General features: G+C 44.5%; 1 protein-coding gene and 4 long non-coding RNA genes across 5 annotated transcripts in view; 3 read left to right on the forward strand and 2 right to left on the reverse strand.

Moving 5' to 3' along the window:
* LOC123365951 overlaps window positions 1-2,159 on the forward strand; it is a 3,865-nt gene extending 1,706 nt beyond the window's left edge. Inside the window, exons 3-4 of the long non-coding RNA XR_006577850.1 lie at window positions 951-1,074; window positions 1,999-2,159. This is a non-coding gene — a long non-coding RNA (uncharacterized LOC123365951). The remainder of the gene's footprint in view (window positions 1-950; window positions 1,075-1,998) is intronic.
* An 11,154-nt stretch (window positions 2,160-13,313) lies between these two features.
* LOC123367187 lies at window positions 13,314-19,013 on the forward strand. Its single transcript, XR_006578344.1, has 4 exons — window positions 13,314-13,615; window positions 14,082-14,210; window positions 16,282-16,408; window positions 18,851-19,013. It is a non-coding gene; the product is annotated as an uncharacterized LOC123367187 (long non-coding RNA).
* On the reverse strand, window positions 16,468-45,271 carry LOC123367188. The gene is made up of 3 exons (XR_006578345.1): window positions 45,082-45,271; window positions 17,407-17,589; window positions 16,468-16,983 (listed from the first exon to the last, which is right to left on the reverse strand). It is a non-coding gene; the product is annotated as an uncharacterized LOC123367188 (long non-coding RNA).
* Window positions 45,272-48,171: 2,900 nt separating this feature from the next.
* Window positions 48,172-52,266, reverse strand: DEFB1 (defensin beta 1). The gene is made up of 4 exons (XM_045011647.1): window positions 52,016-52,266; window positions 51,509-51,808; window positions 49,852-50,016; window positions 48,172-48,708 (listed from the first exon to the last, which is right to left on the reverse strand). The coding sequence occupies exons 3-4, from the start codon at window positions 49,907-49,909 to the stop codon at window positions 48,575-48,577; spliced, it is 192 nt and encodes a 63-aa protein (XP_044867582.1). The 5' UTR covers window positions 49,910-50,016; window positions 51,509-51,808; window positions 52,016-52,266; the 3' UTR covers window positions 48,172-48,574.
* A 101-nt stretch (window positions 52,267-52,367) lies between these two features.
* LOC123367602 lies at window positions 52,368-60,253 on the forward strand. Its single transcript, XR_006578550.1, has 4 exons — window positions 52,368-52,507; window positions 53,512-53,599; window positions 56,383-56,519; window positions 60,122-60,253. It is a non-coding gene; the product is annotated as an uncharacterized LOC123367602 (long non-coding RNA).
* Window positions 60,254-61,633: the final 1,380 nt, after the last annotated feature.

A 61,633-nucleotide genomic window follows, 5' to 3' on the forward strand; every position in this document is an offset into this window, starting at 1 on the left:
CAGGATACCATGACTTAAATTGTAACTTCTGCTGCTCATTAGTGGTAATAATTCTGTGCCCTTCACAACCTGACATTTTAAAGTCAGGCCTTGTCCCAATGAGAGGTTACACAGCTAGGAACAGATCCCAGATCTCTAAAATGACAGCCTCTCATCTCTGTCTCTTAGCTCCACTGTGTCTCAAAACCTGCCGCAACAAGGGGCTTGGCTTTGTTTACAGAAATTATGTCATCTGGTGGTGACACAGTGTTTGCAGACATGACAATGAATCATTTAGGGGGTCAGTTTCTATCTGTTAGCTGTAGACAGCTTTGTGAAAGCACAACAAATGTTCTAAACTAATCAACAAGATTTGGCTGTGCACATTTGAACTTCATTTTTAAAATGAGAGTCCCCTCAGGTATAATCAAAAACTGGCAATTGCTCATGCGGAAACTATTCTTGAGTGAACCTTCCGAAGAAAATCTGAACAGAGTCTCTGAGACAGGCAGGATTTCAAACCAGAAGGGACTTTTTCAAGCCCTTCTCTTTCAATAAGTTGTAGTCACCCAACCCAGTCCTATGCCAGCTCACCCTACTTAACCAAATAGCATTGATGGTACTGCCTGGCCCATCACTGTCACAGCCAGAGAGAATCAAAACCTCACCCCCGCCACAAAACCAGTTCCGTCCCTTAAAGGCATAAAGATGCCTGTGCTCTGAGCTATGGTTCTAAACTGCAGCTGGAGAGTCAGTGTCCCTGTTTAATTCTCTTCTTTCAGGCTGCCATTGAATGTGGGTAGAACTGCAACCATGGAAATAGTCCTAAAACTCTGATAAACTTTCATACTGGAAGACAGTTGAGCTGACTTGGCCAGATCTTAGTGAATGGGAAATGCCTGACGTCCTGGAATCACAACTGTAATTTACCCTGCTCTGCAGAATGATAATTAAGACTCTTTCTTTGTTAGGATTCTCCCAGGCTAGAATTTCCCGAAGTAAATGTAGACGCCGTGGTGGTTCCTGTTACTTTAGGAGATGTCCCTCTAATTCTATATACATTACAAGATGCTGGATTGGCTCTTGCTGTCAAAGGTAAGAGACCCTGCAGTGTGAGCAGGAATGTTCATTACTTTCTTTCCTTTCAACACCTGACGAATCCCCTTCCGTCTTTAAAGCAGCTCGGCTCCTAGCCCTTTATTTTCCCCCTTTTGAAAACCAAGGGAGGGAATTATAAAAATCTTGTTCTGAATGAATGCGAATGGTTTAAGCAGGAAGGTCCCTCTGTGAAGTTAACTCGGCCACAGTGCAAATCTGCAGCCCGTCCTATTCCTGTTCTTTGTGACTGGACGTGCCATAAATTATACAAGCCACTCAGCTGGTCACATTAATGTTGCAGCAGGAACAGGTCCTAGAGAAACAGTTAGGAGGGTGAGAGACTTTCCCACCCACTAAAACACCAGAGAGGCCACTTGGGGAAGGAGATGTGATGCTGGGAGCTCCTTGGGCCCGCAGAGCGGGAAACAGGGATCTCGGCAGGGCTGCTCTCCTGGCCAACTCACTGAGCATGCCCAGAGATCGTTGCTATCACCAGGCAGGGCTGCTAGCATTGAACTGCCACCAGATCTGAGTCAGGCTTCAGGCAGAATTAGAGTTCCCCTGCATTCCTTCAGAGTTAGCGATCTATCACCTAAATAAGTCTCATTTTACCTTCAGTTGTAGACAAGGTGTGTTTGATAGAACAAGTGTACATGGATGTGTCGTGCTTTTCTGATGTATACTTGTTATAGACAGTGATTTCACCCATTTAGATACTTATAGCTATCTCCATTAAAACTCTCTAACTGAATGTTGCAGTAGCTACAATGGATTCCCTATGCTAAGGTTAATCAGGAATCTCTTCATTAACCAGTCAGTGACTGGGCAATTCCTCCTGTCCTTTGATTTGAAATCAAACATCATATTATTCCTGTTCTATGGGACAACATCAAAAAATCTGATTCTCTTTCCTTTGTACAGGCAATTTATCAACTGATTGTCTCGGCAGGATCTCTGGGAATCTGGCAGCCAGCCACTTGCTTCTAAAATCATCAGATCCTGCTTCAGCGGAACCCTGGAGTGCTGCTTATTTAGGCTGTAAAGAACCTTGTGAGCTGGAGAAATTCCAGAAAGGAGCCCTTGTATCACCATATCATATTTCTTACTCTTCTTTTAATAAAAGCAAGCTGGCTTAAGATCATATTACTGAAGTGTGTGTGTGTGTGTGTGTGTGTGTGCTTGGGAGGCAAGGGGGCTGTTTCTCTTATTCTCCTTATGAAATCCAGTTTGTTTATCTTTTCAAATTTAAAAATAAAATGAAATACCCTCCATTTACTAGACCCTCTAAATCAACCGCCAATGGATTGATCTCAGAGCGTCGATCCCTGCCTTAGTGTAGACCTGCCCTTAGGCAGAGGCTGTCTTTTCTTGATTGTCTCCATTGTAGGAGTCACCAGATAGCAAGTGTGAAAAATCACAACACTTTTTTGGAGGGTGGGGGAAGGGAGGGATAGCTCAGTGGTCTGAGCATTGGCCTGCTAAAGCTAGGGTTGTGAGCTTAATCCTTGAGGGGACCACTTAAGGATCTGGGGCAAAATCAGTACTTGGTCCTGCTAGTAAAGGCAGGGGGCTGGACTCAATGACCCTTCAGGGTCCCTCCTAGTTCCAGGAGGTAGGTATTTCTCCAATTATTATTATAAGGGAGCTTGTTGTATATATAAGACAAAGCTCCTAATATCAGGATGTGTGGTCACCCTAATTATATGTCACAAAAGCTCCAGTAGGCTCAACTGAGATACATCAGGTTCCTATTTCAAGGTTTATGCTCAGTTAGAAGGAGCATCTTTCTGCTGGGGCTGTCATCTAGTGGTTGAGAGCCAAGAGTGCCAGTGAAAGACACTTTAGAAGTGTAATTAGAACATGGATTATGAGCCCTTGACCTCTCTCATTTCCAGCTGGAAAGAGTTTATCAGCTCTCACATCCTCTAAGGGTGTGTCTACACTGGAGATGGAGGTGTCATTTCCAGGTTGTCTACACATACCTGTGCAAGCTCTGAATGAGCTGGTGCAACAAAAACAGAAGTGTAGCCATGGCAAAGCAAGTTGTGGAACTAGCTAATCACTCCCAGTATGGTCCCATCTGAAATTCAGATGCATTCTCAGGGTGGATAGTCAAAATGACACCTCTACTTCCAGTGTCGACATAGCCTTTAGTGTGCTTCCCTGTCTCCTGTTGCTGTAGCCACCAGAACACGGCAGGAGCAGAAGTGTTCATGGGTAGCGAGGCCTAGCATTTTTGTACCTAGAAATACACACAGGAGAGGACAGGGTCCCAGAGGACAGGGTCCCAGAGCCCAGGCTCCAGCCTGAGTGCGAACAACTACACTGCAATTTTAAATCCTACAGCCCAAGCCCCGTGAGCCCAAGCCAGCCACGGATGTTTAATTGCTGTGTAGACATATCCTTTGAGTCTGTCACTAAAAGACATGCTTTCTAATCCTTTAATCAGTCTTGTGGCTCTTCTCAGAACCCTCTCCAATGTACTCAACATCCTCTTGGAACTATGAACTCCGGCACTAGACACAGTATTCCACCAGTGCAAAATACAGAGATCAAATAATCTCTCCACTTCTACTCGAGGTTCCCCTGTTTATGCATCCAAGGATCGCATTAGCTCTTTTGGCCACAGCTTCACTCTGGACATTTATGTTCAGCTGATTATTGGCCACCACCCTCAAGTCTTTTTCAGAATCACTCCTTCCCAGGATAGAGTCCCCCATCCTGTAAGCAGAGCACACTTTCTTTGTTCCTAAGAGTTTAAAGCAGTGGTTCCCAAACTTGTTCCACCGCTTGTGCAGGGAAAATCCCTGGCGGGCCGGGCAGGGTTGTTTGCCTGCCGCATCTGCAGGTTCGTTGGATCGCGGCTCCCACCAGCCACGGTTCGCCGCTCCAGGCCAATGGGGGATGCGGGAAGGGCGTCCAGCACATCCCTCGGCCTGCGCCACTTCCAGTAGCTCCCATTGGCCTGGAGCAGCGAACCGTGGCCACTGGGAGCCGCGATCGGCCAAACCTGCAGACGCAGCAGGTAAACAAACCTGCCCGGCCTGCCAGGGGCTTTCCCTGCACAAGCGGTGGAACAAGTTTGGGAATCACTGGTTTAAAGGGTTCTAGGAGCCATTTGACCCTCCCCATCCAATTTTTAAAGACAGAAATGCCTAGACTCAGTTGAGAGTCCTGGTTCTTTCTCAGATCACTAGAGCTGATATCAATGATAATCTGATCTAAGGGGGCAGTGTCCTGGTGTGGAGACAGTGCTGCCGTGAAATGACAACACAGAAGAGGAAGCAGCAGAGAGATTTCCACTACCCACTGAAATCACGAAGAGCTGAAGTCACTAAGAACGGGGCTCAGTGGTGGAACCTCAGAACACGGCGAGCAGCTGGGGGGCATCAGTGACAGTGGCAGCAATGAGCAGTGGCAGAGATGCCAACAGAGACAGCGACAGCCACAAGCCGCGGCAGTGACAATGGCCAAGAGAGCGGCAGAGACATTGACAAGAAGTGGCACAGACCGCAGCAATGGCTGATGGACCAGAGATGGAGGCATCACTCAAACCCCCCTTACCCCGGAGGCGGGAGGTCCCCTGGACTCTGGGACAGTACGGACCTCAGATAGCCAACCATGAGTGGGATGCACAGGAGGGAAATGGGGAGCAGCGTGTTAAAGGACTTTCAGTGGGAAACTGAGGCAAAGGACTATTGCCCAAGATACTGCAGAGTGGGTGTTTTACTTTGCTTTCTTTCAAGTCATCCTCGCAGCGTTCTCCCAGATTCATGCTGGATTTTCTTCTCTTAATAAACGTTTACTTCTCTTATATGCACCCTCAGTACTTGCGATTGGGGAACTAGTCCCTCTAAGAGGGGCCTCAAGGTGGTGGGTTTTTTCCCAGATTTCTGGGTTGGGGCTTGAGCTGGTTCTGCTTCACAGTGATAAGGGGAACGCACGTTACTGCTGACATCACCTGGCAGAAGGGTTGCAGAAGGAATGAAGAGCTGCACACATGAGATCATTGAAACATACAGAGATGTGTGGACCATGGTCTATAAACACCCATGTGGGGCACTAACCCAGAATAGGGACTTTTTAGGGGGTATGTTATTTTATTTCCTATTTTGAAAAAGGTAAAAGAAGTGAATTTCTAAGGAACAGAACAAGAGAAACAATCTGCACTAGGGGACTCTCCAAAGCCTGCTGATGCCAATGGAGGGTCTTTCCATTGACCTCATGGGGTTTTGGACCAGGCAGTAGACATTCGCCAGGTCTAAATATACATAATGTAACTTCTTCAAGGCAGCAGGGACTTGTCAATCACATTTCTGTAACAGACTCTGATGCAGTGTGGATAACATTCATTATTATTAATCGCAGCACGTGTGTTTTAAATACCACTTGGAGCAACTAAAGATGACTACAACTCACTATATCACAATTCTCAGTGCCCTAAATACAGGGACTCTCTGTCTCCTCTCTGTCTTGATGTCTCTTCCCTCTAGGGACCTGTGATCCTCAATGACCCTCTACCATGAAGATCCTTTACCTTCTCTTTGTTGTTCTTGGTGCTCCAGATTGCTTCAGGTAAAATGTAAATAAAATCTAGGGCCATTTCTGAGCTTAGAGTTCAGTTGCCTAATTCTTTCCATTAAACTTCTTCCAGTTCCTTTTCTGAAGACTTCTAATGCCTCCATGGGTTGCAGCAGAAATGTGAAATTTGATAGGTGAACAGCCCTGATGCCAGGGAGGTATCTTTGCTGCATCCATGGAAATCCATTCAGATTTGGTTAAATTCTGAACTAACAAAAATAACTTTCTCAGCTGTGTTTTCCTCAGCAGAGCTTAGATGCTTGTTGCTAAACAAAAAACAAAAAACAAAAAACATTTGATCTGCACCTCATGGCACCAGGAACTTTATATACTTTAAGTTTGGAAAAGTTATAAATAATTGAAAACAGGGTCAAATGAAAAAACGTGTCCAGGTGTTATGTCCTAGGGGCAGCCGGTGTAGGAAGCAATCACTTGAGGCCAGAGAGCAGACAGCTAACCAAAACCTCCATTTTATTTACAGAAACAGAGAGCTCACTCAGCCGGTTGAAACCGGCTGAGCTATCCCTTAATAGTCTAACTCAGTTGCCATAGTAACAAAACCCATGACAACCAAATACACAACATATTCCTCCCCCCCTAATAAGAACATCCCCTAAATAAAACACACACTAAACTAGAGAAGGAGGGTAGACTGCCTCCATTCCCGGCTAAACCCTGGGGATTATTTTGCCCCATAACCGTGGGTTTGCCCTAACTAAAGATCCAGCCGATGAGGAGGCCTTCTGTCTCTAGGTGGATTACGGCGAACTTCTGGTGTTGTTGCACCCGAAAGTACTAGGGGCTCAGGGTCCGCAGCACGAATAGGTGAGGAGGTGGTATCAGCTCGTGCTGGGCAAAGGGGTATCTCAACTGCTGGCAGTAATGGAGGAGAACAGTCAGGAACGGGTGACTCATGATTCGGTGTCTCACCAGGAGGGGTGAAGTCAGACCCCTCAACTGCAGATGGGTCCTGAAGACTGGCATGACCTGGCAACAGCTGATCTACATGTCGCCGCCAGGTAAGATTCTCTGCAGTCCGGACTGTATAGGAAACAGGTCCTGTTTGAGTGATGACTGTGGCCGGGACCCATTTAGCTCTGGAAGTATAATTCCGAGCCAAAACTGGCTGCCCTGGGCTAAAGGTTCGGTCTTTTGCTCTGGGTGCCCGTCTGATTACTTGATATTGCTGCTGATGTTGCACAGTTTGTCTGGGTTCAGAAGGTTTCAGCAGATCAAAGCAAGTGCGCAGCTGTCGTCCCATCATTAGAAAGGCTGGGGAAGCCTGGGTCGTAGCATGAGGTGTGTTTCTATAGGAAAGTAAGAAGGTATCCAGACGCTTTTGAATGGAGTGTTGTCCCTTTGCTGATTTCAAAGCGTTTTTCATTGTCTGCACAAATCTTTCAGCTAATCCGTTGGTGGACGGATGATATGGTGCTGACGTGATGTGGTGTATCCCATTTGCCTTCATAAAATTTTGAAACTCCTGAGAGACGAACTGCGGTCCGTTGTCGCTCACAAGTTGTTCTGGCAGACCAAAACGACTAAAGAGTCCTCTTAGTTTTTGGATAGTACTCTCTGCAGTAGTGGACTGCATTATAGAGACTTCTGGCCATTTAGAATGGGCATCTACTGCCACCAAGAACATGCTTCCTTCAAGGGGGCCAGCAAAGTCAACGTGAATACGTTGCCACGGGTTTTCAGGCCAGTCCCATGGGTGTAGGGGTGCCCACTGGGGTGCATTTCTGACACTCTGACATGACATACAAGCTTTTGCCTTCTCTTCAATAGCACTGTCCAATCTAGGCCACCAAAAATAGCTTCGTGCAATTTCCTTCATGCGCACTATTCCACAGTGACCGGAATGTAGCTGTTCTAACATCTGTGATCTCAGGGGTGGTGGAATAATGACACGCCTCCCCCACAACAAACAACCAGATTGGACCGATAACTCCGTCCGCCTGGACATGTAGGGAACAAGGTCGGGTGAGACCGGAGAGGTTTGTCGAGTTTTTCCATGCATCACCAGGTCCATAACTTGGGATAATACTGGGTCAACGCGGGTTGCCTTCTTTATCTGAGTAGCAGTGATGGGTGTATTCTCTACCTGTTCAAAGTAGAAGATTTCCTTTTGGGCACTATCTTGATGTTTGACCGGTAAAGGCAACCTTGAGAGGCCATCTGCATTGCCGTGCAGAGTGGATTTCCGATATTTGATTTCATATGTGTGTGCAGAAAGTATCAATGCCCAACGTTGCATACGACTAGCAGCTAATGGGGGAATGCCTGTGTAGGGTCCAAAAATTGATGTCAGAGGTCGATGGTCTGTAAGAAGAGTAAACTTTCGCCCAAACAGGTACTGATGAAACTTCCTAATTCCAAAAACAATTCCTAATGCCTCACGTTCGATTTGGGCGTAGTTAGTTTCTGCTTTGCTTAGAGTGCGTGAAGCAAAAGCAATAGGTCTTTCTTCTCCCGAAGGCATAATGTGTGACACGACCGCTCCCACTCCATAAGGGGAAGCATCGCAGGCCAATTGCAGGGGTAAGGATGGATCAAAGTGCGTTAGAACTTCAGAATTTAACAATGCATCCTTAGCTTTGTTAAATGCAACATCACAGGCTTCAGTCCACTTCCAGGCCTTGTTCTGCCCAAGGAGCTCATGAAGTGGTTTTAGCAGTGTGGCTAACTGTGAGATGAACTTTCCATAATAGTTCAGTAGTCCTAGAAATGAGCGTAGCTGGCTTACATTTCGAGATGGGGGAGCCTCCACAATAGCTTTAACTTTTGCAGGGGCCTTATGAAGACCTGCAGAATCGATGATGTGTCCCAAATATTCAACAGAGGGCTTGAAGAATTCACACTTGTCTTTGCGAACTCGTAGGCCATACTCTTCCAGTCTTTGTAGGGTAGCCTCTAAATTCTTTAAGTGATCATCTTCATTTCTTCCAGTGACCAGAATATCATCCAGATAGCACTGAACTCCTGACAAGCCACACAAGATCTGGTCCATAGCCCTCTGGAACAGGGCGGGAGCCGATGTGATTCCGAAGGGTAGGCGACAGTATCGATAAAGCCCCTTATGAGTCACAATAGTCAACAGCTCTTGGGACTTTTCATCGACGTGCATCTGTAAATATGCTTGACTCAGATCAATCTTACTGAACTTTTGTCCCCCAGCCAGGCCTGCGAAGAGGTCATCGATGCGGGGAAGCGGGTATTGCTCTGCACACAACACTGGGTTGACAGTGACTTTAAAATCACTGCAAATCCGGAGAGAGCCATCTTTCTTCACTATTGGAACGATAGGAGTGGCCCATGAACTATGGGTAACTGGTATTAGGACTCCATTGGTGACCAGACGCTCCAGGTCTGCTTCAACTTTTGGCCTGATGGCATATGGCACAGTTCGGGCTTTCAGATATTTTGGTGGACTGCCAGGTTTAATGTTCAATGTCACAGTGATTCCCTTCATACTTCCCAAATCATCTCCAAAAACAGCAGCATGTTTCCTTAGTATAGGGGTTAGACTGGTTTCTTCTTTAGTCATCCGGTGCACTTCTGCCCAGTTCAGCTGAATCTTCCCAAGCCAAGACCTACCCATTAAGGCTGGGTAGTCACCTCTCACCACAAACAGTGGCAATTTAGCCGCCTGTCCATTGAGCTCCACCTTAACATCAATAGTGCCCAACATGGGCACAGCTTCACCTGTATACGTCTTCAGAACAGTTTTTGTTGCCTTAAGCGGAAGATGCTGTAGCTTTTCCTTATACACAGTCTCAGGAACCAGCGAGACAGCTGCACCAGTGTCTAGTTCCATGCGTATAGGTTTGCCCTCCAATAAGGGGGTTACCCAGTATTCATGTGAGCCCGCTGCCAAAGACAAAACATGCAGTGGCACTTCCTCTTGTGAGGAGGTGTCACCTTGATCATCCTGTGTCTGCTCTAGGGTATGCAAGGTTCCTCTTTTTGTCGGCCAGACCACAGGCCTCTTTTTCTTTTGTTTACAGGCATACTCAATGTGTCCCTTTTTGCCACAGTGTCGACACACCAGGTCCTTACACCAGCATTCTGATGCCTGGTGACCCAGCTTACCACAGCGGTAACATTCTTGACTCTGCACCGTTTTGTGGGTCAGTTCTTGTGACACTTTTTGCACCCTAGGAGATGCACCGATGTATTGTGCCTCCCTTGTAGCCAGTTCCATGGAGACAGCAATATCAACAGCCTTCTGTAATGTAAGCTGAGCCTCTGTCAGTAGGCGCTTCCGTATAGCTTCACTGCAGAGGCCACACACTAACCTATCACGCAGGGCATCATTTAACATCTCTTTAAATTCACAGTGTTCTGCTAGCTTTTTTAAAATGGCTACAAATTGTACAACTGTTTCATCTTCCTTTTGGTCTCTTTTGTGGAACCTATATCTTTCAACAATTACCAGTGGTTTTGGGGAGAAATGAGACCCCAGGATTTCCACAATGTCACTGTAAGATTTAGTCTCAGGCTTAACAGGGTGTAGTAAGCTGCGTAGCAGAGAGTAGGTTTTAGCCCCTACAACAGTTAAGAATATTGGCACCTTCTTTGCTTCTGTAATGTCATTTGCAATACCAAAAAGGTCAAAACGCTCAGTATACACATGCCACTGCTCTGTATTCTCATCAAAAGGCTCCAGGGGCCTGGTCAGAGTAGCCATGATTTTTAGTTTCACTTTCACAGTCAGTGCAAACAAGCAGCTTTTTTTCTTTGTTTGGTCTTTACCTTGACTTCTACTTCCTTCTGTTACTTGAGCAGCACCAGGATCCCATCCTCGTTGCCAGTATTATGTCCTAGGGGCAGCCGGTGTAGGAAGCAATCACTTGAGGCCAGAGAGCAGACAGCTAACCAAAACCTCCATTTTATTTACAGAAACAGAGAGCTCACTCAGCCGGTTGAAACCAGCTGAGCTATCCCTTAATAGTCTAACTCAGTTGCCATAGTAACAAAACCCATGACAACCAAATACACAACACCAGCAACCTCCATTTTAGGTGTTGCTACCTGCACCACCTATAACCTCTATCTAATTCTAACAAAGGTAGCAAAGCATTTGATTTATACTGAAGAAGGTGATAAATTTGAAGCCAATATGAAGTGAAAATTTGTAAGGTGAACTCAACTAAAATGTAATAAGGCCTAGATGACAACAAAGCCTAATCAACCTTTTGACTGATGCAAAACCAGATTACATTGCTCTTCTTAATTGTTGGTATTTTTTAATTTATGATGCAATCCTACTAATTTACAAATGAAATGTAAAAATTCCCCAGCTACTGATACAGTGCCATGTAGAGCGATTTGTCTAACTATTGATTTAATTGTAATAAACATTATAAGTAATGAATGAGTCAAATGACTTTATATTGCAGCATGATGCGCTATAAAACACATACAGAATCATCAAGGAATGTGAAAGGACTTTACATAAAGAATCTCTCCTGCCTTCAAAATGGACATTACTGCTGGAAGCTCAAACTGCTGATGGCGAAATTGTTACTTGGGGAAGGACAAAGAGTCGTGTCAAGTTGGCCAAGGACCACACCACAGGGAGGCCAACAGAAAGGGGCTTGAAGAAGTAAATTGCTGACCAGAGCCAGCCAGTGTTCGTTATATGTCCCAAGACGTTTTACACAAACCTCTGTGGCCTAACATGTCTTGCACAATCTGGGATGGCACAAGATGTTTTGCACAAAGACCATGGAGTTTTCCACGGACAAAGTTGCAAGGATTCCAATATCCTAATTATGGTTGGACATTTCAAATCTTCTCCTGAAGCAGGGGTCACCTTCTGATTGGCCAACAGCAGCCTTGCCAAGAAGAAAACAAGCCGTCTGTAACTGTATAAAACAGGCTGTTCTGTTCAAAGCGTCACTCCCTGAAGCTCATAAATCTGGATCGGCGAGACGGTGAGAAGAACTGTCATCACCTGGCTACTGAGAGGTGATTACTAAAGTCGCTTCCCTGAAAATCACCCCATTAACTCTTCCTTTAAAGTCCTGTCTAGGGAGATGGCTGTGAAATCCAGAAAGAGAACAAGAACTCAGATCTCCAGAAACCACCCAGGGCTACTGTGAGGCTGAACCAGAGAACCCACCTTCATGCCAGTTTTAATGGATAAGTAGCAGTAATACATGTGTTTTATTTGCCCAAATGAAAACATAGTAATTTTAAAGATACCTGAGTTAAAACCATCTACAGGATAATGTCAGTTATTTGAATTCCCTTTATCCAGAAATCCTGGTTATCTGAATGCCCAGTGTGTTCCCCTTGTAGTGCTGTGTTAGTTAATCACCCTCTGATTAACATTCATGCTGTGGGAACTGCAATTTGAGGGATTTCTGGAGTTAGGGATGAGAAAATAAGGGGAGAATGAGAAGCAAGATAGGGGAGGAGAGAAAAGATGGGGAACAGAGAGAAAAAGAGCAAACAGGCAAGAAGGAAACAGATGAAGGGGTTAAGGTGAAGAGTGAAAGAAAAAGGGTTCAAGGAGAGAAAGGACGAAGGGAGACAGGACAGGAGTTAAGGGAAAGAGAATGCATTAAGAAGGAGGGAAACAAAGGTGGGCAGAGAGGCAGGTGTAGGAGAGAAAAGGGGAAGGAAAGAAGGAAAAGAAAGGGAGTGAGAGTAGCTGTAGGAAACTGTTTGAGCACTGACAGCCCCAGGCTCTTTATGCACCAGTGCAACTAGTGAGGGGCCAGGCCAGCTTCCTGCCCAGGGCTGTCAGTGCTGAGAAATTTCGTAAACATGATCATCTAACCATCTTTATTCTTCTTTCTGTAACTTCTTAGCTACTTTAAATGCTGACTTGGCTAATAAAATATGTCAACGTGCAATAATTCTCCACTCCACACTTTGACAAAAAGAGGAAGAAGCTTTGAATTGGCTGGTGAAGTAAAACTATGTTGACTAAATAGTCAGATAATTGTAACTTTGAATATTTAGTCACAGTGGCCATAGATACTAGTAAAATTCCAGAGAAATAGGAATCATTTAAATCAGAGGTTCTCAGCTAAGGGGAATGTGTCAAACTTCCTGAGGGGTAGCAGCAAGCCTTCTAATAATTATACAGGGTCACAATGCCATTCCCTCCAATTTAGCCTAGCTTCTCCCCTCCCCCATTCATGATGAAGGTATGCCTGTGTTGAATTTGAGAGGTGTTGGGGTGGCTGGGCCCAGTTTGGGTGAGTGATGTTGCAACCAGACACACAGGGTCATAGCTGAGGGGCCACCAGGCCAGACTGGAGTGAGTGGCATTGCAATCCCATGTGCCAGGATCCAAAGGGGGGAAGGGATAGTTCAGTGGTTTCAGTATTGGCCTGCTAAACCCACTGTTGTGAGTTCCATCCTTGAGGGGGCCACTTAGGGATCTGGGGCAAAAATCTGTCTAGGGATTAGTCTTGTTTTGAACAGGGGGTTGGACTATATGACCTCCAGAGGTCCCTGATAGCCTATGAAAGCCACTCTCTGAAAATTGACCCTATCTCACAACTGTGCACTTGCAACCCTACAAGCAAGTGACTTTGTGACCTGGCACATTGGATCACAATACTCTTTGAGGCTTTAAGTGAGTTTTGAAAACTGTGCAGATATTAATGTATGCACTTTTTAAAAGGTTACTAGGTACAACAAATGCATTAGCCTAAGTTCCAACTATTATAAGTGGGGGCATTGGGAGAGGGGTGCTAAGGTGGGGCATGATTCAAAAAAGGTTGAGAACCTCTAGTTTAAATCCTTCTCTATTTGGAATTCAATGCATGATAACTAATTGAATTGTCATTCTTAATTCTTAAGTAACTGCTTGGGTGAACTGCCCATAATTCCACTGGCAAACAACATGAATAGAAATGGATAAGAATCTGCATTAAAGAAGTCATTGTTCAGTTTTAGTAGCAAAATCACCTGCCCAGTGCAATACAGAACTAAGGTAAAGTTTGCCAATGTAACAAGATTGTGATAAGACCTAGTATGAATTGATGTGATTGATTAATTCTTGGTTAATTGTAACATCACATGAGCATCCAACCATCTTTGATTCGCTTTCTGTAATTTCTTAATTCTTCTCCATTCTGTTTTTGCAAATAAAATACATAAATGTGCAATAATTCTCCAATCTGTATTTTAACTCAGGGAAACGAGATTTCCACGATATCCCCAAAATAAGTAACTGCTTAATTACAGTTATTTACAAAACCTCTGCTTTTAAATTTATCTTGCATCACACAATTGTATAGCTCTGAAGTCCTCTTAAGAGATAGATCCAGGATGCTGTCTAGAATACAATCATTATTATCGGTAGCAGATTGCAGAACACATATTATAATTGTCATTTAAATTAAAACAATATTTCTGTCACTCAGTATATCATAATCCCCACTCTCCAACAAATACAGGGACTCTGTCTCCTCTCTGTCTTGGAATCTCTTCTCTTCAGTGACGCTGAGTTCACAGCAAATCTTCAGCCATGAAGATCCTTTACCTGCTCTTTGCTGTTGTCTTCTTGGTGCTCCAGGGTGTCCCAGGTAAGATGCAAATGAAAATGATGAATGATATAGAGGGTCCTCTCTGAGCCCATACTAAAGTTGTGTAACACTTTCAATTAGAAATATTTTTCTGACTTTTTTATGAGCTATAGTGCCCTGCCCCTAAGAAAACGCACTGGGATTTGATTAAATTATGACCAGTAAAAAAAAAAACTAAATTTCCTCAGATCTTGCTGCTTTAACCATCCCACCTTCTCTCCACACTGCACATACTCTTCCTATAATGAAGCAATCACAGAACTGACCATCCAGATGGGACAAAGACCAAATGAAGTCTGGCCAACTCCTTTCCATATTCCCTTTGGTCTAGGTGAAGGTGCGTGGGGCTGGAGGTCAGGAGACAATAACTTAAAATATAACTTCTGCTGTTGACAAGGGTGTTAGTAATTCTGTCTTTCACAGCCTGTATCATAAAGTCAGGCCTCATGTCCCACTGAGAGGTTACACAGCTGGGAACAGAACCCAGATCTCTAAAATGGCAGCCCCTCATCCCAGTGTCATAGCCCCATTATCTCTCAGAACCTACCACAACTATGTACTTGGCTTTGTTTCTAAAAATCATATTATCTGGGTGTGGGACAGTGTTTGTAACCATGACAGTGTATCATTTTAGTGATTAGGTTTTGATCTGTTGGTTGTAGATAGTTTGGTGACAACAAAACAACCTCCAGTTAAAAATGTTCTAACCAGGGGTGGCTCCAGGCCACAGCACGCCAAGCGCATGCTTGGGGCGGCATGCCGCGGGGAGCACTGTGCCGGTCACTGGGAGGACGGCAGGCAGCTCCGGTGGACCTCCCGCAGGCGTGTCTGTGGGAGGTCCACCGGAGCAGCGGGACCAGCGACCGGCAGAGCGCCCCCCACGGCGTGCCGCCGTGCTTGGGGTGGCAAAATGGCTAGAGCCGCCCCTGGTTCTAACCTAATTATTCCAAAAGATTCAGCTGTGCACATTGGGGCTGCATTTTCAAAATAACAGGCTCTTCACGTATAACCCAAAACTGACAATTGGTTGTGAAGAAAGTATTCCTGAATGAGTTTACAGACAGCAATCTGTGCAAAGTCTCACAGGCAGGCGGACTTTCAAACCAGAAAGGACTTTTTCAAGCCCTTCTGTTTCAAAAAGTTGCAGTCATCCAACCCAGTGCTGCGCCAATTCAACCCTACTTAGGCAAATTGACTTTATGATACTGCCTGGCACATCACAATTCGAGCCGGCAGGGCTGCCCAGAGGATTGAGGGGACCTGGGGCAAAGCAATTTTGCAGGCTCCTTCCATAAAAAAAATGGCAATACAACAGAATACTTTATTCTTCTGGGGGCCCCTGTGGGGCCCGAGACCTGGGGCAAATTTTCCCACTTCTCCCCCACTCTGTGCGGCCCTGAGAGCCGGGGGATCAAAAACACAGCAGCAGCCACTAAAGAAAGTGAGTGATGTAGGCAGATATTTCCATCCCTTAAAGGTATGGGGCAGTGATGAACACAAGTGCTCAGAGCTACAGGTCTCAACTCAGCAGTCAGAGAGCCAGCGCCCCTGTTTCAATAACTTTCTCCGTTCTCTTCTTAGGGCTAGTCTACACTTACCGTCCGGGTCGACGCGGTGAGTTCGACTTCTCGGAGTTCGAACTATCGCGTCTAATCTGGACGCGATAGTTCGAACTCCGAAAGCGCCACGGTCGACTCCGGTACTCCACCACTGCAAACGGCGGTGGCGGAGTCGACCTTGGAGCCGCGGACTTCGATTCCGCGGCGTCTGGACGGGTGAGTAGTTCGAACTAGGGTACTTCGAATTCAGCTACGCTATTCACGTAGCTGAATTTGCGTACCCTAGTTCAACCCCGCTTCTTAGTGTGGACCAGCCCTTAGAGGCTGGCATTGAATGTCCACAGAACTACAACCATTTAACTAGTACTAAAGTTGTCATAAACTTTTGCACTGGAAGATATTGGGGCTGACTTGGCCAGGTGTCAGTGAATGGGAAATGCCTGGCATCCTGGAGCCCAGCCCTTATTTACCCTGCTCTGCAGAATGATGATGAAGACTCTGTCTTTGTGCAGAATTCTCCCAGGCTCAGAGGATCAGCTTGGTGTGTACACAGCTTGGAGGTGCCTGCTTCCCTTGGAGATGTCCGGCCAGTTCTATGTACATTAGAAGATGCTATCCACGGGGCGTTTGCTGTCGAAGGTAAGTTCAGCATTCCACATGGCAGACACTGCAGTGTGAACCTGTTCCTCTCCTTCTGACATCTGAGCTGTTGTTTAATGCTCTCGGAGGTTCAATGCTTATGGCACAGCCCACATTCTAGGCCATGTGGGGGCAGGAGTGGTCCCACCATATATTAGAATCACCCCAGTGGCTGCTCTTCCTTACATCTGCTTTACTCAGGATGCCTGTGAGTAACTCCACAGCCTGGAGCAGCCTCGCTTCTCTGCAGTGCTCAGTACTACAGGCATTGCCGCCTTAGACCTGACAGCCTCCAGCCGCATCTCCAGCACCACCCCAACTCCAGTGCTTGCAACAGGGACAGCAGACACCTATTATGGCAGCCGTCTGCTGCTCATGCTTTGGGCGAATTCTTTGCCAGCCCCTTGTCGTTCTTTTACAGCCTCCTTCTGCTGCCGAAGCATCATATAGGGGCAAGGGTTGGAGCCGAGACAAACTTTGCTTTTATATTTTAGAAGAGTGAAATCAAGCAGGAACAACAAAAGTAAAGTCTCCACAAGAGAGGGCAGGGGCTGTGTCTCCTCTGTATCAGTCTGCTGGGGAAGTGAAGGCAACAATTAGAAATGAAACAATATCTGTAAGAAATGGGAAACGGGGGAAGTAGATAGCAATCAATATAAATTAGAAGTCATGACGTGCAGAAATATGATAAAGGAAGCTAAAGGCATCAGGGAGGAATGCATGGCAGGCAGAGCTAAGGACAAGAAACCATTTTTTTAAATATCAGGAATAAAAGAAATCCTAACAATGGTATAGGTCCATTCCCTGGAGGTGGTAAAATCCTTAATAACAATGCAGGGCAGGCAGAAGTGTTCAATAAATATTTCTGTTCTGTATGTGGAAAGAAGTTGGGAGAGGTACTGTTACATAAGGATGGTGAACTACTATCTAGTCCATTAGTAACTAAGGAGAATGTTAAACAGCATCTATTAGGGATAACCCTTTTTAAACCAACACACCTGGATAACTTGCACCACAGAGTCCGAAAAGAGTTCGCTGAGGAGATCTCTGTTCCACTGATTATTGTTAATACAGTAGGGAAATACCAGAAGACTGGAAGAGTGTTAATGGTAGGCCAATATTCAAAAAGAGCAGGCAAGATGATCCAGGTAACTATAAGTGAATTAGGTTGACATCAATCCCTGGCAAAATAATGGAAAAGCTGATTCAATCAATAAAGAATTAAAGATTAGGAATATAATTAATGACAGTCAACATGGACACAAGATCTTCTTAAATAGACCTAATTAAATTTTTGATGACATGACAACTTTGGTTGATAAAGGTAAGTTTGTAACTGTAACATGCTTAAACATTTGTAAAGAGTTTGTATTTAGGACTGCACAAGATTCTGATCCAAAGACGTAGCATCATGCAATTTCAGCAAAGCTCACACTAATATAATATAACAACCTCAAAATAGCTGTCAATGGGGAATCATCACTGGATATGGGTGTCTCCCAGGGGTTCTGAAAGGATAGGTTCTAGACCAGGGATCGACAATCTTTGGCACACGGCCTGTCAGGGAAATCCGCTGGTGGGCCAGGACAGTTTGTTTACCTGCAGCATCCGCAGGTTCAGCCGATCGCAGATTCCACTGGCCGTAGTTCACCATCCCCAGCCAATGGGGGCAGTGGGAAGTGGCGCGGACTGAGGGATGTGCTGGCCGCTGCTTCCCGCAGCCCCCATTGGCCGGGGACGGCAAACCACGGCCAATGGAAGCTACGATCGGCCGAACCTGCGGATGCTGAAGGTAAACAAACCATCCCAGCCCATGAGCGGCTTTTCATGATAGGCTGCGTGCCAAAGGTTGCCAATCCCTCCTACACAGGATACCCACCACGGGCAAATTAGTGTTATAGCCGGGACAGATCCCAGAGAAGCAATTGGGAGGGTGAGAGATTTTCCCACCTACTGAAACACCAAACATGCAGGAGATGTGAAGCTGGTAGCCCTTTGGGGTTGCAGAGGGAGAGCTAGGGAACTAGGCTGGAGTGGCCATGCCAGCAGCTGGTCGTGTGCAACTGCCACCTGAACAGAGTTGGCCTTCAGCTAGAACTGAAATTTCCCTTCAGTCTTTAAAAGCAAGTTGTTTATCACCCAAGTAATTATCTGTCATTTTAGCTTCAGCTGTGCCCAAGGTGTGTGTGATAGAACAACTGTACCTGGATGTGAGTTGTGCTTTTCTGCAGTGTAGATTTTATAGGCAGCCAGTTCACCTGTTTAGATACACCTGACTATGCCCATTAATACTCAGTAACACAATGTCACAGTAGGGACCTCTTTGCCCACCGCAGAGTGACTGGGCAAGTCCTCCTGTGTGACTGATTTGAAAAGAAATATCAGATTATGCCTGTTCTGTGGGAAAACACCACAAAATCTGATTCTCTTTTCTTTGTACAGGAGATTTTTTGACTGACTGTCTAATCAGGATCTCTGGGAATCTGGCAGCCAGCCACTTGCTTCTAAAATCATCAGATCCTGCTTCAATGGAACGCTGAAGTGCTGCTTATTTGGGCTGTAAAGAACCTTGTGAGCTGGAGAAATTCCAGAAAGGAGTCCTCGTGTCCCAAATATAAGATTTGTTATTCTCCTTCGAATAAAAGCAAGCTGGTGTGAGATCATATTCTTGAAAAGTGTGTGTGTGTGTGTGTGTGTGTGTGTGTGTGTGTTGGTGGGAGGCAAGGGGGCTGTTTCTAGCATTATTCTCTTCAGAAATCCATGTTGTTTATCTTTTTAAAAATAACAAATTAAATAAAATATACTAAAGAAGTCCTTATTGCAGGTTAATACCACACATGGGTGTTGATAGATGATGGTCCACACATCTCTGTAGGTTTCAATGAGCTCTTGTGGGTGGATATTTATTTCTTATAACCGTTACAAATCCCTTCAGTCTGTGGTGTCAGAGGAGCTGGGTTCAGTCACAGATTGACTGTACGGTGTGTAACACCTACTGTGGAACTCCATGGCAACTAGACCCTCCCTCTGTTTCAAAACTCATCATCCACATTGAGGAGACCACAGGAAATTAGACCAATCTGCATTAAGGTCTAATTTCTGATTCTGCTCCCTGTTACATTGACCCCTGTAAATCAGGAGTAACTCTATTGAAACCATGAGACCCTTGTGTAAACTGGTGTAACTGAGATCATAATTAAGCACATGATTGTCCATAAAAAGATAAGAACAATTTAGAAAAAGGAAATATTTTGCCTATTTCAACTGGTGATATGAGGTCCCAAAATTCCAATCGGATCCTTCCTCAAAGGTTCCCTGAAACCAACCTCACCCATTGCACCATGCATCAGAAATGTCATGTAGATAGTTTTTTAAGTCTTTAAATGTGGGGGATCTGCATTTGAAAATTGATCACAGCCTTTAACTAAGCAGAAGCTATGGTCTTTCTGTGATTGTCTTTGTTGTACTGTCACTAAAGTCCAGCAAGCTGCTCTGTGAGGAAGCAGGTTCCTACTTCAAGGCTGATGCTCAGTTAGAAGCAGCATCTTTTTGCTGCTGCTGTCATCTAGTGGTTGAGAGCCAGGAGTGCCGGTGAAAGACACTTTAGAAATGCAGATAGATGATGAAATCATGATCTCTCTTCCCTAGCTGCACAGAGCTTATCAGCTCTCACTTCTTCTCAGGGGATATTTACACTGGGGCTTGAGGGGTCATTTCCAGTTCAGGTAGACATACCACACAAACTCTGATAGAACTAGCACATTAAAAATGGAAGTATAGCCAGGGCAGCCAAGCGGTGGAATAGGCAGAGTATCATCCCATCTGAAACTCTGGACACTTTCTTGGAGTGTCTGGCCAAAATTACGCCTCCACCTCCAGTGGAGACATAACGTGAAGGACACTTGACATCCGGAGGAGATGGGGGTGGGTTTAAGAGGGCTTGGGTAGCTGGGAGTGGTTGAGGCTGTTCTTAGGGTGTAGAGAGAGTTGATAGCTAGCGAGGTGAGAGTCTATGAGGGTTTGTCCATGTAGTGAAGACTCCCAAGGGCAGTGTGCAAATAACAATTTAAGCTATTCCTCTCTTCCTCTGGAATTTTATTTACACTGTCTGCTCTTAGGCAGCTTTAACTATATAGTCAAATAGTGGTAAAGATTGTTAGCTTACAAAACAATTGACAGCTTCTTCCTCTTTTTGTGCCAATTTCTCTTGACCACAAATCTGTATGATAATTAGGCTTTACTCCGCCTTTCTCTGAGCTATCTTTCGCTGTTGATAAGTGCAGTTTCCTGTTGCAGATATTTCTAGACTTCAACTATTTTAATCACATATTGAGTTACCACAATTTCCAAACAACAAGGATTCAATTTCTTAGAGAAATGCAATATATATCACACATTTTAGCCATTTCCATGGTTTTAACTCAGGTACATACTTTCAGAGGAGAATTCAGCTTTAAAATAACCAAGTTTTCATTTGGGAAACAAAATACAGGTATTTTGGCTACTTATCCATTGAAAGGAGCATGAAAGTGAATTCTCCAGCTCAGCCTCATGGTAGCTCTGACTGGTTTCTCAATATCGACAGAAAGTTCATTCATTCAGGGGGTCATAATAGTTACGTCCTCTTCCTGGATTTTGCAGTTGTTGTCTTAGGTAGGACTGTAGGACTTAAAAGGATCAAGTTACTAAATTGCTTATCGGGAAAGAGACTTGAGTTGTTACTAGACAAGGGGTGCTCTCAGCAACCAAGTGATGTCAGGTGCCCTCCCTCTCTCTCAGATATTTTGGCTTCAGGAAACAACACTTGGATCAAAATAGTCTGTTTTATGCAATTTCTGGAGGGTGTCATGGCTTGACTTCTCGTTAAAACTGACCTGGGCCAATCAGAAAATGACCCATGATTCTGGCAAAGATTGGAAACGTCCAACCTGAATATGAGTTGTCCCTTCTCGTCATCCAATGACTAGGGTGACCATATTTCCCAAAGAGAAAACGGGAACCACTTGGGACTAGCCCGAGCCCTTCTACCTCCCCGTGCAGGCTCGATCCGCTCGCATGAGGCCCCCTCCAAGCCCTGCACTACCCTACCCCACGGGGCTGCTATCATTGCTCACTTGAGCACTGCCTGCCCCCTGCCCAAGCCCTACATCCCCGCTGCATGGGGCTGACATCGCTGCTCAACACACACGCACCATGTTCCTCCACACACCACTTTTTTGACAAAAGTGGGCATTTGTCCTGTTCGCTCTTGCCAACTAATCAACTTATACCTTCAAGTCAGTGGCACTGCTATGGGTACCCGCATGGCCCCACAGTATGCCAACTTTTTTATGGCTCACTTAGAACAACGCTTCCTTAGCTATCGTCCCCTAGCGCCCCTCCTATACTTGCACTACATTGATGACATCTTCAACATATGGACCCACGGAAAGGAGGCACTTAAAAAATTCCACCTGGATTTCAACAATTTCCACCCCACCATCAACCTCAGCCTGGACCAGTCAACACAAGAGGTCCACTTCCTGGACACTACAGTGCAAATAAGTGATGGTCACATAAACACCCCCCTATACCAGAAACCTACTAAATACTGGGCTTATTTAGTCTGCAGAAGAGAAGAGTGAGGGGGGATTTGATAGCAGCCTTCAACTACCTGAAGGGGGTTCCAGAGAGGAGGGAGCTTGGCTGTTCTCAGTGGTGGTAGATGACAGAAGAAGAAGCAATGGTCTCAAGTTGCAGTGGGGGAGGTCTAGGTTGGATATTAGGAAACACTATTGCACTAGGACGGTCGTGAAGCACTGGAATGGGTAACCTAGGGAGGTGGTAGAATCTCCATCCATAGAGGTTATTAAGACCTGGCTTGACAAAGCCTTGGCTGGGATGATTTAGTTGGTGTTGGTGTTGGTCCTGCTTTGAGCAGGGGATTGTACTAGATGACCTCCTGAGATCTCTTCCAACCCTAATCCTCTATGATTGTATTCAACTGAACATATCACCTTCTGAATTATAAAATAATACCTTCTTATACCTTTGATAATGATTAGCTATATATAGATAGATAGATATATTTCTATTTGCAATACTCTCTTTAGAGAGATCTCCTTGGTAATGAAACTTCCCCAAAAGGCAGGGGTCTTCATGCACAATGTTGAAGATAAATTTTGATTTTCTATATAATTTCTACAATTGTACATTATACTTCCATATAAAGTAAGAGCTCCGTCTATCTGTATTATGAGCTTCTAGGCATAAGGCATATAATACAGAAGAAACTGATGAAAGATGAAGTTATTTTCTAATTTAGGAAGGGTTTGTGGTTAGCTTTTCTAGCAACTGTTGCTGTTACTCAATCTAATGCCTCTGTGAACCACAGACTCATCATCTGCTATTTGACATGACCTAAGGGCACAGACCTAAACTATGCCAAAGATTCTGGCCCATGCCTAGACATGTATGACATTATTATTAATAATAAATTTCATATTTTCTGCATCATCATTAGAGTTTACATATCCTTGCCTGGAGAAAATTACTATCAAGGTTGAAATACTGGCCCCATGAATGTCAATGGGAGATTGGTACTGAATTCCCTGGGACCAGAATTATATCCTGATCATCTATGCCAATTAAACCTCAGTGGCCTGCTACAAAACTAACTGACATGAATGGAAGGAATACCAGTGGGCTTTGGACAATACCCTATGGTGCAAAGAGTAATTCAGGAAACAGTTTTCCCTGAAAAGTGGCTTGGCACCAGAGAGTGTGTGTGTGTGTGTGTGTCCTTGATATGCTATTGATCAACATTCTACATGTATTTAGTTTATATTCTTATTTTCATGCACCCATCCCCTTACACAGAGGTTTCAAATCCTTGTACAATCACAAAATAACCTTAGTAGTATTGAGGATCCTCTCAGCCATGAATATATGTATATGGAATGGGGCCATTATGTGGTAGATAGAAATTGGGTGGTATTCCTTTAAACAGCTGGGAGCCCTCTTGTGTGCCTCCATGTCTTCTGTTGCTGTAGCCACCAGAACTCTGCTGGAGCAGAAGTGTTCATGGGGAGCCAGGCCTAGTATTTTTGTACCTAGTAATAAACAGGGTTCTGTGGAATGCAGCGGGGTCTGTGTGGTTTTACCATCGTCTCAGTGTTGTGTAGAGAGCAAGGGCACAACAGGTCACTCTAAAACGCCATTGACAGTCTTTGCCATGACAAAGCCCCAACTTTAGCAATGAGGGTAAAAGTGCGCACAACACATGTTGGCAGCTCAGACATAGGGGAGCCAATGGTGCCTGCAGGTGGCCAGCTGTTCCAGGGTTAGCCTCATCCACATTGTTCAGGGTTGCTGGTGGCAGGGGTTTCCCCAACACATGGGTAGAGAAGGTCCAGCCACAACCACAACTGATGGAGCTACCCGCAGGCCAGCAGTGCTGGCTCCAGCAGAGCTCAGTCTTGATGTAGGGCTGGGACCCTGAAGATCCATCAGTCTTTGTGGATTGGGAGGCCAGAGGCCCCTCTGGCAGCCCGCTAAAGAGTGGAGATGGCTGCAGCCCAGCAGCCTGAAGACAGGAGGGAAGGGCATCCTGGTTATCCCACACACACTAAACTATCCTGGCCCAGGACCACCTTCTTTCTCCCAGCACCTGCTTCTGCCAGGCCTTCATTTGCTCCTTAATTCCTTAAATAGGGTAGCCTGACCTTAAAGGGCCAGTATACCCCATTATACCCCCACTTCCACCCTTTGGGAGGCAGTATTATATTAGTTTTCCCAAAGCAGTGAAATCCCACCACTTGGCTTCATTAAAGGTTGATTTTCAGTGGGTGTATGCAGCCTGGAAATCTTGGTGGGACCATGCTGCATATGCAAATATAAACACACACACACACACACACAATGCCCTGTTGTGTTGCAGAGGCAGGCGGGCAGAAAACAGAAGTTGTTTGGAAATTTTGCCCATATGTTGTGTCAAAATGACATTGGCTGGGTTTGCTGCCATAAGACATTGCAAACTCGTGTGTATGGCAGCTGCTTTGCAATGAGATGGTTTTGCTACAGAAAAGCATCAGCTTTCTTTGTGGAAGCTGACAGGATGCAGGGAGGGGTTTGTGAACCTCAGAAGGTTTGCATTGCACGATGACAGCAGGTGTGTTATTTGTCTGTTTTGTGTAAACAAAATTAGTTTGGCAATTAAAGGGTTAAAGTTAATTCTGTGGTGCAGCATGTGGCCAACTATGAATAGCAACTAACTGCTTGCCTGCGTTCCAGGGAAGTTGTGAGGCTAATTGTGGGAAGAGCTTGGCTCATCCTGGAAGGAAGGTGCTTACGAGGGCCCAATATTTTTAACTGAATCTAATTTCGTTAGTTTCTGTTAGATAGTATCACCTTGGTTTGACGGGCACTGCCCGTGGAAGTACATGTAGCTGTCTCCAAAGCAGTATCCAGTTGTGGGGGGAGGAGGCTATAGACCAGATCTCTTAGATTGATCTCACATATTTGCTGGGGTCGGTCCCTCGTCCCGTCAGCGCCCCACAGTCACTCACTGCTTGCCCTCCCGGACTCGGTCTGCTTCCCAGCTCTCCACTCCTGCACTGCATCGGTGAGAGGGGGCCTTGCCTGAGAGGTGGCCAAAACTCACAGTTTTTGGCTTGTGAGAAATTTGGAAATTCTTTGGAATTTGGGTTCATGCCACAAAACCAAATTTGCCAAAATGTCTTGGCAACATTTCCCTGGGCAATATTTCCATGAGAGCCCCAGCTCCAACTTGGTCTCCAAGGGCTCCCTTGGTCCTTACTGCACAGCAGAGACCCTAGCAGCCCCAGGAGTGCTGCTGACTCAAGCAGGGGCTCCCAGGGCTGCTGTTGTGGAGGAAGGAGCTGAACACCCAAGAGAGAGCCAGCTCCTTCCAGGGCTCTGGCAAGCCCCCTGTGGTGGAACTGTGGACCCCGGAGCACCAGAAGTGTTGTTGAATCTGCTCTAATGGGCACTGAGACATGACAAGGACTCTCACTTGAGGCAGTTCTGTCTTTAAAAATTGGAGGAGGTGGTTCCAAAGGCCCCTAGGACCCTTAAACAGAGGCCTCACCCCCAGGCAGAAACCCCTATCCCCACCCCCACGCCCCTTTCCCTTGGAGCTGACTCAATGCCCCACACTTAGAGAGTGAGGTTTCAGTTATGGTGACACCTCAATGTGTTACCCAGGGTTCTCTCAACCCAAAGCTCTTGGTAACTTTTACTCTGTGCGAGGCGGTGTCAGGAAATAAATCAGGGGAGACATGGCCATCCGACCGATAGATGGCTGGCACCAACAGGACAGCACAAGAGTGCTTTCACTTAAAGCTAAACTTTACTTAGTCTCAAGCACTCACCCATGTCCGCAACAGGTTAGTAACACACCCCCAACCCTCGATAATTACCAAAGATGAGTGTGGCTCTCGAGTGGCACAGCAGCAGCCCATCTGCCAGTGGGGAACACGAGATGCATCCAGAGGGAGAGAACAGTCCTGACGAGTCCCCCCCATCTCAAGCTTTTTCCCCGTCTTTATACATTAGTAATAGACTGACATGTCCCTTAAAGAAAACTTGTTAAGTAAGCAGTTCCAATGGGAAAGCAAGAGGTTCCTTCTGATTATTGATTAACCAGGTGTGGGTTTTTCCAGAGTTTGCAGCCTTGAGGCCCCAATAGACATTCCTAGGGCACATCCTGCTCTTCTAAAATGCATGTATCAGCAACTTCAACACAGTTCTTATCAGGAAGGATGTGGGCTCAAGCTGCCCTTTCTGTGGCACCCAATGTTGCATCCGAAGACACGAAAGCTCATGCTGCAAAATGTCTGTTAGTCTATAAGGTGCCACAGGATTCTTTGCTGCTTCTACAGAACCAGACTAACACGGCTACCCCTCTGATACTTGACAAAGAGAGTGTCGAAGAAAAACTTAGTTCTCGCTTTTTGTTTGGGTGCAGCAAAATTAAATACTTTATTATTTCTCCAGTAATTACCATGGAGGGAGAGAGTGCCATAGGACACAGGGTCCTGGACAGGTCTCTCAACTGGTAAACAATTACATCAAGCCTTTATACCTTCGTTACAAACAAGCTTAGACAATCATGGAGACAGTAAAAAGCAACAAATACATTTTGTTTATACATAAGCTTTCTGCTATCTTACTAGAAAAAGCAAGACTGCACATTGCAAGGTCGTAATACTTTCACACAGTTCACTCTGTCTTACATTATCTTGCTTCTACAAATCTCACGTCATAAGGGTCACAGTATGGCCTGACTCTTGCTAACTAACATTCATTAAGATCTCTTCAAAACCTTGTTAATTATTTACTGGCTTCCACAAGAGAGAGAGCAAACAGGCAAGGTAGAAACAAATGAAGGGGTTAAGGTGAAGGCTGAATGGAGAAGGGCTCAGGCAAAGGAGTTAAGGGAAAGAGATCAGGGTAAGAGTGAGGTGAATGAGTGGAGGGTGGAGGAGAGAAAAGGGGAGGAACCAAAGGAGGAGAGAAGGGGATGTGGAGGAGCCACAGGAGACAGGAGTATCTTTGGTGCTGCTTTAGAGTGTTCTGGTGCTGAGAGCCCTGGGTTCTGCAAGCACCAGTACACACAGTGAGGGGTAGGGTCGGCTAGCACTGTCAGTGCTGAGAAGCACTCATGCAGAGCCAAGGAGGCTCCTGTCTCCTGCAGCTTATCCCCTTCTCCTTCTTTCCTTCTCCTTTTCTCTCCTCCACCCTCATCTCTGCCTCTCTTTGGGCTCTGCCTGTGGCCTGCTGTACCCACATCACTGCAGCGTAGCCCAGCCCCTCATGTTCCTCCTGCCTCTGGCTTCTAGCACTAAATTTCCTAGCATTTCCCTTTAGCCAAACTCCTGGTTATCCAAAAGTTTCTGATATCCCCAGGCCAGGGGAATGAAGAAGAGCTGGCTGTAATAGAGTGTGTGACATATACCTGTATTTCACTACCAAACTGAAGCTTAGTTGTCTAGAAATTAGGAGGACTCCATATGTGATTATGAGTGTTGAGGTTCAAAAATACTTGTAAAAGGAAATATTTCCTGCAGCAGAAGATATCTGAGAGAAACCCTGAGTGTTTCAGAGTTTATCCATTTTTGTCATTGAGAGAAGTCAACAGTTTCTAACCCAAAAAGAGGAAGAAGATTTGAATTGCCTGGTAATTTTTACCACTATTGGAATATTTAGTTAACCTTGGATATTTAGATAAAGTGGCCTAAAAGTGTAAAATATTGATAAAATTCCAGAGAAACTGGAATACAGTAAATCATTATCTGCGTTATCTGTCTGGGGTTTAATGTGTGATAACTAATTGAATTTTCATTCTTAGAACTTGAGTAACTTTTTTGGTTTTCTAAACTGTAAATTTAGAGCTGTTTGGTTCAGCTGCCATATGCATCCCAATAATTTCATTGGTGATCAGCTTAATTAGAAATGGAGAAGAATCTGCATTTAAGGTTTCATAGGACCATGTTAGTACCAAAGTTACCTACCCAGGATTGTACAGAACTTGGGTAAAGTTTAACTAAGAAACATGACTGGGATATGACCTAGAATGAATTGATGTGATTTATTATCTCTTGATAAACTGTAACATCACATGATGAATTCATTCTTATAAATTTCACAGACATGAGCACTCAACCACCCCTTTATTTTGCTCTGTAATTTCTTAATTGCTTTCAATTCTATATTGGCTAATAATTCTCCAGTCTGTACTTTTGCTAAGGAGAAAGAGATTACCATGAGAAACCTAATTTAAGAAACTGGTTAATTACAATAAGTTACAAAACATCTGTTTTTAAAATATATATTGTGTCACATAATTGTATTTCTCTAGTATTTCTATGGTTCTATATTGATAACAATCATTATTATTGAGAGAGTTAGAATTCAAAAAGGAACTAGATAATTTCATGGAGGATAGGTCCATTAAGAGCCATTAGCCAGAAGGGACAGGGTTGTTTTTGCCAGAAGCTGGGAATGGGCAACAGGGGATGGATCACTTGATGATTATCTGTTCTGTTCATTCCCTCTAAAGCACTTGGCATTGGCCACTGTTGGAAGACAGGATACTGGGCTGGATGGGCCTTTGGTCTGACCCAGTATGGCTGTTCTAATGTTATGTTCTGATTACAGAACACATATTATAAATTTAATTTGGATTAGAACAATATTTCCAGTGCTCAGTATATCACAATCTCCAGTGTGCGAGAAATATAGGGACTCTCTGTCTCCTCTCTGTCTTGGTGTTTCTTCCCTCTAGTGACGCTGAGTTCCCAGCCAACGTTGAGCCATGAAGATCCTTTATCTGCTCTTTGCTCTTGTCTTCCTGGTGCTCCAGGGTGCCCCAGGTAAGATGAAAATGAAAACAAGGGAGGAGATAGCTGGGAGCACATACTAAGGTTGCCCAACACTCTCTATTAGAAATACATTTTTGACTTTTTTCCTTATGAGCTCTAGCGCCTTTTCAATTTGCAGACAACACATGAAATTTTAGAGGAATTGTCCTGAAGTCAGGGATGTGTCTTTGCTGCCCCCAGTAAGAATCATTGAGATCTGACTGAATTATAAGCAGTCCAAAAAAAATTCTCTTCAGTGTTTTCCTCAGAGCTTGCTGGGACTTGTTGTAAACATCCCATGTTCTAGCTGCACGGCACATACTTTTCCTCTAACAAGCAATGATAGGTCTGAACATCCAGATGGGATACAGAAAAAATGGAGTCTGGACAGATAGCTCAGTAGGGGGGGGGCTAGCTCAGTGGTTGTCACATTGGCCTGCTAACCCCAGGTTTGTGAGCTCACTCCTTGAGGCAGTCATTTAGGGATCTGGGACAAAAATCTGTTTGGGGATAGGTCCTGCTTTAAGCAGAGGGTTGGACTAGATGACTTTCTGAGGTCTCTTCCAACCCTGATATTCTATGATTCTACCCTTTGGTCTAAGGGAAGGTGCATAGGGCTGGGAGCAGTGGGACAGTTTTTGCCGACACAACCATGTATCCATTTAGGATGCCCAATAACCTCCAGTTTAAATGCTCTAACCTACATTGTTAGATGGATCACTTGTTAATTACCTGTTCTGTTCATTCCCTCTGGGGCACCTGGCATTGGCCTCTGTCAGAAGACGGGATACTGAGCTAGATGGACCTTTGGTCTGACCCAGTAGGGCCATTCTTATGTAAATAGTCTACAAGATTTGGCTGTGTGCATTTTGAGCTGCATTTTCAAAAACAACGGCCCTTCAGGTATAAACAAAAACTGGCAATTGGTCATGAAGACACTATTGCCAAGTGACTCTACAGAATAAAGTCTGGGCAGAGTCTCCCAGACAGGCAGGCATTCATATCACAAGGGACTTTTTCAAGCCCTTCTCTTTCAAACAGTTGTAGTCATGCAACTGAGCCAGTTCAACCCTGCGTAGCCAAATTGCATTGATGGTACTGCCTGGCACATCATGGTCAGAGCCAGGGGGAATCACACCCACAGCAGCAGCCACTAAAGGAAGTTGGCGATGTGGGCAGCTACTTGTTTTCCATTGCTTAAAGGGATGGGGCGGTGAATGACAACTGTGCTCAGAGGTACAGTCCTTAACTCTGCAGCTAGCGAGTCAGTGCTTCCGTTTAATTAACTCACCCAGTTGTTTTCTTAGAGCAGGGGTTCTCAAACTGGGGGTTGGGACCCCTCAGGGGGTCATGAAGTTATTACATGGGGGGGTCATGAGCTGTCAGCCTCTACCCCAAACCGCACTTTGCCTCCAGCATTTATAATGGTGTTAAACATTAAAAAAAGTGTTTTTAATTTATAAGGGGGGTCACACTCAGAGGCTTGCTGTGTGAAAGGGGTCACAAGCACAATAGTTTGAGAACCACTCTTTTAGAGGCTGTCACTGAATGTGCAGAGAAATGCAGCCTTTTAAATAGGTCTGAAGCTGTGATAATCTTTAGCCCTGGAACATAATTGGGCTGACTTCTCCAGGTCTCAGTGACTGGGAAATGCCTGTCATCCACGAATCACAACTCAAATTTACCCTACTCTGCAGAATGATGATTAAGACTCTTTTTCTTTGTGCAGAATTCTCGCAGGCTCAGAGTTCCAGGAGGTGATGTAGACGTATGGGGGGTTTCTGTTTCAGTGGACCATGTCCCATCGATTCTAAATTCATTGGAATATGCTCTCGGAAGTACAGCTGCTGTCAACGGTAAGTTCAACAAGCCACAAGAGACATCGCGGTGTAAACAGAAATATTTGCTCCTCTTTGTCCAATAGCCAAGCTGTAGTTAGATGCTTTTGGAGGCTCAGTGCTTGTAGCACAGTGCAGAAGCAAGGGACAAAGGAGATTTAAGCCACTTTTGTGCTCTCCACATTTTAGGCCACCTATGGCTGCTCTTACTTACAACTGCCTTATCCAGGTTTCCTAAGGGTTAATCCACCGCCTGGAGCAGTTCAGAATCTGCACAGTTCTCAGCATTACTGGGAATGTCCCCTTAGACCTGACAGCCTCCAGCAATGTCACCAGCACCACCTCAACTCCAGTGCTTGCAGGGACAGCATAGCCCTCTTATGGCAGCCATGTGCTGCTCCTGCTTTGGGCAAATTCTCCCCCCAGGCTATTTTGGGGCTTTTACAGCCTCCATATGCTGCCAAAGCTTCATACACGGGCAGGGGTTGGGGCCCAAACACCCTATTGTCTACATTGCTTTTATATTTTAGAATAGAGAAATCAAGCAGTAACCAAAAAAAAAGTCTGCAAGAGAGAGTATAGGGACTGTGTCTACTCTATCAGTCTGCAGGGGAAATGAAGGCAATTAGAAATAAAATAATATTGATAACAAATGATAAACATGGGAAATAGATAATAATCAATCTAAATTAGAAGTGATGAAGTGCAGCAATATGATAAGGGAAGCTAAGGACATTAGGGAAGAATCCATGGCTGTCAGGGCTAAGGACAAGAAGGCATTTTTTAAATATATCAAGAAGAAAATAAATCCTTACAATTCCCATATTGGTAAAATTGTTAATAATGAGGCAGAAAAAGCATAAGTGTTCAATTAATATTCCTCTTCTGGATTTGGAAAGAAGTAGGTTGATGTACTGATCTTACAGGAGGATGGTGAACTACTATCTAGTCAATTAGGCCTTGGCTACATTTGAGAGTTACAGCACTGCTGGTGGCTTTATAGCGCTGTAACTCACTCCCCGTCTGCACTGGCAAGGCACATACAGCGCTGTATCTTCGTGGCTACAGCGCTGCTTGTACTTCACCTCCCCGAGAGGAATAAAGAGTATAGCACGGCTGCTGCAGCGCTGGGGTGCCAGGGTAAACAGGGAATAATCTTAGTATGCTGTAACTGACCTCCAGAAGCTTCCCATAATCCTTTTTAGTGAAGGTTCCGCTCTTTGTTTTGTTGTGAACTCTGGGCTCCCGGAGCTGCTTATCAAAAAAACAAACACAGCTCCTGTTTGCTGTGAATGAGCAGAGGAGGGGGGCTCCCTTTGGAACGCCCACAGCTAGAGTTTGCTTGAGGAGAGGGGGAGGGAGGGGGCTTGAGGAGAGAAGCAGGGCGGCGGGCGGAAGGGAGGGGGGATCCGTTTCGGAGCGGCTGCTTATCTGGTCTGTGAGGGAAAAAAACCAAACAGCTGTTGTTTGCTTTCAGTGAGTGAGAGAGGGGTGGGGGAGGGGGTCAGAACTTGCAAGGCAGCTGCTGACACAGTGTCAGCTCCAAAAATCCACTCTCTCTTTCCCCTACACTCCCTGTCACACTCCACCCCCCCTTTTGAAAAGAACATTGCAGCCACTTGAATGCTGGGATAGCTGCCCATAATGCACCGCTCCCAATGCCGCTGCAGATGCTGCAAATGTGGCCACAACAGTGCGCTGGTAGCTGTCAGTGTGGACAGACTGCAGCGCTTTCCCTACTCAGCTGTACGAAGACAGGTTTAACTCCCAGCGCTGTACAGCTGTAAGTGTAGCCATACTCTTAGTAACTAAAGAAGATGTTAAACAACATCTACTAGGGATAGACTGTTTAAAATCGGCAGACCTGGATAACTTGCACCGCAAATTCCTAAAAGCGTTGGCTGAGGAGATTTCTGTTCCACTGATAATTTTTAATAAATTTTGGAATGTTGAGGAAATTTCAGACAAGTTTGACTGTTATAACAACATCCAAAAAGGGTAGTCCAGGTAACTATAGGCCACTTAGTCTGACATCAATCCCCGGCAAAATACTAGAAAAGCTGACTCAATCAATAAAGAATTAAAGATTAGAAATACAGATAATACCAGTCAACATGGCTTTTTGGACAATAGGTCATGTTAAATAAACCTTATTTAATTTTTATGACATTACAAATTTAATTAATAAAGGCTACTGTGTAGACGTAACATACTTATATTATTGTAAATAGTTTGACTTAGCTCTGCACACGATTCCGATTAAAAACCTACCACCATACAACCTCAGTAAAGCATTAATTAATATAATATAAAATATAATTAATTGTCAATGGGGAATTATAATTGAATGTGGGTGTCTCCAGTGACTTGATTAAAGTGTATAAGTTTATTCACAGGGAAAAAATACCAGGTTCTCAAGGACTCTTTAATTGAACAGAGAAGGCAGAACAAGAACAAATGGCTGGAAGTTGAAGCCAGGCAATTTAATTTAGACAGAAGAAGTAGATTTTTAACACTGAGGGTGATTAACCATTGGAACAAGATACCAAGGAAATGACGTATTCTCCATCTTTCGGTGTCTTCTGATCAAGGCTGGATGCCTTTCTGGAAGCTAAGCAAACACAAGTTGCCTAGCTCAATACAGAGGTAACTGGGGGAAATTCTCTGGCCTGTGTTATACAGGAGATGAGACTAGTGATCTAATGGTCCCTTCTGGCCTTAAAATCTAGAAAATTATGGAGAAAAGCCTAAAGTTTTTGAATTTATTGACACCTGAGGGTGGATGTAAATGTGTGTGTAGGGAGAGTAACAAAGCAAATGCAGTAAAGTATTGTCAAACTAGTTATCAGGAGTGGCAGAATGTTGTAACTGAATGTCTGTCCCAGTCCTCACTAAAGGGTCCATCCAGATGAAGCCAGTGTGAAAAAATATTTGAGTGGAAACTAACAAATTCATTAAAACTTCAGTCGAACAGGCACCGTGCAGCATTTCACTGGGCTTCCCTACAGTATATGTGGGTCCAGCTGCTGTAAATTCTAATGCACGTGAGGAGCTGCATTGAGAGTATAGTAGCTTGTGTGTGAGAGGTTGCAGAACAGGTAGAACACATAAGTGGGAAAGGCATTGTAACCAATGGAGGGTTGAAGCAGACACCTCCAGTGAAGCACATGAGTCTCTACAATTTCGGCTAAAGGGCCAGGCTCTCTAGCTGAGGCTATAAAAGAATCCCATTCTCTGTAGCTCAGTGTGACATACCAGGGTGTGAGCCAGACCAGTGAGGGGTTGTGTCACCCCTGCCCTGGAACCTTGGGTACCTTATCTTACCTTGCTACAGTAGCTCCCACCAGGGCTGCTCACAAACTGCCTTCCAGCATGCAAGTCACCCCCTGAGGGGCTGTGTGTAACTGCAGCCTGTCAGCCACACTTGGGTTACACTCTGGCTCTCACCAGCCTTGGTTAGATTGCAGGGTCACCCCAACACACTCTCAGTCCCAGATTTCCCCCCAGAAATGTATGTCCTGTCCTGACCAGCCCTCTCCTAGACAGTCCAAATATATTAAGTGTATTATTTCTTTAAGGGAATAATATACACCAGCTCAATACTTTAAATGGAATTACCCAGACACTTTAACTTAAACACACTGGATTATATAAAACAATAAAACAAGTTTATTAACTATAAAGAGATAGATTTTAAGTGAGTAGAAGTGATGAGGCATAAAAGTAAAAAATGGTTAAAAGAAAAATAAAGATAAAATGCTTTCTAGTGCCTACCTTAACAAACTATATTAGACCCAAGCAAAGTTTCTCACCACATGCTTCCAGAAGTCCTACTCACCAAACTCTTCTGGTCAGGACCCCTCCCCCAGAGTCCAACAACTATTTCTTTTGTCTTCTCAGGTGCAAAGAGTGAGATGGACAGGCAGACAGAGGGGTCTCTTGGGGTGTTTGTACCTCCTTTTTATAGTTTCAGTCCCCCACTTGAAAAGCATTTCCAGCTGAGAATCAGGAGACAAAAAGTCTGTGTGGAAGGATGTTCCCTGCTAGGTTTTTTCACCTGTGCATGCTCACATGCAGGTTTCCTCTTGTTTCCTCCCTTCTTCCTTTATGACTCCATTTACCACTTAAATGCAAATCAAGGCAAACATACACTCCTTTATTCAAGACAGTCCTGTTTGACCAGTTTGGTTCTCTGTGAGTTTTGAACATGCAGTTTCAACATCACATGGGGAAAGTTTATAACTTCACACATAATGCTGCTATACACATTTGACCATGATATGATTGATCAGCAAGTCAATGATACCCCACGAGGCATACCTTGTACAAGGATTATTGCTATAATGTGTAGGCTGTGCATTCCATCACATTGAGGCACAGAGGGGATGCGTAACACACTCTGAGCAGTGAGTGACACAGGCATATCATCAGAAGCGCTGACTCTTCCATATAATTGAAACAGCACCAGTCCACTAAGAATTGAAAGCCATTTAAGAGCTCATGAACCCCCTTCAGTCCTTAAAGCAGCTCAGTAAAGACTCTTAGCCCCTTATTGTCTCCCTTTTGAAGACCAAGGGAGGTAGTTATAAAAATCTTGGTGACATCAATGCAAACACTATTTGATCGTTTTCTTCTAATGTTTTAAACATGAAGGCTCCTTTGTAAAGTTAACTTGGCCGTATGACAAATCTGCAGCCCATTCTATTCCTGCTCTGCTTGTTTCAGTCAGTATCTATCAAAAACAATACAGAACACCCAGTCAAGTCAAATTAATGTTGCATCAGGTACAGCTCCCTTAGAAGCAGTGGGGAAGGTGGGAGATTTTCCCACCTACTAAAGCACCAGAGACACAGGTTGAGGACAGGCCGTGTGAAACTACGAGCCTCTTGGGCCTGTAGGAACTAGGCTTGAGGTGACCAGGGTAAGCAGCTGCAGGGTGATGCTCTTGGCTGATTCACTGAGCATGCTCAGAGATCTGTGCCATCACCATGCCAGGCTGCTAGCATGGAACTGCCACGAGAACAGAGTTAACCATAGATAGAATTGGAATTTCCTTTCATTCATTAAGAGCAAGTTGTTTATCACCCAAGTAATTATCTGTCATTTTAGCTTCAGCTGTGCCCAAGGTGTATTTGATAGAACAACTGTACCTGGATGTGAGTTGTGCTTTTCTGCAGTGTAGTTTCTATAGGCAGCCAGTTCACCTGTTTAGATATATCTGACTATGCCCATTAATACTCAGTAACACAATGTCACAGTAGGGACCTCTTCGCCCACCGCAGAGTGACTGGGCAAGTCCTCCTGTGTGACTGATTTGAAAACAAACATCAGATTATCCCTGCTCTGTGGGAAAACATCACAAAATCTGATTCTCTTTTCTTTGTACAGGAGATTTTTTGACTGATTGTCTAATCAGGATCTCTGGGAATCTGGCAGCCAGCCACTTGCTTCTAAAATCATCAGATCCTGCTTCAATGGAACACTGAAGTGCTGCTTATTTGGGCTATAAAGAACCTTGTGAGCTGGAGAAATTCCAGAAAGGAGTCCTCGTGTCCCCCATATAAGATTTGTTATTCTCCTTCGAATAAAAGCAAGCTGGTGTGAGATCATATTCTTGAAGAGTGTGTGTGTGTGTGTGTGTGTGTGTGTGTGTGTGTGTGTGTGTTGGTGGGAGGCAAGGGGACTGTTTCTAGCATTATTCTCTTCAGAAATCCATCTTGTTTATCATTTTAAAAATAACAAATTAAATAATATATACTAAAGAAGTCATTACTGCATGTTAATACCAAACATGGGTATTGATAGATGATAGTCCACACTTCCCTGTAGGTTTCAATGAGCTCTTGCGGGTAGATATTTATTTCTTATAACTGTTACAAATCCTTTCAGTCTGTGGTATCAGAGGAGCTGGGTTCAGTCACAGATTGACTGTACGGTGTGTAACACCTACTGTGGAACTCCATGGCAACTAGACCCTCCCTCTGTTTCAAAACTCATCATCCACATTGAGGAGACCACAGGAAATTAGACCAATCTCCATTAAGGTCTAAGGCCTGATTCTGCTCCCTGTTATATTGACCCCTGTAAATCAGGAGTAACTCTATTGAAACCATGAGACCCTTGTGTAAACTGGTGTAAGTGAGATCATAATTAAGCACATGATTGTCCATAAAAAGATTAGAACAATTTAGAAAAAGGAAATATTTTGCCTATTTCAACTGGTGATATGATTTCCAAAAATTCAAATTGGATCCTTCCTCAAAGGTTCCCTGAATCCAACCTCACCCATAGCACTATGCATCAGAAATGTCATGTAGATAGTTTTTTAAGTCTTTAAATGTGGGGGATCTGCATTTGAAAATTGATCACAGCCTTTAACTAAGCAGCAGCTATCGTCTTTCTGTGATTTTCTCTGTTGAGCTGTCACTAAAGTCCAGCAGGCTGCTCTGTGAGGAAGCAGGTTCCTACTTCAAGGCTGATGCTCAATTAGAAGAAGCATCTTTTTGCTGCTGCTGTCATCTAGTGGTTGAGAGCCAGGAGTGCCAGTGAAAGACACTAGAAATGCAGATGGATGATGAAATCATGATCTCCCTTCCCTAGTTGCACAGAGCTTATCAGCTCTCACTTCTTCTCAGGGGATGTTTACACTGGGGCTTGAGGGGTCATTTCCAGTTCAGGTGGACATACCACACAAACTCTGATAGAGCTAGCGCATTAAAAATGGAAGTATAGCCATGGCAGCCAAGTGGTGGAATAGGCTGAGGATCATCCCATCTGAAACTCTGGACACTTTCTTGGACTGTCTAGCTGAAATTACGCCTCCACCTCCAGTGGAGACATAACGTGAAGGACACTTGACATCCGGAGGAGATGGGGGTGGGTTTAAGAGGGCTTGGGCAGCTGGGAGTGGTTGAGGCCGTTCTTAGGGTGTAGAGAGAGTTGATAGCTAGCGAGGTGAGAGTCTATGAGGGTTTGTCCATTGTGATACAGGAGGGCCTGGGAGCAGTGGGAGAAGTATATAAACCCTAGACTAATTTAGGTGTGGTTCCCTGAAGACTAGAGAGGGTTGCTACAGGTTAATTGGAGCATCTGTAGTCAATTAAGGCCCTGTTAGCAACCTAATAAAAGCCCCTGCTTCAGGCAGTCAGGGGAGAAGGAGGAAGGAGAGAGGAGTGGAGCTTGGAGGTGTGCTGTGAGACTTGGAAGATCAGAAAACCGGAGTAAGGGAGACCCTGCCCCAGCAGGGGAGGTAGATTCCCTCCCCCAGCGTCTAAGGACTGAAGGTACCCCCCCCCACCCAAGGGGGAAGAGGGTAAGGACCCACAGGGGTTGAGAGGGGCTGGGACTCAGAGTGAGGAGCAAACCCAGACCCCTCCCCTGCTTCCCCCCTTTACCACCTTCCTGGGCCACTAGTGGGGCCCTCAGTGCCACAAGAGCAGGGGCAAGGGGTGGCATCTTAGCCCCCGCACCAAGAAAAGCGCAGGACCCACCATATTACATCGGCCGTCTTGTCACACCATGTAGTGAAGACTCCCAAGGGCAGTGTGCAAATAACAATTTAAACTATTCCTCTCTTCCTCTGGAATTTTATTAACACTGTCTGCTCTAAGGCAGCTTTAACTATATAATCAAATAGTGGTAAAGATTGTTAGCTTACAAAACAATTGACAGCTTCTTCCTCATTTTGTGTCAATTTCTCTTGACCACAAATCTGTACGATTATTAGGCTTTACTCTGCCTTTCTCTGAGCAATCTTTCCCTGTTGATAAGTGCAGTTTCCTGTTATAGATATTTCTAGACTTCAACAATCTTAATCACATATTGAGTTACCACAATTTCTAAACAACAAGGATTCAATTTCTTAGAGAAATACAAGTATATATCACACATTTTAGCCATTTCCATGGTTTTAACTCAGGTACATACTTTCAGAGGAGTATTCAGCTTTAAAATAATCAAGCTTTCATTTCGGAAACAAAATACAGGTATTTTGGCTACTTATCCATTGAAAGGAGCATGAAAGTGAATTCTCCAGCTCAGCCTCATGGTAGCACTGACTGGTTTCTCAATATAGACAGAAATTTCATTCATTCAGGGAGTCATAATAGTTACGTCCTCTTCCTGGATTTTGCAGTTGTCGCCTTAGGTAGGACAGTAGGACTTAAAAGGATCAAGTTACTAAATTTCTTATCGGGAAAGAGACTTGAGTTGTTACTAGGCAAGGGGTGCTCTCAGCAACCAAGTGATGTCAGGTGCTCTCCCTCTCTCTCATTCAGATATTTTGGCTTTAGGAAGCAACACTTAGATCAAAACAGTCTGTTTTATGCAATTTCTGGAGGGTGTCATGGCTTGACTTCTCGTTAAAACTGACCTGGGCCAATCAGAAAATGACCCATGATTCTGGCAAAGATTGGAAACGTCCAACCTGAATACGAGTTCTCCCTTCTCGTCATCCAATGACTAGGGTGACCATATTTCCCAAAGAGAAAACGGGACACCACTTGGGACTAGCCCGAGCCCTTCTACCTCCCTGTGCAGGCTCGAGCCGCTCGCAATGATGAGCAATGATGCCAAGCCCTGCACTACCCTACCCCACGGGGCTGCTATCATTGCTCACCCGAGCACTGCCTGGCCCCCGCCCCAGCCCTACATCCCCGCTGCATGGGGCTGACATCGCTGCTCAACACACACACACCCCATGTTCCTCCACACACCACTTTTTTTACAAAAGTGGGCATTTGTCCTGTTTGCTCTTGCCAACTGATCAACTTATAAACCTCTACCCCGATATAATGTGACCCAATATAAGACAAATTCGGATATAATGCGGTAAAGCAGCGCTCTGGAGGGGCGGGGCTGCGCACTCCGGTGGATCAAAGCAAGTTCGATATAATGCGGTTTAACCTATAACACGGTAAGATTTTTTGGCTCCCGAGGACAGCGTCACATAGAGGTAGAGGTGTACCTTCAAGTCAGTGGCACTGCTATGGATACCTGCATGGCCCCACAGTATGCTAACATTTTTATGGCTGACTTAGAACAACGCTTCCTTAGCTCTCATCTCCTAGCGCCCCTCCTCTACTCGCGCTACATTGATGGCATCTTCATCATCTGGACCCACGGAAAGGAGGCACTTGAAGAATTTCACCTGGATTTCAACAATTTCGACCCCACCATCAACCTCAGCCTGGACCAATCCACACAAGAGATCCACTTCCTGGACACTACAGTGCAAATAAGTAATGGTCACATAAACACCCCCCATACCAGAAACCTACTGACCGCTATACTTACCTACATGCCTCCAGCTTCCATCCAGGACACAGCACACGATCCATTGTCTACAGCCAAGCCCTAAGATACCACCGAATTTGCTCCAATCCCTCAGACAGGGACAAACACCTACAAGATCTTTATCAAGCATTCTTAAAACTACAATACCCACCTGGGGAAGTGAGGAAAAAGATTGACAGAGTGAGACGGGTACCCAGAAGTCACCTACTACAGGACAGACCCAACAGGAAAATAACAGAACAACACTGGCCATCACGTACAGCCCCCAGCTAAAACCTCTCCAGCGTATTATCAACAATCTACAACCTATCCTGGAAAATGATACCTCACTCTCACAGACCTTGGCAGACAGGCCAGTCCTCACTTACAGACAGCGCCCCCAACCTGAAGCAAATACTCACCAGCAACTACACACCACACCACAGAAACACCAAACCAGGAACCAATCCCTGTAGCAAACCTCATTGCCTACTCTCACCCCATATTTACTCTAGCAACACCATCAGAGGTCCCAACCACATCAGCCACACCATCAAGGGCTCACTCACCTGCATGTCTACTAATGTTATATATGCCATCATGTGCAAGCAATGCCCCTCTTCCATGTCCATTGGCCAAACTGGACAGTCCCTACGTAAAAGAATAAATGGACACAAATCGGACATCAGGAATGGTAACATACAAAAGCCAGTAGGAGAACACTTCAATCTCCCTGGACATTCCATAACAGATTTAAAAGTAACTATTCTTGAACAAAAACACTTCAGAAACAGACTTCAAATTTAACACCCTTAATTTGGGCTTGAATAGAGACTGAGAGTGGCTGACTCATTACAAAAGCAGTTTTGCCTCTCCTGGAATTGACACTTCCTCATCTATTATTGGGAGTGGACTACATCCACCCTGATCGAATTGGCCTTGTCAGCACTGGTTCTCCACTTGTGAAGTACTCCCTTCTCTTCATGTGTCATTATATAATGCCTGCATCTGTAACTTTCACTCCATGCATTTGAAGAAATGAGGTTTTTTACCCTTGAAAGCTTATGCCCAAATAAATCTGTTAGTCTTTAAGGTGCCACCGGACTCCTTGTTGTTTTTGTGGATACAGACTAACACGGCTACCCCCCGATACTACAGACCAGTCAGCCTCACTTCAGTCCCCGGCAAAATCATGGAGCAGATACTGAAGGAATCCATTTTGAAGCACTTGGAGGAGAGGAAGGTGATCAGGAACAGTCAACATGAATTCACCAAGGGCAAGTCATGCCTGACCAACCTGATTGCCTTCTATGATGAGATAACTGGCTCTGTGGATATGGGGAAAGCAGTGAATGTGAAATATCTTGAGTTTAGCAAAGCTTTTGATACGATCTCCAACAGTATTCTTTCCAGCCAGTTAAAAAAGTATGGATTGGATGAATGGACTATAAGGTGGATAGAAAGCTGGGTAGATTGTCGTGCTCAACTGGTAATGATCAATGCTCGATATCTAGTTGGCAGCTGGTATCAAGCACAGTAACCCAGGGGTCAGTCCTGGGGCAGGTTTTGTTCAACATCTTTATTAATGATTTGGATGATGGGATTGATTGAACCCTCAGAAAATTCGCAGATGACACTAAGCTGGGGGGAGGGGAGAGGTAGATACAATGGAGGGTAGGGATAGGGTCCAGAGTGATCTAGACAAATCAGAGGATTGGGTCAAAAGAAATCTGATGAGGTTCAACAAGGACAAGTGCAGAGTCCTGCACTTAGGAAGGAAGAATCCCATGCACCGCTACAGGCTGGGGACCGACTGGCTAAACAGCAGTTGTGCAGAAAAGGACCTGGGGATTACAGTGGACGAGAAGCTGGATATGAGTCAGCAGTGTGCCCTTGTTGCCAGCAATGACATATTGGGCTGTATTAGTAGGGGCATTGCCAGCAGATCAAGGGAAGTGATTATTCCCCTCTATTCAGCACTGGTGAGGCCACACCTGGAGTATTGTATCCAGTTTTGGTCCCTCCACTACAGAAGGATGTGGACAAATTGGAGAGAGTCCAGTGGAGGTGTCAAGGTTCCTCCCCCTACTCTGAACTTTAGGGTACAGATGTGAGGACCTACATAAACACCTCTAAGCTTAACTACCAGCTTAGATCTGGTCTTGCTGCCACCACTCTCAAGTACTAGCTCCCTTTTCTGGATAGTCTTGAGAGACTTTTTCACCGAGTCCCTGGTGAACACCGATCCAACCCCTTGGATCTTAACACAAGGAGAATTTAACCATCCCTCTCCTTTCCCCCACCAATTCCTGATGAGTCCAGATCCAATTCCCTTGGATCTTAAAACAAGGAAAATCAATCAGGTTCATAAAAAGAAGACTTTTAATTAAAGAAAGAAAGGTAAAAATCATCTCTGTAAAATCAGGATGGAAAATAACTTTACAGGGTAATCAGATTCAAAGAGCCCAGAGAAACCCCCTCTGGCCTTAGGTGCAAAGTTACAGCAAACAGAGGTAAAATCCTCTCAGCAAAAAGGAACATTTACAAGTTAAGAAAACAAAAATAAAACTAACACGCATTGCCTGGCTGTTACTTACAAGTTTGAAATATGAGAGACTGGTTCAGAAAGATTTGGAGAGCCTGGATTGATGTCTGGTCCCTCTTAGTCCCAAGAGCGAACAACCCCCAAAACAAAGAGCACAAACAAAAGACTTCCCCCCACCAAGATTTGAAAGTAACTTCTCCCCTTATTGGTCCTTTGGGTCAGGTGTCAGCCAGGTTTCCTGAGTTTCTTAACCCTTTACAGGTAAAAGGATTTTGGTGTCTCTGGCCATGAGGGATTTTATAGTATTGTACACAGGAGGGCTGTTCCCTTCCCTTTATAGTTATGTCAGGAGGACAACAAAAATTATTAGGGGCATGGGGCACATGAATTACGAGGAGAGGCTGAGGGAACTGGGCTTATTTAGTCTTCAGAAGAGAAGAGGGAGGGGAGATTTGATAGCAGCCTTCAACTACCTGAAGGGGGTTCCAAAGAGGATGGAGCTAGGCTGTTCTCGGTGGTGGTAGATGACAGAACAAGACTCTCAAGTTGCAGTGCGGGAGGTCTAGGTTGGATATTAGGAAACACTATTTCACTAGGAGGGTGGTGAAGCACTGGAATGGGTTACCTAGGGAGGTGGTAGAATCTCCATCCTTAGAGGTTTTCAAGGCCCGGCTTGACAAAGCCCTGGCTGGGATGATTTAGTTGGTGTTGGTGTTGGTCCTGCTTTGAGCAGGGGATTGGACTAGATGACCTCCTGAGGTCTCTTCCAACCCTAATCTTCTATGATTCTATTCAGCTGAATGTATCACCTTCTTAATTATAAAAGAATACCTTCTTATACCTTTGTTAATGATTAGCTATATATAGATATTTCTACTTGCAATACTCTCTTTAGAGAGATCTCCTGGGCAATGAAACTTCCCCAAAAGTCAAGGGTCTTCATGCAGAATATTGAAGATAAATTTTGATATTCTATATAATTTCTACAATTGTACAATTGTACATTATACTTCCATATAAAGTAAGAGCTCCGTCTATCTGTATTATGAGCTTCTAGGCATAAGGCATATAATACAGAAGAAACTGATAAAAGATGAAGTTATTTTCTAATTTAGTAAGGGTTTGTGGTTAGCTTTGCTAGCAACTGTTGCTGTTACTCAATCTAACGCCTCTGTGAACCACAGACTCAGCATCTGCTATTTGACATGACCTAAGGGCACAGACCTAAACTATGCCAAAGATTCTGGCCCATGCCTAGACATGTATGACATTATTATTAATAATAAATTTCATATTTTCTGCATCATCATTAGAGTTCACATATCCTTGCCTGGAGGATAATCAGGGGACAAAAAGTCTGTGTGGAAGGATGTTCCCTGCTAGGTTTTTTCACCTGTGTATGCTCACATGCAGGTTTCCTTTTGTTTCCTCCCTTCTTCCTTTATGACTCCATTTACCACTTAAATGCAAATCAAGGCAAACATACACTCCTTTATTCAAGACAGTCCTGTTTGACCAGTTTGGTTCTCTGTGAGTTTTGAACATGCAGTTTTAACATCGCATCGGGAAAGTTTATAACTTCACACATAATGCTGCTATACACATTTTACCATGATATCACTGATCAACAAGTCATGAGTTTTTAATGATACCCCACGAGGCATACCTTGTACAAAGATTATTGCTATAATCTGTAGGCTGTGCATTCCATCACATTGAGGCACAGAGGGGATGTGTAACACACTCTGAGCAGTGAGTGACACAGGCATATCATCAGAAGCGCTGACTCTTCCATATAATTAAAACAGCACCAGTCCACTGAGAACTGAAAGCCATTTAAGAGCTCATGAACCCCCTTCAGTTCTTAAAGCAGCTCAGTAAAGACTCTTACCCCCTTATTGTCTCCCTTTTGAAGACCAAGGGAGGTAGTTATAAAAATCTTGGTGACATCAATGTGAACACTATTTGATCGTTTTCTTCTAATGTTTTAAACATGAAGGCTCCTTTGTAAAGTTAACTTGGCCATATGGCAAATCTGCAGCTCTTTCTATTCCTGTGCTGCTTGTTTCAGGCAGTATCTAACAAAAACAATACAGAACGCCCAGTCAAGTCAAATTAATGTTGCATCAGGTACAGTTCCCTGAGAAGCAGTTGGGAAGGTGAGAGATTTTCCCACCTACTAAAGCACCAGAGACACAGGTTGAGGACAGGCCGTGTGAAACTAGGAGCTCTTGGGCCTGTAGGAACTAGGCTTGAGGTGACCAGGGTAAGCAGCTCCAGGGTGATGCTCCTGGCTGATTCACTGAGCATGCCCACAGATCTGTGCCATCACCATGCCAGGCTGCTAGCGTGGAACTGCCACCAGAACAGAGTTAACCATAGATATAATTGAAATTTCCTTTCATTCATTAAGAGCAAGTTATTTATCACCCAAGTAATTATCTGCCATTTTAGCTTCAGCTGTGCCCAAGGTGTGTTTGATAGAACAACTGTACCTGGATGTGAGTTGTGCTTTTCTGCAGTGTAGTTTCTATAGGCAGCCAGTTCACCTGTTTAGATACATACAGAGTTTTAAAGAGAATAATCGTAAGAGAATGTCGCAGTAGGGGAAATAATTTCCCTTTCCTGGAGTTAAACAGGAACCTCTTCACTCACCACAGAGTGACCAGGCAATTCCTCCTGTGCCTTTTCATTTTGCATCAAACATCATAGTATTCTTGTTCTATGGGAAAATATCAAAAAATCTGATTCTCTTTTCTTTGTACAGGAGATTTGTTGTCTGATTGTCTAAGCAGGATCTCAGGGAATCGGGAGACAGCCACTTGCTTCTAAAATCATCAGATCCTGCTTCAACGGAACCCTGGACTGCGGGTTATAAAGAACATTGTGAGGTGGAGTAATTCCAGAAGGGAGCTCCTGTATCACCCATATAAGATCTTTTAGTCTCCTTTTAATAAAAGCAAGTTGGTTTGAGCTTATCTTGCTGAAGTGTGTGTTTGTGTTGGCAGGAGGCAAGGGGACTGTTTCTATCACTCTTCTTAGAAATCCAATTTATTTTTTAAAATTAAACAGAAAATACCCTAAAAATGTCCATATCACATGTTATTTCCACAACTGGGTAATTGTAGACCAGGGTCCACACATCTCTGTTGGTTCCAATGAGCTCCTATAGGTGGATCTTTATTTCTTTAAAAGCAGCAAAGAATCCTGTGGCACCTTATAGACTAACAGACGTTTTGCAGCATGAGCTTTCGTGGGTGAATACCCACTTTGTCGGATGCAAGTAGTGGAAATTTCCAGGGGCAGGTATATATAAGCAAGCAAGAAGCAAGCTAGAGATAACAAGGTTAGTTCAATCAGGGAGGATGAGGCCGTGTTCTAGCAGTTGAGGTGTGAAAACCAAGGGAGGAGAAACTGGTTCTGTAGTTGGCAAGCCATTCACAGTCTTTGTTTAATCCTGAGCTGATGGTGTCAAATTTGCAGATGAACTGAAGCTCAGCAGTTTCTCTTTGAAAGAGTTCATCTGCAAATTTGACACCATCAGCTCAGGATTAAACAAAGACTGTGAATGGCTTGCCAACTACAGAACCAGTTTCTCCTCCCTTGGTTTTCACACCTCAGCTGCTAGAAGAGGGCCTCATCCTCCCTGATTGAACTAACCTCGTTATCTCTAGCCTGCTTCTTGCTTGCATATATATACCTGCCCTTGGAAATTTCCACTACATGCATCCGACGAAGTGGGTATTCACCCACGAAAGCTCATGCTCCAAAACGTCTGTTAGTCTATAAGGTGCCACAAGACTCTTTGCTGCTTTTACAGATCCAGACTAACACGGCTACCCCTCTGATACTTGACACAATGAACTCATTGTCAGGGTATGTTGTTAAGGGCAAAACTATAACTGGATTTAAAAAAGAACTAGATAAATTCATGGAGGACAGGTCCATCAATGGCTATTAGCCAAGATGGTCAGGGATGCTACCCAATGCTCTGGGTATCCCTAAGCCTCTTACTGCCAGATGCTGGTACTGGACAATAGGGGATGGATCACTTGATGATTGCCCTGTTCTGTTTGTTACCTTTGAAGGATTTGACACTGGCCACAGTTCAAAGACAGGATACTGGGCTAGATGGACCATAGGTCTGACCCCATATGGCTGTTCTTAGGTTATGTTCTTATGGGTCCGAACTTTGAAGATCCCTGTACCCAGGTGGAGGCAATCCTCAAGATCAAATGGACCAGAAACACCTCCCTGTGCCAGCTGGTGTGCACGAATGGAGAGGGGGCTACCTAAGGCAAAAGCATCCACACCCAGAATGCCAGTGTGGGATTGTTTTCTCTTGTACACGTATCCATGCTCAATCTAATCTATACCCAGAGCAATACAAACTCCATTACCCCAGGAGTGGATTCCAGAGCTGGAAAGATCTCAATGGCATGACATTGTACCTGATATTCAGTTTACATTTTCCCTTTCTTAATTTCAACCCATTCCCCCTAATTAGACCCTATTGCAAATAATTCCTCTTCTCTCCTCCTCAAGAGCATTTTGGGGCATGTCCCCTCTGAATAGCTGTAGACTGTTTTCATGCTTCCTGACTCCCTGTTCTGTAGGGAGCTTCTTAGGCTGCTGTAGTGGTCTTCAAGGCTCAGCTCCTCAAAGGTATTTAGGCTCCTAACTTCCATTGATTTCAGCCCAGCTCTTATTCCCCAACAAGCCTGAGTCATTTCACCTTGTCCCACCCCAAGCAAAAAATACAATGCTGATCCCAGTCTTCTTAGGGGTGTTCCTGGGTCTTTCACCCCTTCTGATATCTTCAGATAAAAGCTCATTTGTATCCAATTAGGCCAGAAAGAGAGAGAGAGTGTGCACCATGGAAGAAAGAAAGAACCAGTAGAATATATCACAGGTACCGATGAAAAGGTTAAAACACTTTACTGTGTGTATTTTATGAACATATATTTAATTCAAATGTTTTATAAGGAGTTGGGAGAAAAACTCTCTTTGTTAAATTTCAACACCTTGGTCTCATCTTGTTTTTAGTCATTAAAAACTAAGGAAGCTCCCATCTATTTCTCTGACCTCCAGCAATAATAGGGAAGATTAGACATGACTATCCTGTTTTATCTAAGGCTAAAAAATCAAGATGGGGTGGGGGGGAAGACATATTGAAATCAAACCATTGCCACACACAGAAAAACAAAGCCCACACCCTGAAGACTTTATTTATACCTTTTGAGGAAGCACAATGGCCCCAACCACAGTCTTATTGTTACTTTCTCCTTTGCTGAAATGCCCAGAGTGCAACAGAGTATTAGCAAATCCGATCTTATATCTCATTTGAAAAGTTCCATTTCCATCTCTTGCTACTTCTGGATGGGGATGATGTGAAGGACAAGCCTCCTGCTCCCCAAAATATACTGATAGCTTGAATTTATGGATGGGGGAGCTGTCTAGATATCCAAAATAGTGGGGGAGGGAGTAGGGGGTCAGACTGCCACTTTCTGAGACAACATGAGGGTGAACAGACCAAAGTATTTAGTCAGGGTGGATGCGGACTGGGTGTGGCTGGCTCACTACAAAAGCAATTTTCCCTCTCTTGGTATTGACACCTCCTCATCAATTATTGAGAGTGGACCACATCCACCCTGACTGAATTGGCCTTCCGCATTGGTTCTCCACTTGTAAGGTAACTCCCTTCTCTTCATGTGCCAATATATATTTATGCCTGTATCTGTAATCTTCAGTCCATGCATTTGAAGAAGTGGTATTTTTACCCACGAAAGCTTATGCCCAAATAAATCTGTTAGTCATTAAGGTGCCACCAGACTCCTCCTCCTTTACCTCATACTCTCCCAGTACCTACAACCCCTGGCTGGGGAGAGGGGTTCCTCACCTTAATAGTCACACAGATAAGGACTGGCTGAGTGATGGCATTGAGACAATTCAGTTTGCCTGGGCTTTGCTTGTTTTCCGTGCCGGTCATACAAACATCTCCATGCCCATGCACAGTTACATGAGCAAGGTTCACAATCTTATTGAATAAACACTATTTGTTTAAATGCCTTGAGTAGAAGGAGAGAATAATAAATATCTGCCATGCTATGATGTTCCCATTCTGGTTTCCTGCAGATCAACAGATTCTTTACAGCCAAGGTCTACAGCACTTTGCTTTTCCATTGTAGCAGGTCCCATTGGCTTTCATAAAGAAGGGGCATATCGCAAATGAACATTTGCTCTGCGTTTTCCGACATATCACAGTATCTGACAAGATGTGTTCTGTAAAAAAGGAAAGTGTCTTTAAGGTTCTTTGTGTATATTCATACATGCAGGGAAAACACAGTCATTGAACTGGTCAACAAACACAACAGGATTCAACCAGTCAGGTGAGGATAGATATGTGCCTAGCAAATTATATCCCAGGGAGTTTATTTTACATGCTGCGAAATTTTACTGCAGAGTTTTAAAGGGGCGCCATCCGTTTAAAAATCACACTGAATTTTTATTTTGCCGTCTTCTGCTATATATAACACCTAAGATGACTATATCTGAAATAGATTAAAATACAGAGGGGAAATTTCCTGTTTGTTTCTTGGAATATTTGATGGCACCTTGTGTATTGTCAGCATCATGATTCTCTCTGTGTTGCCAAGTGACAGAAGAGAGGAAAATGTCATTGTAAAACCAAAAAAATTGTCCAAGTGGGCCCAGGGCAGGGATAGCCCTTGGAAGTATTTGAAACTCATTATTTTAAACTGACTAGATTTCAAATTGGTAGCTTCCCTTTAACATTAAAGGGACAATTATATTTATGTGCATGCGCAAATGTAACCTCCATGATCAGTGGAAACAAAAGATATTTAGATAGGTGTGTGAGCTATCGTACCTCTGTAGTGCACCTCTGAATATACATTTCCCCCATCCACTGTCTCTCATATCAGGATTCCCACATCCACAGCTAATTCTGTGTGGTTTTTTACTCATAATAAATACAACCAAAACAACCATTCTGAGTTCATCCTGCTGACAAAGGATTCTTCCCTGACTTCCTCCAGACTGAAGGGCTGAGCAGGTTCCTTTAAGTGGTTGTTAAGTGATTAGGATCAACTCCTTCAAACATGGTTGCCTCCAATGAGTCACCTGTATTGGTGAACAGGCACCTAAATAAAAGTGGTGCTGAGTACCCACAACTCCCTTCTATGTCGAGGGGAGCCAGGGGGATGCTACACCTCTGAAAATCAGATGTCTTTCATTTCGGTGGCTGAGTATGGATTGAGGTGCTTAACTGTAGGCACCCAATTCTGAACACGTTACCCTGAACATCATATCAGGACTTAGTTCCTCATTTTACACTGTTGTTTACTCTTTGCCAAGAGCAAAGATGGCCCCTTCCACCATGCCTGGATTGTATTTACGTCTTACCTGCAGCAGCATGGAACACCAAGAAGAGAAGAGCAAGGAGCAGGTGGAGAATCCTCATAGCGGAAGGCTGGCTGAGCTCTGAGTGTCCCAGGAGAGAAGAGGTACCACGATCGAGTGAGAGGAAGAGGAGAGGCTCTGTGTTTATAGGGCCTTGTGGGTTGCGACCTGTGGAGATGATGAAATCTTGTTTGGAGCCAAGTGACATTTAGAGTGTGGAAGCTGCAGTCTCTTATTACCAATGATTATTAGGTGTACAGCACTGGAGGTGTGCATGGGGCACGCCTGAGATGACAAAGCTCTGCCCTGAGAAAGGTTATAATCTGATTGTTTACACCTGGTACACACAGGGCCCCACAGAGGTTTCGGGGAGCCTGGGGCATAATCTGGACCTGAGGCCCGCCACTCTTTTAAAAAGTCTGATGCCCCTGGCCCAGAGCCCCTACTCCCAACCCTTTCCAAGAGCCCCTGTCTCCCCCACCCTGCTCTTTACCTGGTGACTTTCCAGTTGTTATCGATGCTGCTGATTGCACCCATGTTGTGCAATTTGGCAATTTTCAGATCTGGACATAAATGGGAAGCATGACTACAGTGTCACTGGTCCTGGTCCTACCATCATTTAAATCAAGGGGAGTTTTTTTACTGTTTTTCCTGGGAGTTGAATCAAACCCAGTATGCAAGTTACAATGGATGCCAAGCACCTTATTGCCGACACACATGCAGCATTTCCTGGGCCTTGCCAGGCTTCCTTTGCAGCCGGCACTCCATGACTGGCCTCAGCACAGAGACTGGCTCCTAGGTGTGTGTGTGTTTTTACTGCTGTGTTCTGCATTTAGCTGAAGGTCTTTTATATTAATTGTCAAGTAAGATGCTATTATTAGCTGTGTGGCCAACTCTTGGGATTTTGTTGCAAGTCTTGTGATATATGTTTTAAGTACCAGCTCCTGGACTCATGTGAAGATGTGAGAGTCTTGGCTTCTATTGAATAAAAAAATAATTTTCAAGCCCTCTTGGCTCCAAAGGAAAGATTGAAATCATGAACTGAGTGCTCTGTAAAGGCTGAAAAAAACAGAAGGTAAATAAAAAGACACCCCAAATCTCATGATTTTTAAGCCAATCATGTGACTTTAGGAAGCTTGAGTCATGCTCTTTGAATGCTTGTAGTTGGCAATGCAGGATGAGTGAGTTTATTATCCATACGTATAGCAGTGATAATCTAAGGCCAGCACGCTTGTATGTTGCTTAAGGATATTTATTCACAGAGTAAAGTTTTCAAAGTAAGATGTATTATTTGTGTTGAGGTAGCACCTTGGAGCCCTCGTCATGGACCAGGACTGGTCGTTTTACAGAGATTCCAAAATCTTAATATGATCTGGGGATCTCCCTGTGCAGGAAATGCTCTTATTCTCTTTCACAACCAGGAAGAGATGTGTGTGTGAGTGTGTTGGTGCTGCTATCAGTCTTTCTATACAGAGGCTTGGAGAAATAACAAAGATCAAGGAACACAGCCGAGCTTTAGAGTTGATTTCTAATAGCTTTCACAATTTCCCTGATGAGTTTAGACTTTATTTAAACAGCCTGTTGTTTTTCTCGTGCAAGGTTTGTGTTAGGATTCTTTTTTTTTTTTTTAAATATGTGTGCTGGGCAATGAGTGTTTTACCTTGACTGTGGATTGCAGTGCTGGAGACTGAACGCAAAATGACAGGACCACATACAGAAAGCCAGAGCCTCTGCTGGTGTCAACTGGCACACGGATTTGCAAGCTGCGGAGACTGCATTCATGACAGCCTGTTGCTTACAGAGGACACTTGAATGACGGGACTCCTTTAGCAACTGTACAAATAGCTTATTGCTGTTGCCATCTAGCGGTGATCTTTACGTAGGCCAGTCTATGACAATCCGGTGAGTTGGTTGGGTCAGGGACAGCCCCTTCTTGTGCATCTGGGAAACACCCAGCACGCTGCAAACAAATAATATTCAACATAGCGCAAATCAGCATAGCTCCATTGACTTCCATTTACAGTGGCTGAGGATCTGGCCCTAATGAGGTACAGCAGTGTATAAAAGGAAATCAAATTTAACATTGAATTAAATAATGCACAAAAAAATTGCACTGTTGGATTATCCGTTTTCATATTTCATCCAATAAATCCCTCTATGTTTTAACTTATCTGAGGCTGCGGCTTCAGTCTGCTATGCTGGAGAGCCATCGAGTTCAGGTCAAGCTTGCTACGGCTCACATAGGGCACTGGTGATAAGATGATGTATCACTACAGTACTAGTAATAACAGGGTGCTGGAATTCATCCCTCTGCAGAAGGCTTACAAGGGACGTCGCTGGTGTACAGGCATCTCCACAGAGGTGGACTTCCCTCCAGCGAGTCAGGAACCCCCCTGCAAGTGTTATCACCACTGCTAAGCCTGGGCTTTTGCTGATGACCCAGGGACACGGCAGAAGGTTCTAACATGGCGTCACAGCCGGGGGCCCGATGTCACAGGGACCAGGCAGCGGAGGTTCCATGGCAGTTTGAGGCAGCCGGGAACCGGCAGCCACGCTGCATCGTGAAGGAGGCTGTTGGCACAAGCTCGAAGGGGCAGGGCTGTGGGAGCAATAGTGTTGTGTCACTGCCACGGCCCGAGGCAGTGCATCCTGCGCTCTGGTGAGTGCCACTTGCTGCTGGTCCCCCAAAGCCTTGGGTCTTATTAGACAGAACTCGGGGTAAAGGAACAAGGGAAAGGGGATCTGATACTACAGCGATGGGGCCAGACAGAGAGGGATGCACAGGAAAATCCATGAGGAATTCCCACCCCATGATCTTTCCCCCTTCAAACCTCAACAATACCTTCCTCTCCCCCCACTTTGACCCTGAATGCCCTCTGGCTCCTTTAGAAAACCCTAAACCTGTTTTGTTACATAAATAAAACAAATGTATTGAAAGATACAAGAGGGATGTGTGGAACTCACATGCCTGTGAGGGAGCAGAGCGAGGTGGGAGCACCAGCATTCATCTGGACTGATGGCTGGAGGCCAAGCTGGCCTCAGATATGTGGGTCTTCTCCTAACCAGATTTCCCACTTCTCTGTAGCCACGACAGGCCAGACACACAAAGGAAGTATAATGACCTCCTTTCTCAAATGGGTCTCTGAGGTACAAAGAGATTAAGTGACCAGGCCAAGTTCACACAGGGAATCTGTGGCAGGGTCAGGAATTGAACCTCTCTCTCTCTCTCTCCAGAGTCCCACTTAGCCTACCCCTACACGGCCCGCAGCAGCAAGGCTCTGAAGTCAACAGCCTCAGGCTAGTGGGGCTTGCACTACCATACTAAAAATAGCCGCGTAGCCATTGCAGCTCAGGCTTTGAAACCCAGCCAGCGGGGAGGGTCTCACAGCCCAGACTCCAGCCCAAGCCTGAATGTCTACCCTACTATTTTTAGATCAGCCGCCCGAGCCCCTCAAGCCCAAGTCAATTGACCTAGGCTCTGAGACTCAGTACTATTGGGATTTTTTCGTTGTGGTGTCTTACCCCCAGGTCAGCTTTCCTCTGTAAGTTTAACATTTTATGTGCCATGCCTTGGCAGGCTGGGACAGGGTGTGTGTGTTCTCAACAACATTATTATACTAGAGAATCTCCTGCTCATTCTGCCTTTGCTTCTCTTCTCCCCAGCGAGGTCCCCGTCCCAGCTGAAGCCCAGCCATCATGAAGATCCTTTACCTTCTTTTTCTTGTTCTCTACTTCTTCCAAGGCACTTCAGGTAAGATGGAACATATCAGATGTCTGATGAAGAGCAGGGAGAAAGAGAACGACAAAATAATGATTGACCAAGGAACTGAATCCTGATCCTCAAAACACTGGACTTGATTCTCCACTGCCTTGCACCTTGTGCAATCATTTACACATAGGCATCGTGGGCATCAAAAGCTTCCACTAGTGGGCACGGAGAATTCTGATTTGCTGGCATTTTACACTCACTTTGCAGCAGTGTAAATGACTTCACAAGGTGTGAGGTCATAGAGAATCAGGCTTATGGTCCAGATCCTCAGCTAACATATATTGGCATGGCTCCATCGAAGTGAATAGAACCCAGTTGAAGATTTGGCCTGAATTATTTTTATCATGGTTAAACCACTGGCAGAGGGCAACTTGCCAGCAGGGATGGGAGAACCAGTTCGGTTAAATAGCCTACCCAAATCTTCTCCTAAGGTTCATAGTCACAGCGCCTCTGTAATGGGAAGACGAGGATGCTGAATGACATAATTATAGGACGTTAACTTCTTAGAAAATATAAGCAAGCAAAATAACAAATCGTACAGGATGGGTAGGTGGCTTTAACCAGACAACCAGGTTAGTCACCTGGGTTCCTCCTTCCGACTTCAGAGCTAACCCCAGCCTTCTATATATTAGCCCTAGCTCCGCCCCCTTTATTATCATAACCATTTGTGTCAATGCTGCCCATGCGAGCTGGCTGAGGTCACTCAATTAGGGTGAACAGCAAACAAAATGGGGAAGACAAACCCCAGAAGCTGGTGGATATTCCAATACTTAGATTTACCAAACCAGCACAAAACAGCCTTTGTATTACCTTACTGGTTACTTAGAAGTCCAAACAATGCCGTTTCCTTAAAATACCCAGCCTCGGGCCTCCATCCAGACACACATGTCAGATATGATGATGATTCCCGAAAATCTTATTTTATCATAGAAAAGAAAAGGTTATTTCAATCCCAAAGGATCAGCCAGGTCCAATTATAACTTAGATCTTACCCAAAATACACACTTACAGCCAATTCTTATTAACTAAGTTAAAATTTATTAAAAAAGAAAAGAGAGAGAGTTTTAGTTAAAAGATTAATATACATACAGACTTGAATTCAATTTTTGAGGTTTAGATACCTAGCAGAGATGAGCTTGTAGTTGCCAAAAGTCCTCTTAGAAATAGTCCATAGGTTATAGACCAATGTCCATATTCAGGGTGACTCCAGTCAGTGACTGGGGATCTTAATTCTTCTGGCTTAAGGTTTCCGCCTCTTGAAACCCAAAGCAGATCTGAGATGAAGAAAGATTGTGTCCCAGGGTTTTTATACATTTCCTGCAGACTTTTGGCCTGAGAAAACAATAGGCTTAACTTTTTTTCTCCTAAACATCATAGCAATTAGCACAGGATAATTTATCCATTAAACAGTTCAGATATAGGTTACCATAACCTTCAAAGAGACATATAGACAATAATACTATTTTACTCAAGTGTCTTTCTAAATGTTAATACTTCTTTTTTGATCTTTGAATCAAAGCTATATCAGTAGATAAGACTTGTTTGCTTACATTACAAGACCTGAGCAAACAGCTACCCTTCTATCTCTAACAATGCAGACTTGCATTTCAAAGCTCTATGCATTTACATATCTTCCTAACCAGTCTTTAAAGTTAGGCCATGGGTCAGATCAGTCTGTGAGTTAATTAACTCTTTCTGGTCCTGTTACCTTTCAATAAGATAATGTTTTCACCCCTCAGCCACGAGGCCTATTAAATTACACTTCTAACCTTCCATCATTCCTCTGGCAAGACCCACTGTTCTTTATCATTATGGAGTTAGAGGCAGAAAGAAGGGCCCTGGTATGTTGTAAACCTCCTACACCTTAGGGAAATTGGTGAGAGGAGAGGGATGGAGGTGACCTAGCTAGGATGGAGAGCACCCCCTCTGTTCAGCCTGTATCAGTCACAGCTTTGGAAATAACAGCCAGGGAAAGGGAAGACACAGGTGCTCCCCAGCACAGGGGTACATTTCAAACCCCTTAATCATACCCGTTTGAAACCTCCATTCAGGAGGCTTGAAAAAATAGAGATAACTTTAGTTATTGGAAAAAAAAATATGGAGCCCTTGTGGCATCTTAGAGACTAACAAATTTATTTGGGCATAAGCTTTCGTGGGCTTTCATTGGATGCATGAAATGGAAAATACAGGAGCAGGTATAAACACATGAAAAGATGGGTGTTACCTTACCAAGTGTGAGGTCAGTCTAAAGAGACAATTCAATTAACAGCAAGATACCAAGGGAGGAAAAATCACTTTTGTAGTGGTAATGAGAGTGGCCCGTTTCAGACAGTTGATAAGAAGGTGTGAGTAACAGAAGGGGAAAATTAGTATTGGGGAAATTAGGTTTAGATTTTGTAATGACCCAACCACTCCCAGTCTTTATTCAGGCCTAAGCTGATGGTGTCCAGTTTGCAAATTAATTCCAGTTCTGCAGTTTCACATCGAAGTCTGTTTTTGAAGGGTTTTTTTTTGGAAGAATTGTCACTTTTAGGTCTGTTATTGAGTGACCAGGGAGATTCTGAAACTCAAGCACTCCTTATCTTAAAGTGATATTTATCTTAGCAATATGGAGACATACAGGGCCTCTTCCTTAGCTGGTTCATATCAGCAAAGCTCTATTGAGCTGGATTCTCATTTACCCTCAGGGCCATTGACTTCAATGAAGCAGTTCTGATTTACACTTGCAGAGGATCTGACTCATATATTCTCCCCCTCCCCCACAGCCTTTCATCTCCCCAGAGTTCTGGGCTGAGCGTCAAGACTTGTTCTGAGGGTTCCTTCTAGGGCGTCATTCAGACTCAGGGTCAGTGGCAGAGGAGAGTCAGCACTGAGAGGCCCTTTGTGCTCCTGAAAGGATTGGGTAGGTAGATAGCCTGCACCTGTGAAGATCATTCTGGGACTCAGGGGAGGAGAGCAGGCTGACTGTCAATTCTGGAAATGGAGGCCATGGGAGAGTAGATGGTTCATAGGTTCCAAGAGCAGAAGTGTCATAAACAGATAGTTAAGGGTTAAGGTCTCTTTTACCTGTAAAGGGTTAACAAGCTCAGAAACCTGACGAACACCTGACCAGAGGACCAATCAAGGGACAAGATAATTTCAAATCTCTGTGGAGGGAAGTCTTTGTCTGTGTTCTTTGTTGGGTCTTTGTTCTCTCTTTGGATCTAAGAGAGGCCAGACATATCTTCAAGCTCTCCCAGTTTTCCTGAAGTATTTTCTACTATTCAGTATAGTAAGTATTAGAAAGGCGGATTAGTCTTATAATTAATTTCTTCATTTGCAATTGTGAGTTTGCTGGAAAGATATCTTTATTTCTGTTTGCTGTTACTTTGATTATTCTGAGGGGGGGGGAAGTCTCTCCAGGTTTATAAGGTATACCCTATATATTTTTCATCCTGGTGTTACAGAGCTAGTGTACTTTCTTTCTTTCTTTTAATAAAATCCTTTTCTTTTAGAACCTGAGTGATTTCTTCCCTTGTTTGGATTTTCAGGGGAAGGGGAGGGGGAAAAGTGAATCCCTCTTTGTTTGATTCAAGGAGTTTGAATCAAGGTATCTCTCCCAAGTACAAGGGGAGGGGGAAGAAGGTGGGGGAATGGATTATTTCCCTTTGTGTTAAGATTCAAGGAAGTTGGGATCTGTGTTCCCCAGGGAAAGTTTGGGGGAACAGGGAGTGTACTAGACACTGGAATTTCTAGTTGGTGGCAGCTTTACCAGATCTAAACTAGGATTTAAGTTTAGAGGAGTCCATGCAGGTCCCCATCTTGTGGACGCTAAAGTTCAAAGTGGGGAATAAACCTATGACAAGAAGGAATCATCGTGATCCGTCTAGTGTGACTACCTGTTATAGCACAGGCCCTAGGATTTCCCTCAAAATAATTCTGAGAGCAGATCTTTCAGAAAAACATCCAATCTTGATTTTAAAATGGCCAGTGATGGAGAATCCACCACAACTCTTGATAAGTAGCTCCAATGGTTAATTCCCCTCGCTGTCAACAATGCACGCCTTATTTCTAGTCTGAATTTGTCTTGTTTCACCTTCCAGCCACTGGATCATGTTATACCTTCTCTGCTAGACTGAAGAGCTGATTATTAAATATTTGTTCCCTATGTAGGTACTTATAGACCAGGGGTGGCCAAATTGTGACTCATGAGCCACATGTGGCTCTTTTACTATTAAAGTGCAGCCTGAAAGCCCCCGCCACTGCCCTCCCCCAATTCTCCACCTACAAGGCTGGGGTGGGGGGAGCTCAGGACCTCTGCCTTTCAGCAGCGTGGTGAGATAGGGTCTTCTGCCCAGTGGGAAGGAGGGTCTCAAGGCTTCAGCGCTGTGGGGCACACTTGCCAGGGCTTGGGGCTTCAACAGGAGTGGGGCTGAAGTCTTGTGCCCTGGCTCCTGACAGGTGCGCTCTGGCTCTCAAACTTCTGAAGATTGTCCTATGCAGCTTGGAGGGCCAGTAAATTTGGTCACCCCTGTTATAATCTGTGATCAAGTTACCCCTTGACCTTCTCTTTGTTAAGCTAAATAGATTGAGCTCTTTGAGTCTGTCATTATCTGTTTTCTAACCCTTTACTCATTCTCGTGGCTCTTCTCTGAACCCGCTCCAATTTATCAACATCCTTCTTGAACCGTGAACACCAGAACTGGACACAGTATTCCAGCAGCAGTCACACCGGTGCCCAAAACAGACGTGAAATAACCTCTCTACTCCTCCTCGAGATTTCTCTGTTTATGCATCCAAGGACTTTATTAACCCTGTTGCTCACAGCATTGCACTAGGAGCTCATTTTCAGCTGATTATCCACCTCAACCCCCAAATCTTTTTCAGAGTCACTGCTTCCCAGGATAGAGTCCCCCCTCATGTAAGTACGGCCTACAGTCTTTGTTCCCAGATGTACACGTTTATGTTTTGCCTTGTTAAAATGCAGATTGTTTGCTTGAGCCCCGCTTACCTCAATGACCTGTCCTCTTCATTATTTACCACTCCCAATTTTTATGTCATCTGCAAACTTCATTAGTGATGATTTTATGTTTTCTTCCAGGCCATTAATAAAAAATGTTAAATCACATAGGGGCGAGAACCGATCCCTGCATGACGCCACTAGAAACACACCTGTTTGATGATGAATCCGCATTTACAATTACATTTTGAGACCTATCAGTTAGCCAGCTTTTAATCCATTTAATGTGTGCCATGTTAATTTTATATCTTTCTAATTTGTCATGCAGACCCACGTCAAATGCCTTACAGAGGTCTAAGTATATTACATCAACACTATTAACTTAATCAACCAAATTTGTAATCTCATCAAAAAAGATATCAAATTAGTTAGACAGGATCCATATTCCATAAACCCACATTGATTGGCATTAACTATATTACCCTCCTTTAATTTGTTATTCATCAGGTCCCATATCAACCGTTCCATTTATCTTGACTGGGATCAATATCAGACTGACAGACCTATAATTATCTGAGTTGTCCTGTTTACACTTTTAAAATAGTGGCAATTAGCTTTCTTCCAGTCTTCTTCAACTTACCCACTGTTCCAAGACTGATTGAAAAGCAACATTAATGGTCCAGCGAGCTCCTCGGGCAGATCTTTTAAAATTCTGGGATGCAAGTTATCTGGACCTGCTGATTTAAAAAGCTACTTTAGTGGCTGCTGTTTAACATCCTCCTGAGATACCATGGAATGGAAAGAGTGTAATCATTTGATAGTGCAATCATTTGATTGGACAATACCATTGTTAGGATTCTTTTTGTTCCTACTATATTTTTAAAAAACCTCCTTCTTATTGCTCTTAACTCTGCTGGCCATAGATTGTGTCCCTTTGCTTCCCTTCTCCATTTTCTACAGTTCCTAATTTCTGATCTATAGTCATAACTATCTATGTCCCCTTTCTTCTATTGGTTAGATATATATTTAAAGCTCCCTTCATTTTCCCTCTAAACTAGATTGTCTTTTTAACTAATATGGCCTTCCTTGATTGTGGGATTATGGCTTTTGGGGCACCTAGTGAAATGTTCTGAAACAATTCCCAATTATCATTCACATTTTTCTGATTAAATTCTTCCTCCCAGCTGATCTGGCTCATAATTGTGTTCGGCTTTGTGAAACAGGCACTTTCAAAGCACCAAGCATATATATCACTTGTCTGGACTTTGTTCGGTTTGCACATCATAAATGTGATCTAGTCATGCTCACTTGTACCTAAATTACCATTAATTTTTAGTTCTGTGATCAGTTCCTCTTGATCTGTCAAGACGAGGTCTCATATAGCATATTAAGAATCCTGATCTTGTCCTGCCTCCCACCAATCCTCCTTCTTCTCCACTGGAGTGTCCTTGTGGTCAGCCAGGGATTAGCTAGTTTCCTAATTCTCAATACCACATTCAGCCTCCTGGGACTGGGCACTAGTATCAATGAGATGAGAATTCTGACACACTTGTTTCCCTTCACAGGCACCGGACGATGCAGGAGGCTGAATGGCGTATGCCGACATACCCTGTGCCACCACACCGAAACGTATGTTGGCCGATGCAATCACGGGATGGGAAACTGCTGTATCAATGATGATGATGATGATCGAAAACAGAAAATGTAGAGACCCTCCTGATGTGGGAAGCAAAGAAAAGCAGAGGAACAGTCCCAAGCAATGCTGATGATTCTGTGCTTCCATGGTGCAGCAGGGTCAAAGCCTGGTGTTTCATTGTTCCCTTAATAAATGAACATTATATATAGTTGCACCCAATATGTACCGTGCCATGCTCTTCTAAGACAGCGGTTCACAACCTGGGAGTCGTAACCCTCTGGGGGCTTGCAAAGAGGTGCCAGGGGTTGCAGCTGCCCTGCCCTTCCCATACTGCAAGTGGGAGCAGGGTCTCAGCTAGATCCTAGCTAGATTGGAGGGATGGCTAAGGAGATGGGGGTGATCCAATGCCCAGAAAGAAAGGAGGGTCCAGTGGTTAGGGCACTCACAGGGGACTTGTGAGACCCAGGTTCAAGTCCCTGCTCTGACTTCCTGTGTGACCTAGGGCAAGTCACCTAGGCCCAGTAAACACTTTAAAAGTTAGGTCAGCAGAGCTATGGCGTTCAGAGGGGTGGATTTTTCATCCCCCGCCCCTACGCTTGCTATAGCTATGTTGACCTAACCTCCAGTGTAGACACAGCTAGGTTGATGGAAAAATGCTTCCGTTTACCTAGCTACCATCACTCAGGGAGATGGTGCTCCTACAGCAACAGGAAGCATCTACATTATGGAGTTATGCCAGCATAACCACAGTGCTGTAGCTATGCCACTACAGTCCTCACAGTGTAGATATGGTCTTAGTCTCTTTGGGTCCAATCATTGAAAGTTAGGACCCTAAATACCTTTGGGGATATGGGCCTCTGGGCCTTAGCTCCATCTATGAAATGGGGATAAGAGCACCCCCTTTCTCACCCAGGAGTTGTGAGGATAAATATATTGAAAATGGGGGGGTGCTCAGATACTACAGTGTGGGGGCCATATCAGCACCATAGACCAATAGGAACAGGGGGTTGCAGTGTGGGAAAGGCTGAGAACCACGTCTCTAAGCCATTTATGTTGAATCTAAGGGTATGTCTACACTACCCGCCGGATCGGCGGGTAGCGATCGGTTTATCGGGAATCGATATATCGCGTCTCATCTAGACGCGATATATCAATCCCCGAACGTGCGCCCATCGACTCCGGAACTCCACCAGGGCAAGTGGTGGTAGCGGAGTCGACAGGAGGGGGCCGCGGACATCGATCCCGCGCCGTGAGGATGGGAGGTAAGTAAAAATAAGATACTTCGACTTCAGCTATGCTAGTCCCGTAGCTGAAGTTGTGTCTCTCTCATCGACCCCGCCCCCTAGTGTAGATCAGGCCTACGTCATAAATTAGTGGTGACCAAACATCAAAAGGTTCAGACTCTCCCTCCTCCCCACTCCTTCCCATATGTTTTCTTGCT

Source organism: Mauremys mutica, chromosome 3 (genome assembly GCF_020497125.1).
Source record: "Mauremys mutica isolate MM-2020 ecotype Southern chromosome 3, ASM2049712v1, whole genome shotgun sequence".
Classification (NCBI taxonomy): domain Eukaryota; kingdom Metazoa; phylum Chordata; order Testudines; family Geoemydidae; genus Mauremys; species Mauremys mutica.

Bases quoted from the DNA above. Each gene is read 5' to 3' on its own strand.
- DEFB1 (XM_045011647.1), bottom strand. From the start codon at position 49,909: ATGAGGATTCTCCACCTGCTCCTTGCTCTTCTCTTCTTGGTGTTCCAT. The intron at 48,709-49,851 runs GTAAGACGTAAA...CCTTTTTTACAG, and splicing joins GGTGTTCCATGCTGCTGCAG to AACACATCTTGTCAGATACT.